Source organism: Lactuca virosa, chromosome 2, assembly GCF_052849685.1.
Source record: "Lactuca virosa cultivar CGN04683 chromosome 2, Lactuca_virosa_CGN04683_v6, whole genome shotgun sequence".
Taxonomy (NCBI): domain Eukaryota; kingdom Viridiplantae; phylum Streptophyta; class Magnoliopsida; order Asterales; family Asteraceae; genus Lactuca; species Lactuca virosa.
The window spans coordinates 213,813,477-213,885,565 of record NC_136427.1 but is presented as its reverse complement, the minus strand read 5'-3'; the positions used below and the strand labels follow the sequence as shown (position 1 = coordinate 213,885,565).

General features: G+C 36.5%; 3 protein-coding genes, 2 long non-coding RNA genes and 1 pseudogene across 10 annotated transcripts; 4 read left to right on the top strand and 2 right to left on the bottom strand.

Annotated features, from left to right (window-relative positions):
- The first annotated feature begins 2,058 nt into the window (after nucleotides 1-2,058).
- LOC145160168 (uncharacterized) lies at nucleotides 2,059-4,309 on the top strand. Of its 2 annotated transcripts, XR_013738045.1 has the most exons (3): nucleotides 2,059-2,799; nucleotides 2,909-2,980; nucleotides 3,061-4,309. It is a non-coding gene; the product is annotated as an uncharacterized LOC145160168 (long non-coding RNA). The 2 variants fall into 2 exon arrangements; XR_013738044.1 differs by having other exon boundaries at nucleotides 2,909-4,309.
- Nucleotides 4,310-6,758: 2,449 nt separating this feature from the next.
- LOC145156779 (phosphopantetheine adenylyltransferase-like) lies at nucleotides 6,759-8,602 on the bottom strand. 4 transcript variants are annotated; one of them, XM_079076029.1, is made up of 8 exons: nucleotides 8,473-8,602; nucleotides 8,170-8,208; nucleotides 7,908-8,056; nucleotides 7,708-7,779; nucleotides 7,563-7,622; nucleotides 7,315-7,479; nucleotides 7,132-7,243; nucleotides 6,759-7,020 (listed from the first exon to the last, which is right to left on the bottom strand). In XM_079076029.1, exons 3-7 carry the CDS (start codon nucleotides 8,037-8,039, stop codon nucleotides 7,145-7,147), a joined length of 528 nt encoding a protein of 175 aa, XP_078932155.1. In that variant the 5' UTR covers nucleotides 8,040-8,056; nucleotides 8,170-8,208; nucleotides 8,473-8,602; the 3' UTR covers nucleotides 6,759-7,020; nucleotides 7,132-7,144. The 4 variants fall into 4 exon arrangements, with proteins under 4 accessions (XP_078932155.1, XP_078932153.1, XP_078932156.1 ...); XM_079076027.1 differs by lacking the exon at nucleotides 8,170-8,208; XM_079076030.1 differs by lacking the exon at nucleotides 8,170-8,208 and having other exon boundaries at nucleotides 6,759-7,009.
- Nucleotides 8,603-16,387: 7,785 nt separating this feature from the next.
- LOC145160167 (soluble inorganic pyrophosphatase PPA1-like) lies at nucleotides 16,388-19,952 on the top strand. Its single transcript, XM_079079277.1, has 9 exons — nucleotides 16,388-16,588; nucleotides 18,217-18,352; nucleotides 18,511-18,539; nucleotides 18,627-18,692; nucleotides 18,849-18,956; nucleotides 19,048-19,113; nucleotides 19,308-19,428; nucleotides 19,512-19,593; nucleotides 19,684-19,952. Exons 1-9 carry the CDS (start codon nucleotides 16,403-16,405, stop codon nucleotides 19,724-19,726), a joined length of 837 nt encoding a protein of 278 aa, XP_078935403.1. The 5' UTR covers nucleotides 16,388-16,402; the 3' UTR covers nucleotides 19,727-19,952.
- A 453-nt stretch (nucleotides 19,953-20,405) lies between these two features.
- Nucleotides 20,406-22,865, bottom strand: LOC145160166 (dihydroflavonol 4-reductase-like; annotated as a pseudogene). The gene is made up of 6 exons (XR_013738043.1): nucleotides 22,713-22,865; nucleotides 22,443-22,612; nucleotides 22,157-22,354; nucleotides 21,227-21,386; nucleotides 20,946-21,138; nucleotides 20,406-20,872 (listed from the first exon to the last, which is right to left on the bottom strand). The product of XR_013738043.1 is annotated as a dihydroflavonol 4-reductase-like (transcript).
- A 20,138-nt stretch (nucleotides 22,866-43,003) lies between these two features.
- LOC145156778 (uncharacterized) lies at nucleotides 43,004-44,959 on the top strand. The gene is made up of 4 exons (XR_013736911.1): nucleotides 43,004-43,204; nucleotides 43,807-43,869; nucleotides 44,093-44,150; nucleotides 44,704-44,959. It is a non-coding gene; the product is annotated as an uncharacterized LOC145156778 (long non-coding RNA).
- Nucleotides 44,960-48,380: 3,421 nt separating this feature from the next.
- LOC145160165 (uncharacterized) lies at nucleotides 48,381-49,010 on the top strand. Its single transcript, XM_079079276.1, has one exon. The coding sequence runs from the start codon at nucleotides 48,461-48,463 to the stop codon at nucleotides 48,818-48,820; it is 360 nt and encodes a 119-aa protein (XP_078935402.1). The 5' UTR covers nucleotides 48,381-48,460; the 3' UTR covers nucleotides 48,821-49,010.
- Nucleotides 49,011-72,089: the final 23,079 nt, after the last annotated feature.

The window sequence follows — 72,089 nt, the reverse complement described above, 5'->3', positions numbered from 1 at the left end:
AACCCTAATCTTCAGACTTGTTCCCTATTTAAACCCATTTATGGCCTTTGGACCCTTACCTTTATCAGCCACCTTTCCTTTAAACGTCGCTAGAAACCCTAAATAGCCATTAGAGGTGATTTTGAGCTTGAAGTAACAAAAAGGAGCCATTTTTGGTGTGTTTGCAAGAAGAAGATATTGTGGTGCAAGTCTTGGACGTGGTAGAACTTCAAGATCCAGCATCTACATTATCTTAGGGAGCTTCTGGAGGTATAAAGTTCATACCTTGCTTATCTATTGCTTAGATCTCTCCTTAAGCTTGTTTTGGTCCTTTTTGGTTCCTTTAGTTGGTCTTGAAGAGTTAAGACCATTTGAGATGTCAATCTTGTAGATCTGGACGTTTAAGGGACTCCTTTAGCTTAAAGGTACAAACTTTTTGGTGTTTGTGACCTCCATCCAAGTATTAAGTCTCTTTTTAAGCTCTTTTGGGCTTTAGGACCTTGTTGAGCCTTGCATGAACGTAAAGTTTGCAACTTTACGTGATAAACTACTTCAAGGAGATCAGATCTAAGTTTTGGGACCATGTCTTAACCAATTAAAAGCTAAAATGCAAAAGTTGGCAAACCTGAGGAGTACGTTGGGCGTACAAGCGTCTGTGTGCAGCGTACAGGCCCTTAAGCATGTACTCCTAGTGTACAAGCTGAGTGCGTCCTGCGTACTCAGCAGTGGGCTGCAATATTGGGCCTTCAATGATGGGTTTCATTTCTAGACCCTAGGAGTTTAGGGCTGTATTTTCGACTTCTAGAATATTGATTTGGGCCTTCGATGATGGGTTTCATTTCTAGCGTACGCGACTGCTCACCACTTAAGCCATTAAGTGCTTATTCCTTAAGCATTTACGTCCAAAATCCAGATCTAGGCTCAAAATGAAGTCCTTAACCATAAAGTTTCCAACTTTATGTTAGCTCCAAAAATCCTAACTTCTTAACCCATTAAGACACTCTAGCACATGCATGTGGAGAAACTAGTAACCAAAAGCACATTTTTATGACTTAACACCCCTTAAAACCTCTGAAAGGACAACTCAAACGTCTTGGAGTACCTCCTACTCACAAGGATGAAGTTTGGGACAAAAAGGTGACAACTTTGGGCTAGAACTAGATTCATAAGAAACATACACCAAGATTAAAGCTTTTTACCTCCACAAGATACACAATGAAAAGAAAATGTTGGATCCAAAGCCTTGAGTGAAACACCACAACTTCAAGGTTCTTCCTTCTACTCCAAGGCTCCAAAATGACACCAAAAAGGGCTCTTCAAGCTTCACAATGCACTCACACACTATAGGGTTTCGAAATGAGGAAGGGGGCAAAAGATAAGAGGGTGCATGAGTCCATAAAGGTGCTTAAATAGGGTCTAAACCCTAAAATTTAGGCTTTGCACCCTGGCTGCCTACGCCCTGCGTACTAGCACGGAACTTAGTACGCCCAGCATACCAAGGTGTACGCCCAGCATACTAAGCTGCGTCCGGATTTACGAAAATGCCATTAGGGACTATTCTTGCAAATAAAACACAATCCCAAGGGTTAAAAGCGAATACCTTAAAATTAGATGTTACAATTGTAGTATACACTAATATATTCATAAATCTTATACATTTCGTATTTTTTAGTTTTTTTTAGTTTTATTTTTTTATTTTTTTATTTTTTCGTTATTTCATTTTATTTTTCATCATTTTGATAAGTTTTTTTTGATATTTTTCAAAAATTGTAAAATGTATGACTATATTAGCGAATATTATAGTTTTGGTGTTTGAGTGTTTTGTTTAATTTTAAAAATTTTAAATTATATATATATATATATATATATATATATATATATATATATATATATATATTATACCTTAATATACATAAATTTAAAAGGTACAAACTTTAATACGATATTTACAATCAATTTATGCATTGAAATCTTAGTAAAAAAAAGGTCAAATAATACGTATTTGAATTCTTATCCATTTGGCACACCCTCATTTTTAGCTAAAATTGAACTAATTCGTTATCATGTGATAGACTCATTCAAAGTGAGAGACTTATTCAAAGCCATTATTAACTTTATATACAACTGCTACAAAACCCAACATCACCATCGTCACTTCACATTGTTGCTTTGATTTGCTTTGATTGCAGGTATAGTCGTTCTCTTTGTTAAAATCTTAGACCCACAAAACCTAGCCGTCGTCCCTCAGTCACAGCCTCCCCCTCTTACACTTCCACTCTCTAATTTTCAAACCCTAACACCAGCCGCTCTCTTATTCTCCTCTAACACTAACGTCGGCCACCACCCAACGCACTACTATTGCAACTATCCACCGCCAACACCACCATCGCATACCACTCACCAGAATAGCATCGTTGATGCTCACCATTGCCATGGTGCTACCTTGCATTCATTAATGGTGGTTTCACTACCACCACTGAAATAGGCGGCCTACTACCTGTGAAAAATTACCACTTGCTGACTAAGTCACCACCAATTGCAGCCTTGAAGTCGCCGACCTCCATAACCATTACATTCAAGATAATAGATCTGAAGCAAAATGGTGTGGCCTTTTCATCTTTGGGACCTGCATCGAGGAAACCTCAAAAATATCAGTTACCGTTTGAGGTTTTGAATATAATTCTCTCTTTGTTCTAGGAATGAATCTGGTTCCACTCACCGCCATCGTTTACCCTTGCCACGCCACCACTAAACCACCAACGTTGCTCTATCACTCTCATCATTTGACCTTGATTTCAATTTTCGAAGCAATATCCTCAGGTACCATTTCTGACCATCGATCACCACCGCCCCTTGATTTCTTCCCATCTCTTTATTTTTTAGGTATTAAGCTGACTTGCAGGTATTCTAACATATTTTTCGTTTTCAGCATTTTAGGTTGTTTTCATTCCAAGTTTAAGAATTTCAGTGAAGTATTACTGATGCATCGATATAGGAAAAGGTTTTTCAGGAAACTCAATCACTGATTTTAAAATGTCATCACTAACTAACACTTTATCTTTTTGATGTTTCAATTTTTAGGATCCATATGTTTAAAAGGTTGAACATGAGTAGGTTATGAGAAGTTTTTTTTTTATGACTAATGACTTCAGGAGCTCCAATGACTTTAGGTGATATTGACTTTGGAACTACGATATTACAAAATCAACCTCATGAATTCCATTTAACTATTTATTTTAATACAGGTAGCTATGAACACATATCATGTGGTTTACTCAGGTTTTGTTTCTTGATTCCCTTTTGTATGTGGTTTTTTTTAAATAAAAGTAGATGAGAGATATTAGGACCTGTAGCTAACAATGAAAACAAATGTAATTGTTTTCAACATACTTCATAGAACTTATTGGGATTTATTGTTATACCTAGGATGAAGATCATTCTTCTATATATGCAGGTAATGCTGGAAACTGGAGAACAACAAAATACACATATGAAAGGTTCAAACTTTTTTCAATACATGTTACAATGTTAACTACAGTTTTACTCAAACAAGCTACAAGATTAGGCATCTATGTTTGACTCTATTGGGTTCAAGTTATTGAAAATTCAGCGGACTATAAGTATTCATGCATGTATGACTCTTATGCACTTGACAAGGGTCAAGGGAGGTGCTCAGATTGATAACCGTTGGATTATTTCATGTTTCTGGACGGATAAGAATTGGAGGTTTTTCCTATTATCTTAACATCTATACTTTGTTTTTACACTTTGGATAAAATATACTATATTCATCATTTTAATGGATAGAAAAAAGAAAAAAAAAAGACTCAATGGATGCCTGATCAGTTTCACTATTAAAAAAGTTGAAAAATAAAGGGTATATTTGGTATTTACAAATACAAGATTTGCATAAATGGATTAATTCACTTTTTTTATAAAGAGTTGAAGGACATTGGGACCATTTGGTTTGAATTAGAAAGAAAGGGTATTTTGGTCATTTCCTGAAAAGTGCAAAGGAAAGTGTTTCAAGGAAGTGTTGATGATGTATGCAATAAAAAAAGGGGGTACTATGGGAATTTTTTGGTGGGGTATTTGGGGGTAGAGTTTATAAGGGTGGATTGAATGTAGGATATTGTAATGAATAAGGTATTCCTAGCCCATGTGTTGTTCAACTTAATGATTATTGTAAATAGGGATGAGCATCGAGACTCCAATGTACCTGTCTTTTTACTAGCACTTTCTTTAGGTATTGCATGTTTCAATGCAATTAATCATTCATATGTACAATTTTTGTTGAAAAAACAATTGTATGCTATTTGAGGTTTAATAACTATTTTTACATAAAAGGTGGATTACTCTTAATCACTTGAGTTTTTTTTTATTTTGCTTCATAAAACATAAGATGGCAGATGCTCTCATAGGCAATTTTTAATTGTCCATATTTTTTGGATTATAACTTAAATTCATATGGTTTAAGATATTCATTTTTCATTTGGTAACTGGTAGTAGTTCAAATATTTTCATTCAACGTCAAGTACATAACTGATTCCAAGCATCTTGGTGTTTTTGTTATTAACACACATTTAATTAGTTTGTTTTTTGTTGACAACATTTTGTATTGATTGCTACATGCTTAAATTATTTGCTTTAGTATTTTTTTTATTGTTTTTCAATTATTCTAGAGAATATAGACTTAAATTATTAAAACAGTTGACATGAATAAGTTTGTAGTTATAAAATCAAATTTGAAACAACGAACAAGTTTGAGACGTTAATATGAATAATTGAACCAACACGATTAGTTAGACCCATTAGGCATTTGAGTTTGATTTTCTCGGTTTGTTGTTCCAATAAACAGTTGCCATCCGCCCATGCATCTTCAACAATTTTATTTTTCAACCCAAAACATTAAACATGTTATTTTTAACCAAAAATAAGAATTTATTTTTACTTTAAACCAAAAACTCCAAGGCATATACCCTTGAATACTCTTTCATATGTACCGACCTAAAACGAAAATATATTTTTAATTATAAGCCAAAAGTTTTTATATTTTTAACTAGAAACAGTTTGAATGTATATAACTTATGCTAATTTGTATAATTATGTATAATATTAATACGAGTATATTGTATATATATATATATATATATATATATATATATATATATATATATATATATATATAATATTCTAATAAAATATGACACTGTAACTTTAAGAGTCGATTATTAATGTACAATCAATTATGCATTCATACATATTTGTAAACAATCATAATTCTTTATTTTTTATCTTACTGAACCAGTTTTCTCGCATTACCAACTTTATATGACATTATCCAGAAGAATATCACGTGCCAATACAAAAGTATCAGTGAACCCTTGCGAATAATTCAACGGTAGCGAAATCTATACATTGAATTGGTGTATAAAGAATTGGTGCACGATTAATAATTAACAATCAATCATGTGTTCATATACATTTGTAAAGAATCACAACTTTTCATTTTTAATTTTTATTGATTTCTTTTTTACTAGCATGACTCTTATTGATAATTGATAACTACTTTAAAAAATAATAATAATAATAAACTAATAGCCTCTAGAAACTAATTTCTGAAATAAAAAATATTTGCACCCGTCGTTTGGCGCGGGTAAACGACTAGTATATATATATATATATATATATATATATATATATATATATATATATATATATATATATATATATATATATATATATATATATATATAAACTTCAACATAATTTTTATTTTCAATAACTAAAAATTACAACTCCGGTCATTTGGTGGACATCTAAGTAAAAAATATGAACCGTAACGACATAAAATTAAAAAAAACATTACCAGTTCAATTTACGAATAGAAAAATTAAAGGAAAAATGGTTCCAACATGGTTTATTGAATTTAAGTTCATTTACTTGAAGCAAAATAAATAAAAACATTAAAAAACCATAAATAAGTAAAATTAAAAAAAATAGAAATTAAAATTTAAAAACATAAAAAAAAGTTATCAAATTGTTGAAAATAAAATAAAAAACTAAAGTGTGTGTGTGTGAGTGTGTGTATATATATATATATATATATATATATATATATATATATATATATATATATATATATATGTTCTATTGTAATTTTCTTTTCAAGGTGATGAAAATTTTTCGTTTTTATATAAATTAATTTGTTTAAATAAAAGAGAAAACAAATTAAAGGGTGTGACGCTTACATGACGGTAAAAAGAGTGGCAAAAGTATCGACACTCCCTCTAATCTAAGGTCATGTACATTCATCAAGAAGTAAATCTGGTTTTTCTTTCGGCATTATTATTTGACTTTCGGAAAGCGATAAATATATGGTGGCAATTGATGCTGATTTTGTTATAATTTTCTTTTATTTCTTAATTCAATAGAAGAATTCCTTATCTTCTCTATTCCGTCTTTTTAATTCGTCTGATTATGAGACCGGTTCTTGGACAACCTTTGTAATCATAATAACAATAGTCTGGTTTTTTTATACGCAACAAAATGATAAATAATCATCAATATTAATTATCATTTGTTTCTGTTTTTTATTTCCGCCTTGCGAACGACACATACCCCATGCATGATTTCTTTCAGGAATAATTGTAAATTTGCTAGTGTTCAAGTATTTCAATATATTAACCATTATTTTATGAAAGGATGGAGAACCAGAAATGACATTACAATTTGTAAAACTTACAGATCTGGAAATTAATATGTAAATGCAATAAAAATTAGTGTACTTGAATGAATACTTGTAGGAAGCAAATCTGTTTAGCATACAGGTAGTTTGATATAGAAGTTATAAGATCTTGCTTCTAAAAAGAAAGTATGTTTATCATTTCTAGATCTACACTCTATCATTGTAAAATTACAAGTTTAACCCCGTGCTATACCATCTTTGCAAGTTTGGTCCACAAAGACGCAAATTTATCCCTCTGGATTCAGTTTGTTGCAGATTTGGTCCCTAACCAATATAAAATGACTGCTTCGTCCCTAACCACAATTTCACACGGGAATAAGTGTAAATTTGCAATTTTAACGAATCTCAACATCTCAACTATTATTGGAATTATGCATACGTAGAAATATGTTACAGATGCATACCTGTTAAACCTAGCTAAAGTTTTCCAGCAATGTGAGCCTCCACCTTCCTCAATGTAGAAGAACTCAGTTTTTCTCCACTAGATTCATCAGATACAAGATTTACAACCTCAACCTGCAACAAAATCTTTACATTCAGCTATTATATATTAAAAAAACAGTGAAATTGTTCAAGAATATATGCACCTTTAGTTGTGAAAGACCTCTCTCAGCTCTCTTCTTGTTTACCAATAATCCACCAGGCAGTGTCTCCTGGCTGACAACAATGGCTTCCAGATTCTTATCAACAACTGAAGGACCATAAGGATCTGTTATATGTTCAACTTCTACTTCTAGATTAGGCTTTATAGACTGAAAACAAAAGGAATCACAAATGGGGTGTATTGTATATATATACTTACTAAATTACTAATGAAGAATAAACATTCAAATACCTTAATGTAATCTTCAACAACTTTTTGTCGATGTTCAATAGGTGTAATAAGATGGGCAAACTGCAAGTGAATGTGAATAGAAAAGTAATACAAATCTGTCAAATTGAGTGTGTTGGTATGAAAGAGTGAAGGAGAAAGGTCAAACCTGTTTCTTGGTCAACATTGGGCCATCAAGAATGCCTACTACAACTCGATCCCTAGCCAACTCTGCAGCTGCCTACAGTTAGCCATTGAAAGTCTTCATATCTCAGAAAAGTGTAATAAAAACCCTTCAATAGTTCAATACATGCATCTGATGTGTTTGAGTGTTTGAATGTGAATTAGAAAATAGATATGGAATCAAACCTTAAGAAAAAGGCGATGACCATCATGTAAGCGATCAAAAGTGCCTCCTAGAACAACGGATCCATATGAATTTGGTGGAGAAATGGTTGATGCAATAGGTACAAGCTCTGAATTTGAGTTCTTGATTGTCATTTTACCTTCAGTCTAAGCTGTTTGATATCAGAATTTTTTCTTTAAGAACTGTATATGTGCAATGTTTCTTAAATAGTAGCAAGTGAGATTTCATTATCACATAACAATACAAAATGCAAAAGATCCTTACATCCTATTTTGAACTATAACAGTGGTTATTGGCAATCATCTGGCAGAAATCAAATATGTTATTGTCATTAATTCTGGAATTTGATATTCGCATAAGAGCACAAAAACCTAATTAGACTATTGACGCAACCACAACACCATGTGGACAATCGAAACGTTATCAGCTCGGAGCTCGAGAAAGCATCACAAAGATGAAAATCAGTATTTACCGGTGACTTCACCGGAACATATTTTATTATAAAGCTATACCAGAATCGGCTATAAATTATGAAATTGAGAATTGTAGGACGAAATTAAAGCATACCTTTTCTCTATACACGATAGAATTGTCCTCACTCAATTCACAGCTGAAACCTTGAAAGCAACGGAAATCGGATTAGAACGAAGTCAAAATGGCGAATCGGAGAAAGACCAAAGAGAGTCCCTTTAAAATAAATTTTGGGACATTTGCAGAAAAGTCCAAAATTTTGGGCCTTATAATCTATTCCCAAATTAAATTTCCCAAATTAAATTTCATTAACGATAAATGACAGAAAACCAGCTAATGTAATCACTTTAGCCCTTTTTTACCTTTTTAGCAGGTTATTGCTGAGGTGGCATGCCAAGTGGCGTGCTAGGCTGACGTGGAAACTAATTTCATTTATAATTTTATTTTATTCTTTATAATTTTTAAATTAAAAAAATAAAAAATATCTTCCCTTTCCTTTCCCGTGTTTCCTTTCTTCTTCGGTGAATCTATAAATTTAAGGATACCGTCGGAGAGAAACAAATCCGATGAAGCATCTGTCCAGTAGGTTTTGTTCCTCCACAATCTTCGTCTTCATCTCTTTTACTTCTTCTAAGTATGGTTTCTTGTCTTCTACCAGATCGGTAATCTTCCTCACTCTTTATCTCTCTCACAGACCCATCTCTCTCTTCTCTATCCTATTTCTAAAGTCTGACACTCCCCCTATCACCCCAACACCTCCTGCTACCACCACCAGTCATCACTCAATGACTCAAACCTCAAAAATCGAACCCTAAACCTGCAAATAAAACATAACTTAACCCTAAATCGGTAAATCAGAGAAGAGGGATATGAAAATTGTAGAAGCATGTTCAAATCCCAAATCCTCTTCGTTGGTGGTCCTCCTCTATAACACGATTCAAAGCACAGTGACAAACAAGAACAACTCTTGTGAAAAATCTAAAGAATGAGGAGCTTTTTATGACGATGCAGACAGAGAGGGATCGTTGTAGATTCAGTTGGTTCTTTAGGGTTGGTAGAGATCAGGCTTTTGTATTTCTGGATGTGAATAGAGGGGGAAGAGTTTCCTGAAGAGGTCATGTGAAGTGGCCAGATTTTGACTTCAAGGGATGTGCTCTGATCTTGGTTGTCCGGAGTGGTAGTGGGTCTTCCAATGTTAAGAGAATATGGAGGAATAGATATTTGTAAAAAGGAAGGTATGGGGTGGGGAGGTAAGGTTTAGGAGTTTGGTTTTGAAGGTGGAGGTCACCGGTTCGAATCAACATGCATCCTTTTTAATTAATTTGACTTCAAAATTTATTACATTAAATGTAAATGTTATGGAGTAAATTCATAAAAGTCCTTCAGTTCAATTGGTTAAGAGCATGATTTTCAATTTGAAGGTCACACGTTCGAGTCCCCATCCTCCCATTTTTATCCTAAACATTTGATTTTTCAAATAATAGAGGAATGCCACATTAGCTGCCACGTTAGCCAAAAGTCCACTTTGTGCGCCACCTCATCAAGTAACCTGCTGAAATGGTCAGTGAGGGTTAAAGTGATTACATTAGCCGGTAATCTGTCCTTTTTCGTTAATGAAATTTAATTTATGACTAGATCGTAAATTGGCCCAAAACTTTGGGACTTTTTCGAAGATTTCCCATAAATTTTCGCTAACTTTATTTTATTTTTTAGACAAAATTTCACAATTGGTCCTGTGGTTTACATGAAAGGTCCTCCTGCTGTTAAATCTAACTTTTCAGTTGTTAGATTTTAATGAAAAAGACTATTTTGCCCTTGTACTAATATTACAATACACTACAAACATCAAGGACCATCGTGTAATTTTATAAATTTGAAATTTTATGTATATATAGATTATAAATATAAATTCCGTATTTATATAAATTATAAATATAAATTTTATGTATATATAGATTATAAATATAAATTCCGTATACATATAAATTATAAATATAAATTTTATGCCGTTACTGTTCATGTTTTTTGGTTTTTTTCGTATTTTTTTTTATTAATTTTGGTTATTTATGGTTTTCGTAACTTTTTTTATTTTGATTTGTGTAAATAAAAAATTTATGTTTATTTTCTTTATTTATATTTGTAAATATAACTATTTTATTTACGCGAATCAAGATAAAAAAAAGTTACAAAAACCATAAATAACCAAAATTATAAAAAAAAAAAAAAAAAAAAAAAACACTCAAACACCAAAATTGTAATATACTCTAATATATTCATACATTCTACACTTTTTGGAAAAGGTCAAAAAAAAGTTATCAAATTGATGAAAAATAAAACGAAACAACGAAAAAAATAAAAATATGAAATAATTAAAAAATAAAAATAGGAAATAATTAAAAAATAATATGAAAAAAATTAAAAAAAATAATACTAAAAAATTAAAAAAAATACGAAAAAACCAAAAAAGATGAATATGTAAAATGTATTAATATATTAGAGTATATTAGAATTTGGTGTTTGAGTTTTTGTTTTTTGTTTTTCTATTTTTCATTACTTGAATCAACATAAATAAAAACAATAGAAGAATAATAAATAATTAAAATTATAACAAAAATAGAAAACAAAAGGTCAAATAATGATAATGATAAATGCAAACATAAAGTTGCTAACAATATTAACTATGGAGCATAAAAAAAACATGAACAGTAACGATATAAAATTAAAAAATAAAAAATAAAAAAAACATTAACGCTTCAATTCACAAATAAGAAAAATTAAAGAAAAAACAATTTCGACATGGTTTATCGAATTTAAGTTTATTTACTTGATTCAAAATAAATAAAAATAAAACAAAAAACCATAAATAACTAAAACTATAAAATAAAAATAGAAAACAAAATGTCAAAAAGATAAAAAAAAATTATCAAATTGTTGAAATTATATATATATATATATATATATATATACATATATATAAAATTTATATTTATAATTTATATATATATATATATATATATATATATATATATATATATATATATATATATATATATATATATGGAATTTATATTTATAATTTATCTATACATAAAATTTCAAATATATAAAATTACACGAATGGTCCTTGAGGCTTGTAGCGTATTGCAGTATCGGTACAAGGGCAAAATAGTCTTTTCCATTAAAATCTAACAGCTGAAAAGTTAGATTTAACGGCAGGATGACCTTTCATGTGATTTTACAAACCACAGGACCAGTCGCGTGATTTTTTGCTAGGAAGTCCTCAAAGTGCGCTATTATGTAAACCACAGGGACCAATTGTGAATTTTGTCTATTTTTTATACTATTTCATTTATATCCGAACTGGTATACCGTTTTTTTTAAGCAAGTAGCTAGCAAAAAAAATTACAAACTCGCCATCATGTACAGTTAAAATTAAAATCTTTAGATCTACTTCTATTCCAAAAATACAGAAAAGAAAACTATGCCGTCGAAAATCGTTGACTTTTGACTTGATCTTCCCGAAAACTAAGTTATTTCAATAATTTCAAATTACCCAAAAAGTAAAACAGTGATAACAACTGCGAAAACTAGGGATGAGCATCAGAACAGGGTGCCTGCTTTCGGAACCAACTAGCAAACAGGACACAAAATAGAATCCAACTCCAAACGACGTTGCAAAAGGCAAAGACGAGTGGGGATACGATTAATCTTAATCCGCAAAAGCAACACATTTAGGGCGGGTACCCGCCTACGGTCACCCCTAGCGAAAACTAAGTTATTTCAATAATTTCAAACTACCCAAAAAGTAAAGCAGTGATAACAACTGCATCAAAACTTTTCTTTTGACCTCCCAAAAAAGATAAAGAATTTGCCCAAGTGATCCACGAGTCAATCACAAAAGAATTAGGACAAATGATATTCTAAAACCTACTAATTAAGGACAACACAACCTGCACCTACGGGCAAGAAATAAAAGGTGGTTGGACGACTCCACCATCGACTAGCAAACAAGACACAAAACAGAATCCAACTCCAAACCACATTGCAAAAGGCAAAGACGAGTGGGGATACGATTAATCTTAATCCATAAAAGCAACACATTTTACTTTATCGGAACCAAAGAATTACATTGAGTCGCATACATAGAAGTCATGAGAAACGTATTATCAAGAAAAAATCTCATGGAAGAAACCGTGAAAGTGCTATTCAAATCTAGCTGCCAAGAAAGACGGTCATCTAAGTTTGTAACCCCCGTAAGTTAAGGCTAGATGATTTAGGTGATTATAATAAATAAATATTTATTTTTATTAATTTTTAGTCGTATCCGTTACAGACTAAATAGACATTTTATCACTAAGCGATAAAAATAATGTTTTTGATAAAAGATTTTTAGGATAAATAATCTTGACGAAAATTGTAGTAGTTGCGATGATGATTTTGTAGATATAAGGAACACTCAAATCTGACTTCGTATGAAGAAGTTATGATTGTTTGAAGTTTTGCGTTCAGCCCGATATAGCAAAGTGTTTCGTAAAATACAAATCGGAGATAAGTTACTTATTAGCCTAAGTAATCTAAAAGAACTTTGTAGTAATCGTAAAAGCGAGAACTTGCGTATAAAGTACGCCTAAATCTGAATTCGTATGAGGAAGTTATAATTTTTTCGAAGTTTCAGTACAATAATGTGCGACACATAAATCGAAATTTATATTTGTTGAGTGTTAGCCAAAACAATGTAAACGAGAGTTGAAGATCTCGTAAATATGAAGTCATCGATATAAAGACAGTCGATCACGTAGTTCGTATGAAGTAGTTATGATTTTCGTACGAACTTTTACAATCTAAGCCTATAAAAAATATAACTTTAAAAAAACGTGAGATTTAGTTGACGGAGTCTAAATGAAAGTTGCAGTACTCGTTAATAACTGTGCGTGAATATAAAACGTCGAAAACGGAGCTCGTATGAGAAAGATACGATTTTAAAAAAAAAAAATTGAAAAATTTGTGCGTGCGCGGGCATGGTGCGGCGCACACTGCTTTTGGAAGGGGTGATGCAGACCACCACCTTTTTGACATGTGTCACAAATTCGGAGGAGCAGCGTAGCACAAGGGCGCCGCACGCGCCTTATATATATACGGCGAGCCTAGCAAAAATGCCTATAAATGGCAACAACCTCTTCACTTTTTCCTCACACCATTCAGTCTCATTCTCTCAGAGACATTTTCCCTCCTTGAGTCCGACTTTTTCTGGACTTCTGAGCATTTAGCAGGGCTCTGAGATATCTAGGAGCCCGACGAAGAGGAGCTTTCGGGTCGGAGTTCTGTCTACGACTTCTCGGTTTTCACTAGAAACTCTGTAATTTAAGCTACACTTATTACGCTTTAAGTGTAGCTTATGTCTAAATTCATTATAATTTGTGACATGCCCATTTTCACAACAAATAAAAACTTTTTCTTTATGTTGATTAAATTCAGAGTTTTCTTTTATTGCGGAATTTGTTCTCAAAAATATTTGTAATGTGATATAATATCGATATCAAAACATTTACAGAGAAATGGTTTTCATTAATATTTAAAATTTGGGATGTCATAACCGATACAAAGCATAAGCTTAAACTTGTCTTAACAGGCCTTACGACATATTATTATATTAATGGTCTACATTTCCTCAAATCTCTCAAAACATCATTATCTATGTACCTTTGTACCGTTACCTATGAATGCTATGATACAAAAAGTTGAGTGGGTCAGCCTGAGAGGCCTGATGAGTACATAGAATTTTCAACCGACAATAATATAATTAATTTGTTTAATTACATATTCCACATCAAACAATTAACCCAATTAACCATTCCCGTCTTCTTGTATATTCATTTCTAAGGACATGTCCTAAGGATCATCGCAAGTAATAGGTAGACAATATTGCTTCGAGGATTTCGTAGCAATAAGGAAACAATGGGAAAATACAGTACATCGCATGAACATGTAGTTCATCACCTATAAGTTGCGAACTTGTCAGTGTTCCACTCGATTGTCTAGAATAATTCGTGGTCGTCATCTATACTCTATTAGATGGCTACACCGCACATTGCTAGTAAAGCCATGGTCTCTCCTCATTATTTTTCATCTCTCATCACACATCTCTACCCAATATATTATAAGTATGAAAATACATGTATGGTTAAATAAAAATCATCTCATATTGTTTCGTCTAACACATATTATCTTCATCACATGAAATAAACACATATAGCATTTGATGTTGTCAAAATTGTAACCTGGCTCGATCTTGTATGGTTTCTTTTGATCTAAAATGATAATAACTTGTATTATGGGTTATTATATTGTACTCTCTTTTAAAAAAATAATAATAATAAATAAAAAACTAGGTGTACTTTATTTTTAGTCAGGTGTTACACAAAACTAATTTGATGTTGTCACTTTGTATCAAGTTCACAAAACAATTACGAATTTCAAAATGTTGAATGACAAGAATGACCTAATTCTAATTAAAGTGGCCAACATAAACCAAAATCACAATTAAAATCTTTTTTAAAACATAACTACAATTACTAGATTACTAGATAGATAGTGAAACATAACATCAATTCATTGAATTAAAAACATAACATTAGGTAGTCCATAAAACTGGAAATAGAAAGGATTTAGCCACACATCGCTAAATCAAGATCGAAGTCTAGATGTAATGAAAACACAAATCAAACTTACAAAATATGACAATACGAACCGAAATAGTTTGCAAGTGTTAAACAAGCAAGAAAAATCATCTAAGAATCGCCCTTCAAAGCTCCAAAACTGACTACTCTTGGAAATGAGGTAAGCCCACTTTTTTTAGTTAAAATCAGAAACTGGCAAATAACTCACGTTCTCATTTACACGGCCGTGTAAATTAAGACAGTAAGAAACACGATCGTGCAAATGCCCAAAGTACATTGCTATGTTGGGAAAGTCTTGAAAGTTCGTTGCTGAAAATGGCTTTATGTGAGAGAAAACACGATCATGTAAATTTTTAGGCATAGTAAACACGCTCGTGGAAACGTCGTTTTCAGGCTCCAATCCTCCAAAAACGTGACCGTGTTTATTTCATGTGTTAAAAAACACAGTCGTGGAAAAGTCCGTAATTGATTTCTTCAATTTCCACAACTTATGCATCCTTGCTCCAAAAATCTAAAAATTTTACCCGATGCTTCCATTCATCATCCTTAGCATGATCTCACCTCCAAAAATTCATGAAAATCATAAAAACGTGTGGGTGAATTAATACCATGAAATGTCCTGAAAATATATAAACTACATGATTCTAAACCTAAATGTAATGCAATGTTATGAAATAAACATGCTAAATATGTGCATAAAATACACCTAACAATGGGCACGGCATGAGGAGCGGTATGTTAGCTTAGTTGATGCGCACACCGTCCAGGGTGTGGACATGAGGAACGGTATGTTAGCTTAGCTGACGCGCACACCGTCTAGGGTGTGGCCTAGACGCTTCCTCGTGTCACACTTCTCTCCTGTATCCTTCATTAATTCTCTCACTCTTTTTCTCTTTTTTATTTCTTCTTCCCTACTCCTTGTCCCTTGTATAAAATAGATGACACCATCACCATTTGCCACGGTAGAACAATAACATCATTCCCTCTCGCCTAAGTTTTATACAATTTAGAAGATTTTTTATGTCTTTTGTACTTACGCACATAGCTTTTTAGGTTTGTACCATTCTCCATATAAAATTCTTTCTGTCCAACAAAAAAATTAAAGTTCCTAAATAAAAACAAACACCACAAATCTTTATTGAAAACAAATCCAAAAAAAAACAACTCTTTATTGAAAACGACATGCGAAACAATACACAGGTACAACACTTGTCATATATTTTTGTTATAAAGTATGCAATGCAAATAAACAAATATTCGCATCAAATTTTAGTTAAAATTGATTCCATTTTCATGTGCAAGAGGAGTAACTGTTTAAACAGAGTATTATCCACGTGTACAGATCGTCGATGATATTCCCTGCCAATCCAACGGTTCGCAGATTCCGTAGACCATCCGTTCCTTGTTTCAGAAAAAGATTTCAAAGCGTCAAATTTGTGCGTTCACTCTCCGACCCCAATATCTCTCTTCTTTTTTTTCACTCCTCACATTCTTTTCCATTCCAGAACTCGATTTCGCTGTCAATCACTCAATCTGTAAGTTTTTCTCTACTTCTTCTTCTTCTTCTTCAATGGCCTTCGTTGATTACCAGTCCTAAAAGTAAACAAAGTGAAAATGTTAAGGAGAAGAACAGAATACAGACTCACTGTTTCACTGATTTTTTGCTGGTAATTTTTTTTGTTAGTTAATTAGTTTTTGATTCGATTGTTTTTTTGTTAGTATGCTATGATGAGTTTGTGTTCTAAGTCAATGACTTTGAGACTGATGGTTAGGTTGTTTTTTTTTCTTATAGTATGTCGTTTCATTCATCATCGATGATTTTTTTTGGGATCAATTTCCAGATGTTGGAATGAATCAAGGCGCTAGTATGTTTATTGAAGGCTTATTAGTAGTAGAATTGTGTTTTTGTAGAATCTTCGTTTCATAGATTATTGTTTTGATTTATCCGATTTACTTTTACTTTTAATTTCACGACAAATTAGCATGCACTTACATTTTACCAATTTGATTCCGGCAAATTTCATCCGATTTTTTGGATCAATTTCCAGTTGTTGGAATGGCAGAAGTTCCTAGCATGATTATCGAAGAGCTTGCTTGTTAGGGCTCATCTTCTAATTTTCTGTTTCATCTTCTCCAGTCAGATGTATGGATTTGAAGTCGTTTAGTGTTACAAGATTGTTTGCTTGGAAAAAAAAAAAAAAAAATTTCAAAAACAAAGCGTACACATAAAGTGTTGAATCTTCGTTTCATGGATTATCATTTTAATTTATCGGATTTACTTCTAATTACATTCCAGATTAACATGCACTTACGTTTCACCAATTTGATTCTGGCAATTTTCATTTTCTAATACTCCTCCATTTGACTCGGAGAAAAGTCTTCAAATTTTCGATTTTGAAACTTCTGAAACTCAAATTTTACATCGATCGTTTTTAATTATCAATTGGAAATGTTTTTCTCACTTTCTCATAGTTTTATCTAATAATCGTTTTTTAATCTACAATCAGAAGAATTCTTATCAGTTTTTGGAATCAAACAAGGGGAATCGGTCTATGAAATCGAACAATAGTTTCTTGAAAAAAAAATTAAGTAACTCATTCATTTGTGGAGTAAAATTTTGGTTTAGCATAAACGCATAATTGTTTCGTTTGTAAATCTTTGATTATCAGCAAAGTCGCCATATCTTTAAGTGTAAAAATAGAATTTGATTTAATACACATTCTCTTCTCACAATTACACACTATTCAATAATAAGGAAAACAGAAATAAATGGATTTTTTATAGTAAAGTTGGTGTAGCAATAGATTTGGCCTTTATGTTTTGAATTATTTGGTTGGTTAGTAAGACCCAAAATATTTTCTGTATACCTTTTATATGGTCCACATAATTATAATGTTTTTACTTCAAATTTTCTTTTAAAATAAGCTCCCACTTTTTAAAAGTTAAAACTAGTTCATTCGACTCTTAAGGTCAATTGTGGGGTCTTCTTATAAAAAGGTTGCAGGTGGAGGGCAGAGGGTATTTTGGTCTTTACATTTATATTTAATAGATCTATTTGCTAGTATTCTCAACAGTTTCATACAGTTAATCTGTGTTAACAGAAGTGATAGTTTCACAATGAGTCAATTAAAATTATAATTTATTAAATAATTTGAAATTGAAGGTACACATGGCTAACAATGAGGGACAAGGAAGTGAGAAAAGCTCTGGAAATACTCGTGTGAGCCTCAATGAAAGGATCCTCAACTCAATGTCACGAAGAGCTGTTGCTGCTCATCCATGGCATGACTTGGAAATTGGTAAAGCTTTTATCCTTCTCAAATATCACTTATTTTCTAATACTATAAAAATCTTGTGTGCAATTAACAATCTTTTAAAGGATCCCCTTTTTTATTTGAAATGGTTTCAAAGTTCACGAATCTACTATTAAAGGTTCTTTTTATGTTGATAAATGCAGGTCCAGGTGCACCTGCAGTGTTCAACTGTGTATGTTTTTCGACATTTCTGTCAATTTTTGGTTTGTCTGATTCTTGTAAATTAAGATTATTAATTATTTAATTAAAATGATGTTAGGTCGTTGAAATTGGAAAAGGCAGCAAAGTGAAGTATGAACTTGACAAGGCGAGTGGCCTAATCAAGGTAAAGTTGTTTCTTACTACCTTTTTATCAATTCGCCTTCTGCCTAATAACAAGTAAAGTTTCTCATCATATAATGAATTTTAGATAATTGATTTTCTTATATATCTTCTACATTTGTTGGTGCATTCTTGACTTTTAAATTAAAAAAAAAAATAGGTTGACCGGATTCTCTACTCATCTGTGGTTTACCCTCACAACTACGGTTTCATCCCAAGAACCATTTGTGAAGACAGTGATCCCATGGATGTATTGGTACTCATGCAGGTATCCCCCCCGAATAATAATAATAAATAAATAAATAATCTAAAAAAAAAGTCCATTATATAATATTTTGGAAGTTAATTGGGTTGTACAGGAACCAGTACTCCCAGGCACCTTCCTTCGTGCGCGTGCTATTGGATTAATGCCTATGATTGACCAGGTACATCACATGTACTTTTCAATACTTTTTTTATTATAGCATTGTACTTTCATTTCTTCTTATAAGAAACAATATGAAAGTACATTGCCATTTTTCACATTAGGAAACAATATATTGCCAAATCATGCATTTAGCTTGAATACATTGTTCAACTTATTTGACCAATTTGAATTTTTTTTTTTTTGGTTTTGCAGGGTGAATCTGATGACAAAATCATAGCAGTATGTGCTGATGACCCTGAATTTCGCCACTACACTGACATCAAAGAACTTCCTCCTCATCGTCTTGCTGAAATTCGTCGTTTCTTCGAGGACTGTATCCGTAAATTTGCGTTTATTTATTTATTTATTTTTAATTTTTATTTTGGGCATTGTATAGCCTTAATTAAGTTGATACAGACAAGAAGAACGAGAACAAGTCAGTGAAAGTGAATGATTTCCTCCCAGCAAATGATGCAATTGAAGCTATCAAGTATTCCATGTGAGTTATCCAGAATCTTTCTTCTTTTAAAGTAGCCTCTTTCTATGTTTCTTGAATGTCTTTTAAATGTATATATATTTGTGATTGCAGGGATCTGTACGCCTCCTATATTGTTGAAAGCTTGAGGCAGTAAAAATTGGTGTTATTTTTATGTGGTAGGATTCTTGAAAGTAATATAATAATAATATATGGTTACAGTGGTGGTATCTTACAATGGGTTATGTTGATGGTTTGTATAATCATCGTTACTGATATTTCTTACTGTGTTTCTAGAACAAGGACAAAGGTTTAAAAGGGCTATTGTGGTCGTGGAATATTGCTCTACACATTTTAACAACAGAAAGAAAACATCTTTCTTATTGCTGTCTCTAAATAAAATGCACATATTTGTGATATAGTTTTCTTAGGTATTATAAAAAATATTTTAAGCTCTAACGTTGTCATTAAAAAGAATTAAATGTAATTATTAAATAAATATAAGGATAAATAATCTAGGATACAGTATAAGAATCAGACAGTATACTCTTGCAATTTTGGTCCCTATAGCCTCACCAGAACTGAAAGAAAAAATTAACAACAGTACAATTGTGAGTAAATTACAGAAATGGTCCTTGTGGTATATTGAAACTCTCACTTTAAGTCCAAGTTTCATAATTTTGGCACCATCAATCGTCATACTTTCAATTTCTTCCATTCAATTTATTTATATATTTTTTGTTGTGCTACAAATGAAGTAATTCATCACTGAATGTGGAATTATATTATGTGAATGTTGATCGTCTTTCGTTTTAACTTTTAATAGCATCCAGGCATCAAAATTCAAACTTTGTTGAATGTATTTGATAAAGATCTAGTGGTTGACAAAGATACATTTTTGGCCCTAGACCGACAATATCGTTCAAAAATAAAACACACACACATACAAAAGGCGACTTCTTATTATAATGGTACAACTAGACACCAAACTTTTCAAATTTTCAAATTTGTCCATGATACTGTATCACTTAGTCTTTGATAGAACGAAGAACTCCATGAACAAGGTCTTCATTACATCTATCACTTAGTCTTTGATAGAACGAAGAACTCCATGAACAAGGTCTTCATTACATCTATCACTTTCTTCTTGATTGTGGAATATGGAAGCAATCCTTTCTCTCTGCAACTATCAATAGCTCCTTTGAACATCTCCTCCAAATCATACTTAAACTTGAACCCCATATCTGTTAATTTCTTTGATGAAAAAGAAACTACGGGTAACTCATCATCAATCCCTGGAAACCTACCAAATCACCATATATGTGAATGTCAACACAAACAAAATGAAAGAAAAACCACCAACTTTAGATTCTTACTGAGTTGGAACATGGTATTCGGGCCATTTCTCATTGATCATTCTTGCCAACTGATGAATGGTGGCTTCATGGGAAGAACAAATGTATCTCCCTTCGGCTTTTGGGTTCTCATATAGATATATATGGGACTCACAAAGATCATCCAAATGCACATATTGACCTTGTTTTATGATCGAATAGTGTGATTTCTCACCTAGTTTAAGTGTAAACACACATACACGTCAGAACATATATAGAAAATGTCTTCCCTTTTATGATTTTGTGGGGGTTGTGGTATGTACCATTGATTAAAGAAAGTGCGGTAATAAGGCTTGGAGGGAATGAGGGAGTGATGAATGGACCAACGACTAAGGTCGGTATGATACTAATGAAATCGATATTGTTTTCCTTTGTTGCTTCAAATGCTGCTTTTTCTGCCAATGTTTTCGATACGAAATACATCTGCGTTTGTTCACAAATTTAAACGATACAATTAGCAGACTAAGTATTTGAACTTAGGTAGTATTTGATATAATGGAGTAGGAAACAAACAGAATGGTTTATTTCACGTGAACCAAAGAAAATGTGATTCCTTCCATATTGTAAAATTTCATATCGTTATATTCTTTTATCATTCGGTCCAACGAAATAGCCGTGGATCCGTGAAAAAAACATTACATGTACATGTTCAATAATTAAAATTCCGAATTTTGGGTTTTGTTTTTTTCCTATAAAAGAGTACCGAGTATACCGAAGTGGGGACAAATTATACACTTTATGTGTGTATATATATATATATATATATATATATATATATATATATATATATATATATATATATATATATATATATATATATATATGACCATTTTTTGTTAGAAGATACATAATGGATAGTTTAACGAGAGCGTTGAATGGGATGACATGCTTAATTGACATTTAATAGATTAAACTCTATCATTGTGGGATGTCATTTTGACATTCAATAGATATAAAGTTCAATGGAAAAAATAAAACCTTTTAATTGTTTAAAATATATTTCATTGTGTCAATTATTAAACTCTAATAAATTCAATGCATTGTGGATACTTTATCTATCAATTTGAAACAGGTTAATGCATTAATTTACTAAATGGGTGGCATAAACCGCTAAAAAATTAAAACATGATTGTATATTTGTATAAATTGACAAAGAAAATAATTGATAATAAAAACAACGAATTGAAACGTACCCAAGCAGTCATTTTCTTGGAGTAGATGAAGTCCAAATCGCTCCAATGAGACTCATCATAGACCGGAAGTTGATCATTTCCGTGCACGTTCACAGTCCCGGCAGAAGATGTAAACACCAGTTTCTTGACTGTTTTGACTTTCACACATGATCTTATGATGCTTAAAACACCTTCTATTGTTGGCTTTATGATCTCATTCTGTAATATATATAATAATATTCGTTATCGATCATCCTACGAGAATGGAATATGCATGCAAAAAGTATAATGTTAGTCATGTAGCTACCTCAGGATCCTTGGATTGAAAGTCCATAGGGGTGGCCACATGAAACACTCCATGGCAACCTTCAATGGCTTCATCAAAGCTTCCTTCTTGTGTCAAATCTGCCTTCCATAACGTCAAGTTTGTTTCTGCTTTTGGTAGTTCCAATAGATGTTTCACTTTCTTTATGTCATCTGTTTGATCAAACTTACGTTATATTTGTTTTAACTTTTAACCAAACTAACCAACAATATCTTAATTAATAAAAAACAATCGAGGACTATATATGTATACCGGGGTCACGAACTGTGGCATGAACATTGTACCCACGTTCAAGAAGTCTCATAACAAGCCATGAGCCAATGAATCCGGCAGCTCCAGTGACACACACGGTGGTCAGAGAATCCTCTTTCATGTTGTTTTTGAGGTATTTGTGATGATTGATTAATTATGAGGATGAGTTTTTGTAATATATTATTATATATAGATATAGATGGGGTTTTAGTTGAACAGCACGTGCCGAACCCACCATTCAAATAGAAATATAATAAACAATGGAGAATGGTGGGGTGACGGAGGAGGGTGTCATGCTTGGATGTTTGACCGGTTGGTTAGACAACAAGGTGGTTTTGGGGTTATTCTAAGTTCACAAATACACACGAATCATATCTTTGAGATCATACTTGATATCTCAAGAAGGGTACAATATGAATCCACCACGAAGATAAATATCTTTGGGTTGAATTTTTCTGATTCATCAACCCATTTATTATATTGGTTGTATTCGGATTAACAAATAATTTTGTGAGTTGACCAGTGGATACGTTTTTTTAATAAATTAAAAAAATAAAAATATGTATTTATTTCCCGTGACCTACAACCCCGATTTCATGGGTTGACTTGTGAACCCGTTTATTTTACGTGACCCGAAAACCTGATTCTGATCAATGAACCCGAAACGACCCACGACCCCGCAAACCCTTTTAATTAGACGGGTTACGCGGGTTGTATCCCGGTTAGTGTTAAACAAGACAACACAAAAATTTATATGGTTCATGTCCGGATTGAGCTTTCTAACCTGCGATCTGTTAATCCAAATATGACACGATTGACACCCATGATATCCAATATATGAATGTTTCCGAAAACATGAGCGTTTTTTTTTAAATGTAATAGTTTTTAATTTTTTATTCTAAAAACTAATAAAATATTAAATAAGGAAAGATTTATATAACAAATATAACCAAACCAATTTAAATAAAATTTAAAATTTTAATGCAAACAATTCAACAAAACGAATATCATAATATTAAAATTATTTAATGGGATAATTTGGTTTTATCCGAATAATAAACTTATCTAGTAATTTTGTGAGGTATACTTTTCATGTCACTCGTAGCCAACTCCTTTTATATTAGATTCCACGCTACCACAGAAAGGAGCGAGATTGTGTTGACCATTCTCACGCCATGAAGAGGCACCAAACAAGAGAACAAAGCCTGTGTGTTGATTTCGACATCTAAGAGACTGGTTGTCACTTATTACGACTAGGATTAAAAACCGAAAAAAATGTTCATTTAGAAACAATCATAAGATTCAAACTCTCCATTTCTTTATTTCGTACAACAATTTATTATGTGGTATTGTTTGATGCATTTTCATATGAAGCCTTTGTAGTATTTCCTCCTCTGCCTGAGGTTCATAACCATCATATTCAAACTCTTCATTTTGTATAACATTAATCTTTATGTTATCTTGCACATCTCCTTCATTCCTTTCTTTTAACTCTTTGTATGTTTCACACCCACTCAACATCTATATAGACAAAGTTGGACGTAGAAATACATAGTAGGTGTTGCTAAGAAAAAATAGGTGTTGCCGATCATGGAAAAGAGGTAAAAAAATCGAAATTTTTTCCATTGCGGACGGAAAAAGCTGGTGTTGCCGGTGCTACACCAAGACCTGCCTAAAACAGCCCCTGTATATAGACAACAACGTTGAAATCCCTCATGCAAGCCTCTACCTCATCTACCAAACATGACCAGTCTAAACATATATTGGGCGAAATAAGAAAAATGGCCCTCCTAAAACCAAAAATCAAATATATTAATGATTCAAAAGGCATACCATTTACAAAAATCCATAACAAAAATCGTCAAAAACACAAATATTGCCACAATATTTACAAAAAACACCAAATTTAAAGGAAAATACTTCAAGCATTTTAGATGCAAAATCAATGATAAACTACCAAGATCAATTCTAACATATATTTTGTAACGTCCTAAAATTCAAGACCAAAAATTTCATTTTTCATAGTAATAAAACCACCCACCAAACATGTTCATAAAAACATAAAGGAAAATCAGAGTAAGTCAATCAATCATCTCAATACATCATAGTCATATAAAGCGGAAATCATGGTGTGTGTGCGATGCGATCACCCCGAGCTTTTCCCTTTCCATCCGGAAGTACCAGAAACATAAACTGAAAACTATAAGAATAAAGCTTAGAGAGTGCCCAAAATACCTCATACCATACGTATCAAACATACAATGGGTCATGCCCCACAACCATCGGGCCCCACCCAGAACATGTCTGTCAGTAACATGAGATGGGCCCCGCCCAAAACACTCATCGGGCCCCACCTGGCATCGAGTCCCACCCGGTATACATACAAACACATACAAGACATGCAAGAGTCATAAGGAAAATTAGTATACTATAACATAATCCACTAGGTCGGCATTGGTGTCTTCGACCCACAAGTAAAGTGACAACTATCATACTATCACACACTCATCAGGCCCCGCCTGGCATCGAGCCCCGCCCGGTACACATATAACACATGCAATGTCACATAGACAACTAGTAAACCAATGACCACAAATCATGGGCCGACATTGGTTCCTTCGACCCGCTAAACACTAGGAGGAGACTCACCTCAAACTGCTGAAACAACCAGATAAATGTTCGGACTGCTGATTCGGGAAACTTCCGCACTAAATATCATCAAATAATACCCTAATTAATAATTAGGTCATAAACCATATTCGGTCCACGCCTAATGACACCCAAAAGCCCAATATAGCCCTAATTCGTAAATGAGGCCCAAAGCCCATTATGGGCCCAAACCCAAGAATGCCCAAAGCCTAACAATGACCCAATGTCAGAAAGACTAATGGCCCAACAAGACCCAAAACCCTAGTAGTCCAAATATGGCCCAAATCTCAAAAGTCAACAAAAGTCAATGGTTGCTGAGTACGCCCGACGTACTCAGACTTACGCCCTGCGTACCCCCTCCTTGGCCAGTACGCGCTGCGTATGAGCTGGGTACGCCCAACGTACTCCACAACCAACCAAACTCACCATTAAGTGCTTAATCGGTTAAGCCACTAATTTCAATTCTCAAATTTGATCCTAAATGATGTCTTAACACATAAAGTTAGCAACTTTACTCATTTGCATATCTTAATGGGACCCAATACTCAATAAAACCCATAATAACAACCCTAACTCATGCATGGTCCAATATAACAGACTAGGGATGGGCATCGGAACCGACCCGACCGGAACCAGCCCGAACCGGAACCGGCCCGGGAACCGAACTTGGTGGAAAATAGGAACCGAACCGAACCGCCGGTTCTACCGGTTCCGGTTCCTACCGATTATTTCCATGTCTTCAATGTTGGAACCGGTCCTCGAGAAATAGGAACATATGGTTCCGATTTTTTCCGGTTCTACTGGTTTTTGCTGGTTTACTGGTTCCAGTTCCCGGTTCCAAAAATCCACAAGAATATCATCCGGTCCCGGGCCGATCGGTTCTATCCGGTTCTGGTTCCGGTTCCGATACCGGTTTCGGCCGGTTCCCCGGTCCAAATTCTCATCCCTATAACAGACCAAGATTGCATTTTTATGAACAAGGGACCTAAAAAATGCTAAGATCTACCATCCTTAGCTTTTGGAGTAGCTCATACTCTCATGTATGACTTAAAGGACCATAAAAAGCACAAAAACAAGCCCTAATTAGATCTATCAAAATGAACCATCAAGTTAAGAGCTTTATACCTCAAAAAGCTTTCCAAGTTGGTGATGATTTTGGATCCACAAGCTCTAGCCACACCAATGCAACTTTCAATAGTTCTTTTTCCTTCAAGATCACCAAAAACACCTTCAAAATTCACTTCCAAGCTCAAAACACTCAAAAGGAAATTAGGCTTTTGTTCTTAGGGTTTGGAGAGGTGGAGGCTGGTCATAAGAAAGTCCATGAGAAAATTAAGGTGTATAAATAGGGCACAAACCCTAATAATTAGGGTTTGCCCTTGGTGACTGTACGACACACGTACCCCCACGTACGCCCAGCGTAGGTGGGCGCCTCCGCGACCAATCCAACGAGCCATTACGCCCAGAGTACTTGGCTAGGGACCAAATTGCAAGGTTTTTTAAATGAAGGGCTAAAAGGAAAAAATACCAGAAATGCAAATGTTACAATTCTCCCCCACTTGAATCAGACTTCGTCCTCGAAGTCCATCGTTGCGAACAACTCTGGATAATGCTCCCTCATCTCGACCTCGGGTTCCCACGTCCATTCTGAACCCTTGCGATGCTGCCACTACACCTTTACCAGATCTACCGACTTGTTCCGCAGAGCCTTCGTCTTCCTGTCAAGGATAACAATCGGTCTCTCGATATAATTCAGGCGATCATCCACCTAAATATCCTCCAATGCAACCACTACAGAATCATCAACCAAACATTTTCGTAGCTAAGAGACGTGAAACATGCTATGGATCTGACTAAGCTCCTCGGGTAGATCCAAGCGATAAGAAACCCTGCCCACCCGGGCCAAACCCCTGTAAGGACCGATATATCTGGGGCCCAACTTTCCCATTTTCCTGAATCGGATGACACCTTTCCAAGGTGACACCTTCAGGAGAATCATATCCCTAACCTGGAACTCTAGGTCTGATCGACGCTTGTCGGCATAACTCTTCTGCCGACTCTGAGCTGTCTAGAGTCTACCACGAACCTGTTGAATCAACTCCGTAGTCTTGAGTACCACCTCAGTACTCCTCATGACTCGATAACCGACCTCACCCGAGCATATCGGCGTCGTGCACTTCCTCCCACAGATCATCTCAAAATGAGGTCGATAAATGTTGGCGTGATAACTGTTGTTATACGAAAACTCCGCCAAAGGGAGATACGATTAAGGAATTAAACTACTTTGTGGGCCCCACATAACTTGTATAGAAGGAAATGGACAACTCTTTGTCCTTCTTGTTTCTCCATTTGATCAAACCCACGTGACTAACTCATGTCTTCACCACCTTACCTTCTTCTTTTTCCTTACTTGCACACTTCATCTTTAAGGTACAAAGCATGGCCTTAAGGGATTGTGAGTGCCTCTTATGCTATAAATATGATCTCCTAGCAAGCTATTAAACTCAAAACTTTAGCCATCTCTTCCTCTCTCTAGTTCTTGATCTCTTTCTCTCTATAACTCTCTGTCACTCTCGGATCTCAAAACCACCCATAAACCACCATTTCACCACCCTAATTCCCAAAACCCACCACTAAACCTCCCTTGTAACCCCCTTGAGCTCCAACATCACTCCAGACCTCCTTCCATTCGAAATCCAGCTCAGAAACAGGAGGAAGAACCAGAGGAACCACCCCCTACCATCCCATCGCCACCCACTGCCGCTGCCATCAAAAGCCATCGCTACCACCAACTGTGAGCTGCTGAGCTGTTTTTTAACCTTCCCCACCCTCCCCTCTCTCCCTCCAGTCATGTTATTGCCAGAAAAACGGGGAAGAAATGAGGCAGCAAGCCCCATCGTCCCCTCCTGCCCTTGCCGGAATCTCCCCGCCACCCTCTGCCACCGTGTGACACCCCCTGTTGTCGCTCCTTTCATCGTATGTCCTCTCCCAAACACCCCTTTTATTCAATCGAATTGCTTCGTCGATCGATCATAACCACGAAACCATTTTTTTCTCCTTCTTCGTGTATATGCATGCGACAGATACATAGGAGGTATAAACCTCTTGTGTGAATTGAATGTTATCGTACAAACATGGTTTACAAATTAAATATTTTGTCCACATTCTCAATATTGTTTTCAATTCTAGTCCAAATCAATGAAACTTTATTTAAAATATTCAAAATCTACCCTGTGGTGGAAAAACCTTTCAAATGAATCCAAAACTTTAATACAAAATTTAATAAAATTTATTTGTAAATAATATTGAATAATTTTATTAAATAAACTTTATATTAAATAAGTTTTTAGAAATTATTCATTAAAATTTTATATTAAATAACTTTTTTAGAAAAAATTAAATCATTTTAAATTAAAATTTTAAAGAAAATTTAATTAAATAAATAATTATTTAAATAAATTATGAATGAACAAAACTTTGGAAATTATAAAATAAATACCTTACTTAGCAAAAATGCCAATACCCTACACATATTAATATATGTTATTATTTCCTTAGGAAACTAAATTATCTCGGAATATCGCGTTCACGACAATACACCCCGGTTTTCTCGCATCCATTCTAAAAAACAAATCGTCAATCGCACTTTAAGGTGAGTGTTACGGCCCCTCTTTTGTATTTACTTATTTTGGGGGAGAATACATGTACTAAGTATTATAAATTAAACAAAAATGTTATTACAATACCTTTTAACTGCTTATAGTACGGGGAATCTGGTTTGAAGGGCCGCATAAGGTTGTTGGATTTCAGAACAGCTTAAATGCCAAAATGGTCTCGCCCTCCGGTGTTTCATGTCTGCCTCTGTCTGTGCATAGTAGTTGAAAAGTATTATTTAACACTTATATATTATAAGCAAACAATATCGTTTTAAGCTTCGATATCTTAGTATGTTATGTTGCTTGAATTATACAACTATTGAAATTACATATGCCTTTTTCTGTAGAGTTTATAAGAGAAACATACTTAGTTAAAAAAGTTAGTGCCTTATACTTTACACACATGTCAAACATACTCGACTTGTATAAACTTGATGTCATGAAATAACATATGCCTTTTACTATAGAGTTTATAAAAGAAACATATTTCAATATAAAAGTTAGTGCCTTATACTTTACACACGTGTCAAATATACTCGACTTTTATAAACTTGATGTCATGAAATTCATTTCGCCTGGAATTACCCACAAGTAAGTTAGGGCTGAGAGTTATTCACAAACTTTTTAGTTAAAGACTTTTTAGTGAGACGCTATGTTATTCATTAGCTGAGTTTAAATACTTAGCATACACACACTACTATAACTGTTAATCTTCGAAACGAGATACATATGTATAGATCTATACGGGGTTGACATCCCCACCTGCATTTGCTAGCTACAACCTCGACTGATCAATCGAAGTGGGTGATAGGTGTCTACAATTTTTACTGCAACGTCCAATGAAGCGTTGTAGTCGGGTACACTCAAGTCGCATAGCTCGGTTATAGGACTCACTATAAACATTAACTTGAATATATATATATATATATATATATATATATATATATATATATATATATATATATATCACTCTCTCTTACTACAACTTCTAAACATGGTTCATTAAAAATCGTTTTAAGCATGAAATTACTTATGTCAGGACATTGTTTGGGTTTTTCAAAGGTTATTTAAATATGGTGTACTTATAAAGAAAATACTTTTTGAAACGATTTTAAGAGTATTATAATTGCGGCTAGCAGGAAAAACCTATGACTCTCACCAACCTTGTGTTAACCCTCAAAACTACATGTATTCTTAGGAAATAAGTAATCAAGCAAATTCAGACGACGGATAATCAGGGATCTTAGGCAATTTTGTAACGTCTGGTTCCTGGTATGTATTTAACTTATAAATTATTCATTTTTATAGAGCAACTCGGCGAGTTGGAGGCCTCAAACTCTTCGAGTAGAGATGTTTTGGACCGCGTGTTTTGGTGACCAACTCGACGAGTTGGGAGGTCTCAACTCGACGAGTTGGCTAGGTGAAATGAAACCCTAATTCCATGGTTTTGCACCCTATTTAAACACCTTAAACCCTTCATGTTGGCCTCATTTCCAGCCTCCACTGTCCTAACCTTAAATCTCAAAACCCTAAGCTACTTTGAGTGATTGTGAGCCATTTTGAGTGATTGTGAGCCATTTTGGGGTGTTTCAGGATCTCCGCCAGACTACGGAGACGGTGGCTGAGATCACTGTGATGTTTATGGAGAGGGAACTTCTGGTTATGCAGTATGTGGCGGATGAGGAGATGAAGAAGGCCCGATCTCATGATATGTTGAGGAGTGACATTCGGCAGTTTGTGAGCCGATCCAGCTGCAAGACGCTGGAGGATATGATAGCGCGAGCTAGGGAGAAGGAGATTGATATGGAGATGGAGAAGAAGAGAAAGCCAGATTCTGTGTCGAGTCCTGTGGGTTTGGGCAAGAGGCCCAACGTATCTGGCTCTAGATCGAGAGGCCATCTGGACCGGGGCCGGCAGGGCGCACGAGGGACCGTGCATGGTTGATGGTTCTAGCTGCTTCAAGTGCGGTCGGACGGGTCATTATAGCAGAGATTGTAATGCTACCACCACCCAGTGATCTGATTTGCTTTCATTGCAATCAGAGGGGCCACAAGAAGACCCGTTTTCCGAGTTTGGCTGCAGCAGGACCGGTATCAGCACCCGCTCCTACAACTCTTCGAATTACTGACGGTCGCCAGGCCCAGGCATACGTGCCTGCAGTGAAGCACAGGGCTTTCAAGTTGACGGCCGAGGAGGCACGTGCATCTCTCGGCGTGGTGACGGGTATGTATCTTATCCTTACCTCCTTGTTTATATTGAATTGCTTGCTTATGTTTATGCGTTTTATTTTAGGATCGTTCCTTGTGAACGATATTTCTGCTTTGGTATTGTTTGATTCGAGGGTTACTCGATCTTTTGTATCGCTTGCGCTTAGCAAGATATTTGTTGGAGCTCCGAGGGAGCTGGATTGTCCTCTTGATGTTGAGATTGATGATGATAGGTCTATTCGGGTTTCACGAGTTCATCGGGGTTGCACTCTTTAGTTGTTCAGTGAGCAATATCTGGTGGATTTGGTTCCCATTCTGTTGCGTGGGAACAAGGTTATCGTGGGCATGGATTGGTTGAGCACTAATGGGGCAGTGATCGATTGTAAGCAACAGTTTGTACGGGTTCATACCCCGAGTGGGGGAGAGTTAGTGGTTCATGGGGAGACATCTCAGCGTGGGTCGGTTTTATGTTCAGCAGCGAGGACCAAACACTATTTTCAGCAGGGTTGTTCCGGTTATGTCGCCTATGTCATGGATACCCGGGATAAGGGAAAGGCAACCGTGGATGATGTGTCGATTACGCGGGATTACACATATGTGTTTCCGGAGGACTTGCCAGGGGTGCCTCCGGAGAGGCAGGTGGAGTTCAGGATTGATCTCGTTCCACGTGTGGCTCCGATAGCCAAAGCACTGTATCGGTTAGCTCCTCCCGAGATGCAGGAGTTGTCTACACAACTGTAGGAGCTGTTAGATAAGGGGTTTCTTTGACCGAGCAGTTCGCCGTGGGAGCATCGAGACACATGACCGGAGCTGCGTTGGAGTTTTCCAGATTCTTCTGAGAACAGGAGGAACTCGACGAGTCGCATAGGTGCACTCGACGAGTTGGGTCAACATGGACTGTTGACTCGAGTGTTGACTTATGTTGACTTTTAGGGTTTAGTCAATTGTGGAATTTGGAGACCATGGAGGGGTAAAATGGTCTTTTCACCCATTTTGAGATCTAGTGGAGGAGTTAGCTTAACATCTCGGAGTGGTTATTACAAATTTCTTATTAGAGATAATTATATTATGTAGGCGGAGTCTAGAATGTTCGTAGGGTACTAGATCTACTTGCTTACTTACAAGGTGAGTCTTCTCACTATACTTACCTGAGTGGTAATACTGTGTGACCGGAGGGTCTTATTTGAGTTATCGAACGGAGGGTCCTATGTTCTTATATTGAGTTATGTGATATTATGCATTTTGTTATTGTGATATATGCTATATTATTTTGTGCCTTACCGAGTTAGGACCGGAGGGTCCAAACCGAGTTGTGAGACCGAAGGGTCTTCACTGAGTTACAGGTCTGGAGGGTCCGACCCGAGTTGTGAGACCAGAGGGTCTTCACTGAGACACATGACCGGAGGGTCCACACCGAGCCGTGAGACCGGAGGGTCCTCACCGAGACGCATAACCGGAAAGTCCATGTCGAGCTATAGCCATGAGAGGCTTATTATTTTTTTTGTTGATTTGTGTTTTTGACAATTGATACATTGTGGTTTTGAGAAAATGTGATATTGAGATTTTATGTGATTTAAAAACGAAAAATTTGTTTGAAATTTTACGGCGTTACAACGTATCTTCCGTTAGCGAGATTTTCGTATAAAAACAGTTATCACGCTAGCATTGATCGACCTCCTTTTGAGATGCTCTACGGGAGGAAATGCAGGACCCCGATTTGTTGGGGCAAGGTCGGTCAGCGGGTTATAGGGAGTACCAAGGTGGTACTCAAGGCCACTGAGCTGATTCAGCAGGTTTGGAGTAAGCTCCAGATAGCTCAGAGTCGGTAGAAGAGTTATGCCGACAGGCGCCGATCAGATTTAGAGTTCCAGGTGGGAGATATGGTTCTCCTAAAGGTGTCACCTTGGAAAGGTGTCATCCGGTTCCGGAAGCGGGGCAAGTTGGGCCCCAGGTATATTGGTCCTTTCAGGGTTTTGGATCGGGTGGTTCGGGTTGCTTATCGCTTGGATCTTCCAAAGGAGCTCTGTCAGATTCATAGCACATTCCACGTCTCTCGGCTGCGGAAGTGCTTAGTGGATGATTCCACAGTGGTACCATTGGAGGATATTCATGTGGATGACCGCCTGAATTATATTGAGAGACCGGTGGCAGTTTTTGGATCGGAAGACGAAAACCTTGAGGAACAAGGTTGTTAAGCTGGTAAACGTGCAATGGCAGCACCACAAAGGATCGGAGTGGACTTGGGAGCTCGAGGATAAGATGAGAGAGTACTATCCGGAGTTGTTCGGGGCAACGAACTTCGAGGACGAATCTGATTCAAGTGGGGGAGAATTGTAACACTTGAATCCTGGTATGTTTCATTATTGCCCTTCATTGTTGAAAAGTTTCATATTTGGTCCTTATGTAGTACGCTTAGCGTACAAGCTGTAAAGTGAGTTCGTAGGGTATACCACATGGTACGCTTAGCGTACTCATGCGAGGTGGGATCGGGACTTCGGACACATACGCGGGGCGTACGCATATGTACGCGGGACTTACATGTCATTTAGTGAAACCCTAATTTTCGGGGTTGGACGCTATATAATAACATTTATGGATCATGTTACCCTCATTTCTCATCCTCCACTGACCTTATAACCTCATTTCGAAACCCTAGACCTTTCCTTTGTGTTTTTGAGCTCATTGTGTGCTTCTTGGTGTGTTTTGGTCCATTATCAAGAAGAAGGAGTTTGGTGCAAGGTTGTTGATCAAGGAAGAGCTTGTGGGTCCTGATTCTCCACTCCATTCCCATCTTGTTTGAGGTAAAAATCTATGATCTTGTTCATTAGAAGCTTAGATCTAGTTTATATGAGTTTTGGACCCTTTTTGGACCCATGAATGAGATCTAGCGGTTTGACACCACTCCAGGAGCTATGAGTTGCCACTGTTGGTGTTTCTGAGGTTCAAAGTCCATAAAGTTGGCACCTTTAGGGTTTAGAATCACCCTTACATGAGATTATGTCCATCTAGTGAAATTAAGGTGATATATCTTGAAGTTGGGTCCTTTTGGGGCATGCAAAGTCACCAAGTCAGTGACTTTATGGTTCTAGACACTTATTAGGGGTTAGATTTGTGGTTTGGACTTCTGGTCTTAAGCATTAAGGGCTTAAAGTGGGTTTTGGCTTAATGGTTGAGTACAATGGGCGTACAAGTCTGTACGCGCGGCGTACAATCCATTTAGCGGGTACGCTTAGCGTACAGCTGAGTACGCCCCGCGTACTCAGTCTGTTGGGTTTTGTGTTTTGGGCTTCGTGGTTTGGCCTTCCTTTTGGGACTAAGTGTTTGGGTTCTTGTTGGGCCATCTAAGTGCAAGTGTTTTGGACTAGGAGAATGGGTGGGCTTTAGGGTAAGGCCCATGTAAGGGTTTGGGCCGAATTTGGAAAATTAGGCCAAGTATGGGCCTCGAACGGTTAGTTGGATTTTGGGCCTTTTGGATTACATGTTTGGGCCTAAGTCTTGGTCCAAACTAGGTAAGGGGTAAAATGATCTTTTTACCCTAAGTATGGATTGATGGTTATAGATTGGAATCTAATTGTTAATTGGATGCTATTTGGTTTTGATAGCTCGGGGATTCGTCGGATAGCAGCCAGAGATTTAGTCGTGTGATTCAGCAGTCGAGGTGAGTTTCCTCACTGGGTTTAGCGGGTCTAAGGCATCGATGCCGACCCTTGTTATTTATGTTAGGATGCTAGGAGTTTGTGTGACCCTTTCTTGTGATATGTGCTGTTATGTATACCGAGCCGGGCTCGATGTTGGGCGAGGCCCGATGACTGTATCGCATGCTATTGTTTATGATCATTGCATGTGTTAGTATGATTATGTGATATATGTATATGTGTATAGTGGGTGGGGCCCGATGTCAGGCGGGGCCTAAGAATAATACATATGTATACGAGCGGGGCTCGATGTTGGGCGGGGCCTGAAGCCGAGTGACACTCGATACCGGGCGGGGCCCGATGGAGGGAGGGGGACCAGTATGTGGTTTATTATGTATGGTATTGGGTAGTTTGGGGAACTCACTAATCTTTGTGCTTACAGTTTTCAGTTTATGTTTCAGGTACTTCTGGTTCCAATAGGAAGAGCTCGGGATGAGTGGATCCCACACACCACATAGTTCCGCTTTTGTGCTTACTCTGATTTGAGATGATGTTTGATACACTTATTTTGTTTGGATTGTACTGATTATGTCTTTGGAATACTGTTTTTGCTAAATTAAAAATGAAATTTTGATTCATATTTTTGGGACGTTACAACGCCCAACGTACTCGGCTAAGGACCAAATTGCAAGGGTTTATAAATGAAGGGCTAAAAGGAAAAAAAAAATACTAGAAATGCGAATGTTACATCTTTCCGTATACATAATACAACCATTGAATTTTTCTTGTAACACAAATAACCTTAGATAATTCTTCAATAACTTCATCTTTGAAAAACTTTTAGCTGCAGATACAACAGTAATAGGAATGATTAATAAGATGTAGACGCAATAAAAATATTTGGGTAACAATCCACAACATTAACAAAGTCCAAAATTTCTTAAACATCCCAAAAATACAGCCCAAAAATTTCGTTTTAAACCATTAATAAAACCATAAATATCCTCATCATATAAAAGTCATATGTCATGTATCAAAGTCACATGTCAAAATATATCAGAGTATAAACATCCCAGGCTAAACAAATGGTGTGTGCACTGCAATCGTCTCGAGCTCCTCTTTTGAAAGCCGAAGTTCCTGAAACCAAAACTGAAAAATGTAAGCATGAAGCTTAGTGAGTCTCCCCAAACTACCACATACCATACACATAATCACATAACTTGGGCCTAGCCCACTACATCGGGCCCCGCCTGGCATCGAACCGTAATCTGGTACACATATAAACATATCAACAATGCATATAACATAAACACATAACATAAACATAACTTTGGGACACCGCCCAACTACATCAGGACGAACCCAGCATCGGCTTACCCGACATCGGACTCCTGCCCGACATCAGGCTCACCCCGGCATCAGACCACGTCTGGCATCGGGCTCACCCCGTCATCGAGCTTGCCCCGACATCGGGCTTACCCCGGCATACACAACATAACATATATCATAAGCATATAACATACATCGGGCTTACCCCGACATCGGACCGAAGCCCGGAACACATAACACATAACATATAAGCTAACACGCATCGGGCTTGCCCCGACATCGGGCTTACCCCGTAACACATAACATATAACAGATACACTAACATACATCGAGCTTGCCCCGGCATCGGGCTTGCCCCGGCATCGGGCTTGCCCCGGAACACATAACACATAACATGCATGAATCACAAAGACATCAAGCATACATATACTCTTCTCGGGACCGCCCCGGCATCGGACCGTAGTCCGGAACTACTAACAACTAAACAGGTCGGCATTGTGGCCTTAGACCCGTTCCTACTGGACGAGAACTCACCTCACACTGCTGAAGTCCCGCTGACCAAACCCTAGCTGCTAGATGATAAATTCCTGAATCTGTCAACATCAAAATAACACCGAATTAATAATTGGGTCCCCAACACATATCTATAAATCCATGCTTGGGGTAAAAGACTACTTTACCCCTAACTTAGCTTGACTCAAGCCCAAGGCCCAATCCAAAGGCCCAAAAGTCTAATAATGAACCAAGGCCCAACTATGGCCAAATTTTCCAAATTGGGCCCAAATCTCTACATGGTCTTGCCTTAAGGCCCAACCATTTATTTTTGGTCCAACACTTGACATTCTGATGGCCCAATATCTAATAATCATCAAGGCCTAGACTATGGCCCATCTATGGCCCAATTTTCCAAATTGGGCCCAAACCTCACATATGGGCCTTACCCTAAAGCCCATCTAAATATTCTGGTCCATATAATTATTCTTGGATGGCCCACCAATAACCCAATCATCGAGGCCCAATAGAAAGGCCCAACTCAAGGCCCAAGTGAAATTAGGGTTTTCACATAAAATGACGATTAGGGTTAAGTGTTTCTTACTTAACCCATTAAGGACTTAATCCATTAAGTCCATCACTCTACTAGATAAGTCATATGGTGTGATTGGGTGTAATTTACAATTCCATTCCAATGGCCAAAAATGCGGGTCCCGATAAGTCCAAACTAATATATCCAAAATTAGGGTTTTCTAAACCCTAATTAGGGTTTCCAACCCAATCATAGCCCAATAGGCCCAAAACTAAATCTTTAGATCCATTAGGGTTTCACTAGGCCCATTAGGGTTTCGTTAGTCGGGCACCACCCACTACCACCTCGGGTAGTGGTGGTCAATGGCGGCTCACGGCGGCGGCCACCACCTCACGGTGGTGGTTAGGGTTCTAGTCCAATCGAGTCCAAGCATCCCAAAAGTAATCCAAACACATGCAAAGCACACCGCCACCCAACACGACGGCCGGTGGCGGCAGCCACCACCTCATGGTGGTGGTTTGAGTTTTTCTTTGATTATTCTGTTACAGATTACAACATACAAAGCAAAATCCCAATAACACACACACACACACTAAGCTAAACACACACACACAGCCACCCTTGTGGTGGCCGGTGGTGATACATGGTGGCAGGAGGTTGAAACCGCTGCCTTACGACGATGGTGATGCCTTTTCTTGATTTCCAGGGCGAGATACACCCACACAATGAACAAAACACCATGATATATCACTACAAGAAAAAGTGGTATCAGAGACTGACATAATCAGTCTCGGATGGTCAATAATCAGTCTCAAATGAGAATTAGGGACTGATTTAGCTAGTCCCCAATTAGCCTCTGAAACCTAGTCCTAGATAGTCGATTTTTTATGTATCCAGGACTGAAAATCAGTCTTTAATACATCAATGTATCAAAGACAAAAAATCAGTCTTTGATAGTATTTCATTCAGTCTCTAATTTGTTTTCTTCAAATCCCCAAGTTTTTATGATATCAGTCTCTAATATTATATTTTAGGGACTATTAATATTATTAATATCTGATAAGACTAAATATCAGTCTTTAATACTATCTCATTTAATCTTAATTTTTTTTAAATAACTAAATATCAACCGCAAATATAATATTATTCAATCCCCTAAAGCCAAACCCGTCTGCCAAGAACTACGAATCGAGTCTTACCAGGCGAGAATGATTAAAAAAACTTCAATTTTTTAAGGTGAGTGAAAAAAAAACTAGTTTTTTTAATTTGGGTTAAACCGAACAAGATCACACATTAAAACCGGATGGGAACCTCATGCATGTGTAGCGCCTGATATATATATACAAGACCATGCGTGTTCTTTATTTTCCTAAAGCCACCGATGTGGGATAAATTGAAAGCAAAGAGAGGCCTTACGCACTTCTTTTTTTACAAATCCATTTGTCTTCCTTTTTATCCATATGCACCACAATTTTCTTTGTAATTCGATTCTATTTATTTTATCCTAAATGATTTATTTAAACTTTATAATCAAAATCTATAAATGATAAATAATATGCGACATACTAATAATTTAGATATTATAGGGAATTTGAAATCGACCCGCAAAAGCTAAACAAATCCGAATAACCTGATTTTGAACCGAAACATACGCATATAAATACCACAAGATTGGGTCGAAAAACACTTACCTAAAAAGACCGCACCGAATAAAGACGGTTTCAAAAATAACTAGACCAAAAAAATCCCCAATACCGGTTCAAGAAAAGACAAGTCCTAAAAAGAGTGGACCTTTTAGAGATTGGTTGGGGAGCGCTAATGTATCTATATCGGTGGTTATTGTATAGGTGAAGTTGGTGGTGATGGTATTATAGACGACACATGTGGTGCTAACAGTAATTATAGCGAAGGCGGTAGAGGTAGGGGTGGGGGTGATGACATGGGTGTTGGTGGTTGTGTTAACAGTGATGGTGGTGGCAGAGGTGGAGGTAGAGGTGGTAGTGATGGCGGTGGAATTGTGGTAGCGGTGGTAGGCGATGTGGTGAAGGTGGTGGTGATGGTCGGAGAGGTCGTTGTGATGGTGGCGTTGGAGACGAAAAAAGTGGTGGTGAGGTGGAGGTGGTTGAAATTAATTTTACTGGTTGTGGTAGCAATGGTGTTGGTGATGGCCATGGAGGCGACGGTGGTAGTTCTGGTGGTAGACGTGGCAAAGTTAGTGGTAGTAGTAGAAACGTAATCAGAGAATATTTTATTTAACGTGGTAATGGCACTAGATGTGGTGGTTGTAGTGGTTTTGGTGAGAGAGGTGTGGTTATGGAGGTGATGAGGGTGATGAGGGTGGTGGCAGGGATGAAGGTAGTGGTGGTATCTAATGTATGGTATCTATGAATAAATAATTTGTCTCATATACTAATTTCTAGTCCATTATAAGTTTCATTTAGAATGTCAAATAATGCATGTCTATTAGGGACTGCAGTTCAGCCTTTAAAAAGTTTCCCTCCAAATGCCAAATTGGTTTATTTCTATCGAAGACTGAAACTCAGTCCCAAATAAGTTCCTTAAAAATTCAAAATTGGCACAAGTTTATCAGGTACTGAAATTTAGTCCCTAATAATTTTCCCTCAAAAGTCAAAATTGGCGCTAGTCTATTCGAGACTGGAATTCAGTCCCTAATGTGTTTTCCTCCAAACCTGAACTGTCATAAACATATTAGCGACTAAATTTTAGTCTTGAAAAGGTCTAGTCAGTCTCTAATTATTCACTCATTAAAATCATTCCTAGATAGTATCAGCTACTGATGCATCAGTCCCAGATACATGGTAACTAGGACTGATTAATCAGTTTTTGATAATTTAGTCACAGATGCCCATTTTTTCTTGTAGTGATACCCATACATACTTGCGACATGGAAGCTGGAACGCACGCTACAACCTATCTCTCAGGGTAGTGGATGTTGACCGAAGTAGCACGAACGAGCCCTACGGACGGCGGCGGTCGTGACTGCGGCGCCACCCCGGAGCAATGGAGAATAAGAGTTGAGACTTCGCTAATGGCAGCAACAGCAGCGGCAGAAGAGGTCCTCGTTCGGTCTTTGTTGACGGCAACGGAAGCAAAAACGTTGCTGGGAACGACAGTCGCGACAGCGGCTGTGGCAGTGGCGCTCGACGGCAAAGCTGCGGGCAAGGGATGGTGGCTGAACTCGTCACTATAGTGGCGGCTGAAGAAGGAGAAGGAGAAGAAGAATGATGGAGGCTCGGTGTTCGCTTGGCGGGTTTTCGCTGATCGGAAAATGGGGTGGTGGCGCCGCCGGTGAGGGAGGCATTAGGGTGGGTGGCGGCTGTAACATGGAGTAGGGTTAGGGTTTGGACGGATGATGTATATATATCTGATGCCCTACAAACTTCTCTCCATAATTCCATCTTTGGTCCCTCCCTTCCCTTTTCCTTTCAAAGTGAGTCTGAAATTTACCTTTTTAACCCGAGCCGACCAAAAACCCTTCAACTTAAGTCCCAATAATTACCATGTAGCCCCTCCCTCTACAAAACCTTTTCAATTTAGGCCCATAATTTACTCTTTAGCCTCTGCTTCCATAAATCCTTACGTATTAGGTCCAAATGATACCAAACACCCCTGTTTTCTAAAAATCTTTACGAAACCAATCCGAAACTTACACTTTGCTATATAATTATTGATTTTAGGGCCAATATACATTCATTAATTTATTTATTTATTTATTAAATAAACGGGGTGTTATAATTTCAAATGAAAGAATCAATTTGAAACAAACATCATAATATTTGGAACATCAAAATTATGATTATACAACTACATAAAAGTTTGATAACCAAAATATGTGATTAACATCTTATCTTATCAAGTCAAAAATCCAATACTTTGAAGCTCTGAATGAATCAAATTGAAACAAACATCAAAATATTTGGTACATAAAAATTCTGATTATACAACTACATACAAAAATCTACAAATATTTTACCTCGTTAACGAAAAATCTGAAACTTAGAGAATTGAGTTTCCCATATTCTGAAATAATTGACTTCATAAATATGATTTACATACAAAAATTAGGGAAACTGAGTAACTAGCTGTTATAAACGTGGTTTTAAAAGGAAATAACCATATTTTTTCAGTTTTGAAAAATAACCCTTCTCTCCGCAACGCCTAATTTTTGAGTATTGTTCATATTTCGGAGTATTGTTCATATTTTTTCAGTTTTTTTTTTATTTTTTATTTACAAAGAAATTGTTTTGTTTTTTTGGGATTCCGAATACTACATTTCGTAATGTTGAGTGTTATCATTTTTCAATAAAATGTCTAGTTTCATGCACCTATATTGTATATAGTTCATATTATTATGTTTGTTTAACTTTTTGCAAAATTAAAAAAAAAAATGATTTTTTTTCATGAAATTCCGGAATTGTTCTTTGGATTTTAGACTTGTTCTTGAAATTCCGGTGTTTTTTTTTCTCAAAATCCAAAATTTTAGTTCGGAGTATGAACAGTACTCTATAATTAGGCATTCCGAAGTACTGTTCATATTCCAAAATTTTAGTCCGGAATTCGAAATGAGATTCCGGAGTTGGTCAAAAAAATGGTTTTTCTTGGTCGGGAATACCTCATTCCGGACAAGGTGGTTATTTTGCAAAAAAGAAAAAAAAATTGGTTATTTTTTCCAAATACACATTAAAAAGTGGTTAAATTACTTAATTTTTCCAAAAATTATAATCTATCAAAAACAAAAATCTGATTTACAAACCTAGAATGATAAGCAAAAATCAAAAAATAATATGATCTACAAACCTATAAGTTGTCATAAACAAAAATCATATATAAAGTTATATGATATCTCCCAATTTAGAAATCAGCAGAGTCAGAAGAGGAAGGCATGGTCAAGAATCGAGAGTACGAATCAGGAGAGGAATGAGTCGAATGAGAAATCACGGGAGAGAGTTTAAGAGAAACAAGAATGAGAAGCAGAAGGGAAATCAATCATGATTCAGAAATCAAAAAAAGCAAAAGGAAAGTCGATTGTGAGTGTAAGGAAAATAGTAGATGACGATTCAAGCAAGAGAGAAACGAGAGTAAATGACGATTCTTAAAGCTGAGTTTTGATATCGAGGCAACATACGAAAGCATGATGTCAATCACGAGTTCCCGCGTGATATAGATGGCGATTCAATTTTTGATGACGTTCGATTGGATTCACAAGGCGCCCTAATTCCTGCTTTGGAGCTTCTTTCATTCCTACTCTTCCCATACGGGCGTTAACGTAGCATCAATCATCATGCCAATTTGTTTATTTTCTTGGGCTTCTGAGTTTGGGCTAAATTGGGATTTAGGCCCCTAAAATATGTAAATAACATTTTGTATATATCTCTTCTCTTTTCCTAATAAAAACCTCTTTAAGGTGCCACATGACATCTTTCTAGACCCTGTATTTGCCACATGTCATCGTTCTAAGCCCTCATTTTCTTACTTCCCGCCTAAACAATTGATAAGCCGGTTTTATTGCCTTCAAATTTCAATTTCGTTCTTTTCCTAATTTTACTATGAAATTATCTATATATTCAACCCAATCCCAAAAAATCAGGAATAAAATCTTATTCAAAATTGAATACATGTTATCTCGACTTCATATATACATTCATTCTCATAAAACTCAAACTGTACAGGTCTTGCTCTCTTTGCTTTTCAATTTTTTTTTATTTGTTATTTTCCTATTTAATCTTGCTTTTGTTTGTTGAAAGAAAATTGAAAGAAATTATACAAGGATTTAATCCATCTTTGATGCTTTATTTATCCCAATTATTTGTTGATACTCTCTCGATTTCTTCTAATACAGTTTCATTCGAAGAGTACTAATACCGTAAAGTTTCATTTTCTATATCCAGCTTTCAATGAATCTATTATGGTAGCGATATCCATGGAATTACAATTTTCAAGGGGATCTGCATCTTCGGGCCTCCTTTTTATGGTATGTATTAGCCAAATTACAATTACAATTTTTAATTCATATATCAAACCACTAATGCTTAATATAATTTGAATAACAGGGATCAAGTAGAATTATAGGTCTATTCTCAATCATGTCATTAGTTCAATCTTTGATAAGTATATTTGGGTGTTCTTCGCAATCAATTTTATACATGTTATGAGATATGGTTGATATTTTTATTGGGAGAGGAGGATATTTAGTTGGTTGATATTTTTATTGGGAGAGGAGGATATTTAGGTTAAAATCGTTTCACTTGGATCGTTTAATCAATATTTTTTATGTTTTTTGCTTTCAAATTTGAAATTTTTGTTTCTCTCTTTATTGTCGGGATAGTAGGTATCAGCTTGGAAAATTACTTTCATGCTAAGCAATGTGGTGGGTTAGATCTACTTTATGGTTTAAACAGTTGTATTAAATTGATCAATGATCATGTGCTTTTGGTTCTTTTGACGATTTGTGCAACCTGTGATTTGTAATTTTGATTATCACACTTCAATTTCCCTTTTACACATGTAACTTATATTTTGTTGAGTAATTTCTAACAGGTCCAATTTGTGCATTTTTTGTGTCCTCTTAAATAGGATCATTGAACATATGTTTGGTTGGACCTGAGCGTACTACACCTGAAGATTCTTTGGTTGAAGGTTGGTAATTGTTAATTTCAAATTGCAATATTATATTAACTGGTGATTTAATATTAGGTTTGTGAATCGTATTGGCTTTTCTTCTAATTTTTTAGACGAAAACATTCTTTTAAAAGTAATATAATGAGTTTTACTTTTTGTTCTTTTTTGAATCTATTAGGAATTTTAGTCATGTGGAACAGGATATTAATGTATTCTATGTTTTCCATTATGTATCCCAAAGAATGGATAGATTTTGGTCGCATCTCTAGAACTTCTCTTCCTGCTCTACCTACCACTGAGTAAGTTTTATTATTTATGACTTTTTTCTTTGGTTTATGGAAGTCTGGTTGGCCTAGGATCATGAATGAACAAAGAAAGCTTAATCACTTAACATTTGCATTTAATTTTATAAATATTGAAGCGCAAGAGAGCCTAAGGATTATGGTTGTGCTACTCATGGTTAATGAATATATCTAGATTATCCTCTTTGGATTTTAAGTTAATTATTTTGGATGATCATTAACAGTATGGGTCGTGTATCATGATTTCACTTGTTTATTTATTTAATGGTTTTTAAAGGTAAGAGGTGGTAACCAAGTTACAGAGCACTAACCCCTGGCCATCTTTAGAGGAGTTGATTGAAGTGGGCGTTTAATAGTAATCGATTTTACAAGAAACCTATGTGAACAAACCTTCTCTAAAACTATAAACATTAGTCCATATGGTTGTTAATGGTCCTAAAAGCAACGATATCTATGATGTATAAATTTTATTCATCATTATCATAAAGTTGAGATTTCTTGTGGATTTAACATATATTTTCTATCACATGCACCTTTTATGCTCAAACAGCCGAGCCTTTCAACCTTGAGGCAAGTTAATTCACACATGGAACTCGACTCCAATACATGTTACTAGCCTATGAGAGAGGTAAATACCATTCTTTTTTTATTAATATTATTTCTTTTCAAGATATGATTGTAGTGAAGGCAATAAATAATTTACCTTTATGATTTGATTGGCTACATGTTCTTAAAGAAACATGGTTTAAAAAAGAAATAGAAATGTATAGTCCCCTTCATATGTTATTTTGAATAATATATAAATTATCGATAGAATTTCATTAGTTTTAGCGATTTCATAATTATGTCGACTTAATCTATGTTTTCAATTTGCATTTATTATCAATGGAAGATCAAAGATGTGCTCATTAACCATCCCAGGCCATGCACTATAGGTTGACTGTTTTCTGTTTTTCATATCCTAAACAATTTTCACTTTGAAGTTTGTTCTTTTATGTTTATTGCAGAATATATGCATGTAGCAGAAATGTTATAACTGGTAGCTTCTATACTCTTTATTATTTTATAGCAACATACTTTCAATTCTTACTTTTATTAGACCAGTACACATATATACAATCATACATACACATGAGCACACATACACACAACCCCAAATATACATAGAAATACAAACATATACATTATACTTTCAAAGGCTACCTATATATATCATTCTACTCACAAAGTGGAATGCTTTAATAAGAAAACAAAATTTAAAACTTTTGTAAAAAAAAAATTAATTTAATATTTTTTACTTGATTCCAAAACATGATTCAAAACTAAATGTCGGTAAAGGATTGATACAATGATTTTTTTGGAAGAGATACGTGATTCCCAGCAAACGATTCAAAACCAAATGAATAAGATAATTTGACTTCTAACTTCAAAAGTTTCTAATGCTACAATGGTTTGATTCTTTGTTTATCAAGATATGGAAATGGTAATTGTTTATAAGTTCATTTTTTTAATTTACCATCAATTTAGCGTCCTACTTAGGATGTACAAACTGGACTATACAATATTAACATCATTTTCACTCTAATTTTGACTAATCTCTTTAGTGATGTAAAAGGTTTATTGTGTAGATTTTTGAAGCTAAAAACAATAATATGAAGGTGCTCTATATAAGGGATATAGTGCTTATATCTCTATTGATTCCCCAACTATATTTCCATAGAAATATGAATATGAAGGCGTGTTCTTTATATATGTAGACTAATGACTATATTTTCCTCTTTTTACGTCATCGTGAGTATTAAAATTAGTCAATTTATACTAACATACATTTATTTACAACAAACATACACATAATATGACATAAATAGGAAGTATGATGCTATTAAATGAAAAATCATATGAGTTTACATTGCTTTAATTTAGGCTGCTATTGAACGAAAAAATATTTCAGAAACATATTCAAAATTGAATGAATAACTGTGAATTCCAAAATTAGTCAATGTTTTGGGTTATTTTTCAAAGTACATTGTCTAATGAGGAAAAATTAGAAGCACATTAAAAAACATTTTTTATATGTTTAAATACAACAGCAACATAGTACGTTATGTATCTGATTTAATTTATGCTACCTTTAGGTTGATTATCGATACTTTATAATTACTTCTTTTACCATTTGCTTGATTATTTGCATAGTGTGTTCTACTTATGAACTTATATATTTGTCAAAGTAACAAGTGTCAATGTCTTACTTTTACATTATTCTTATTTAAGCATTGTACTTTTTAAGTACCATTTCATAATTGTAGTTTCAGTTTACAAATAACGTCTTAACCTTACAAAGTACAATGTTATTTTTGGTTTGTCCATGAAACTAAAAGGCTATTTTTTGTTTCGCCTATAAAAGTACAATGCTCTTTCTGTTTTGCCCATGAAACTACTTTTTTTGTATACACATAGAAAGTAAACGAACATTTTACCCCTATCATTTTTTCAATAAAATTATACTTATTTTGGCTAATAACAGCAATGTCATTTTTATTGTTGTCCTTTTTTTAATTAAAACAATTTTACAACTTATAGCATTAATGTACTTTGAAAATACATTTCTGTAATTTATCAAACTTCACATTATTTCATGTTTTCTTACAATTAAAGTTGCATATTATTTTTTTGTTCATATTCTATTTTATTTTATTTTGCCTATAATAATGATTATAAAAATAACAACCGTGGTTTCCATGGGTTATAACCTAGTATAAAATATATAGCCTAACATTTTTGTGTCCCTTAGAGATACAGGCCATGGGCAACCATCCGAGTTGCCCACCATCAGGGCCGGTCCTGCTACCAAATTATCTTCATCCAACATGAAATCACCATCTAACCTAATATCATCCTCCTCACTATCACTCTTCAACTTCATTGCCAACATATTTTTCCATCTATATTTTCAACGTTCTTCCTCTACATGACTAACATGCTCTTCGTACTCAACCCCAAGTCAAAAAATGTCAAATTCTATATCAGTGTTGTAATGTGCAACATCATAATCACCAAAATGCTAGATTGACCGACCTCATAATCAACAACACTAGTTTTGGTGTTAGGGAACAATATCATTAGCTTTTTATGGGACCTCATAATCAACAACACTAGTTTTGGTGTTAGGGAACAATATCATTAGCTTTTTATAGGAGGTACCAGTGGTACCTCCAATATATGGTCCCTTAGGCGGCGAGTTGAAGATAAGTTGGTGATTTACGGTTTGAGTAAGCCGTTACCTCCTCCTCCTCTCTCTCTCTCTCTCTCTCGTACCTTGTGCCTTAAGACTTGTATCTTAATTGTTTTGTATGTTTTTTAATTGAGTGTGTTGAATGGGTTGAGAAAAATAGGATTTTTATGTGCTGTGGGTTGGAAAAGATAGAAGAGAAAAAAAAAAAAAACTAATGTGACAATAAGTTTGAGTGGGTTGGGAGGGAATGATGGTCCAACAAAATGATAAAGAACAACAATAGTATGGGTGTTATCCAATGGTCCAACAACAATGGATTGAGTACTATAAGATGATGCAACATCTATAAAATTAATTTTTTACAGCATAAAGGACTATCTTTCGTATTCTTCTTAGTTATATATAAGATGATGCAACATCTATAAACTTAATTATAAGATGATGCAACATCTATAAACTTAAGTTCAGGTGATCCATATATAGTCATCTAATTCCTCAATAAAAACATACTATAAAGGAGACATAGACCATTTTCCGAAAAGAGCAAGATCAACATCGCAGTTCATTTTTTTGGTTGGAGACACAAGCCAAGTTTAATTTATACCTCGATTTCGAACTCATTTCACCAAACCTCAATTTCAATATACTGAAACTAGATTGTGTCTTGATCAATCAACCTTTAATATTTCGACAAACTTATTAAATAAAAGTAAATATGCTTTTCAACTATCATGCTTATAGTGATAAAACTAATTATTATATTTGTTAGACTATAATAAAATACATCAATCATATTGCACATGTTATTGTGTTAATATGTTATATTCATTTTCAAAGAGCGAAGAGTCGTGGAGATCGACATATTATTAATTTATAAATATAACCTCACGTTTTAAGAAAAAGAGTTCACATCAAACACACTTTCCGAGAATGTGTTTTTCTTCGTATCGCCTACCATACAAGACTATGAGAACAAATTTCCACACCTACAAAACCTGTCATCTTCCTCCCTTTCCAAATTACAACACTCAAACTCAATACTCAAACTCCCTTTTCTCACTACAACTCTGTAGCCATGTTTAGAGCGATGAGCACCAGGAGAGGTCGCCGGGGATACGATCAATTGATCAGCGAACCCACCGTTGACGACTATCTATTGCCGGAGCCTCAGATGATCAGATCCACGACGTTGCCTTCTAACTTCTACGGCGACTTGCCGTTGAAGTATGTGTCAGCACCCAAAGTTCCGGCGAAAATAGATTTCATAGAGAAGCAAGTGAAGAAAGTTAGTAAAGTTCATCCACTGTTCAGCTTATTCGAGAAGAGGAGCCGGAGGAAGAAGGCGACGGCTAAACCAGAGTTCTCAAGGTACATGCAATACCTCAAGGAAGGAGGTAGCTGGGATCCAAATTCAAATATGCCTGTAATCTACTGATCATTTGTTTCAAACAAGGAATGAAATCTGATAATTTATAGGTGCGTAAGTTTGTAAACTTCTCACAATGGAGTAGTGTTATATATAGATCTTAGATGCCACTAGATCTTGTACCATTTTTAGTAATTGTATTTGTAAACACCTTATAGTACCATTTTGTATTCTTATAAATCTAGAGTTTTTTACTAAAGCATTTTATTTCTAAAAAATATTTACCATCTAATCATCTAATGGTATTTTGAAGATTATTACTTTATAATTGTACTTTCTAAAGAAATATTAAAAAAACCTAATTGTTCATCCCCTACACGTTCTTTCACGTTTGTTTTCTTCCCCACGGTTTTCCATGTCTCATCGGTGACACATTTACCCCCTGCCATCACATAGCTCTCAATATATATGCCTCTAGTCGCCTTTCTCTCCATGTGCTTCATCTATATCTATCGGGTCTCTCTCCATCCGTGTTGATTATATTCTTTAATTTACAGTGATTTACTCAAATTTCGGAATTTATCACTTCACCAAGATAACTACATCTATCTAATTATCGTATCTGCAAAACGCATGTTAACTCATTACTCCCAATGGGCAATTTCTTAAAATCTCTTTCTACTCTCGATATCTCCTCTAAAAATTTTACTTTCCTTTGGTTATTCACCTTGAGTTACAACTTGTTGTTGAACGAAAAATCGTCAAGAACCAGGAACTTGTTGTAGCGATATAGACACCATTAATGATGTGTTGGTGTTTTTACTTTAATTGAAATGTCAGATTGAATTCAATGTTCAACAGAATCTACTTCAATACTATATGATATTAAATTTAGTGTAAAAGGGAATGATATTTTTTCAGATATTAAGAATCAGAAGAGCTTCTTTCCGTCCATGAAAATTTGATTGAATTCAATGTGTTATAAATTAAACGTGCTCTGATACCATTTGTTATAAAATAGATCAACTATTAATGCTGAAAAACGTAATAGAATAACCACACGAACACCACGATATAAAGTGGAAAACCCAAATTGAAAAAAAAAACACTATGAAAACGACACTCTTAAAGGGTTATATTGTTGCTAAATCTCCAAGGAATAAAGGAGAGAAAGAAGATGTTGAAATGAGTAAAATAAGACATCTAGATGGATTTATATAATAGTCTTACAAAGAGTTTTAAAAAACTCTAAAACACATAAATAGGAAACATTCCTAATATATAACTTACTTGACAGCGAAGCAAATAAGGTTTAGGATAATTATAACCACAATGTTCAGCAAAATCTAGTTCAATCATATTTGATTTTAAATTTAGTGTAAAACATTAAATGTACATTTTAATCCTTCAGTAGACGAAAGTTTGATTGCTGGTGCCAATAATCGAATTTTACAACCTTACTTATGCTCTGTAACGTCCGGATTTGCCAGGTAAAATTATCGCATTAAACTTCTTATTACCCGTGGACTAGGCCCAAGTACGTTGGGCGTACACAAGGTACGCACGGCTTACTCCCATGCATGCGCAAAGTCGGGGCGTCCCCCATGTACGCTAGGCGTACCCATGCGTACGCGGGGCGTACGTGATAGGGTTTTCACCCTATTTAAGCTCATTAAACCCCTCAAGTCTTTTACCTTATCAGCCCCCATTGCCTTTTGTGATAATCTCGAAACCTTAGCCACCTTGAAGAGCATTCTTGAGCTTGCTAAGAGTTTTGGGTGTTACTTTTGTGATCTTGAAGAAGGAGGCTTAAGGAGAAGCAAAGGACAAGAAGAAGCTTGTAGATCTAGAGGTTGTGCATCATTTCTAGCTCATTGGAGGCATAAAGTCTGAAACTTGCTCATTCTTAGCTTAAATCTAGGTTTAGGGAAGAACTTAACATTTTTGGTCCCATAACTTTGTCTCATGGAGTATGGACTACTCCAGACCATTTGAGTTGTCCTTTTGGGCTCTTAGGGGTGCTTAATGTCCTAAAAATCGAATCTTTGAGGTTAAGACTCAACCATGCATGAGTTTTTGACCACTTATGAGAGATAGAAGGCTTAATCCATTGTTTGAGTCCCATTAAGTCATACAAAAGCATAAATTTTGCAACTTTATGGCTTAATACACTTTTATGAGTTTGGATTTAAATTTTGGATGCTAAAGCTTAATGGGTTAAGTCATTGGAACATATTTGGGCTGAGTGACCAGTACGTCGGGCATACTCCTGGGTACACTGGGCGTGTAACGCCCGCAGATTCGGGCTAGTCAATTTAGAGACAATGAGCGTCAAAAATGACTTTTTGATGGAAGATTATTTAGAAGGAGTATCTTAACCAAGTTATAGTATATGTCACAAGGGTTCCGTACATATAAAGAATGCCGAAATCCGAGTTATAACGAAGAAGTTATGACCTGTCGAAGTTTTACGGCAAAACCTGGCACGACATTGGGAATCGTAAAAAATGAATTTACGATAAAATACTTTCTAGCCTTAGAGATCTAAACGAAAGTCGTAGTATATGTTAAACCGAGAGTTTGCATAAAAAAGAACGTCCAAATCTGACTTCGTATGAGGAAGTTATGATTTTTCTAAGATTTAACATAACAGTGCACAACCCGAAAATTCGAATTTTAGATCGGTCGATTTTTAGCCAAAATAATCTAAACGAGAAATGAAGATATCGTTAATAGGAGTTAAACGATAAAAAGACAGTCGAAAACGGAGCTCGTATGCGAAAGATATGGACAAAACTTAGTCCCAACTCTTCAAGCGCGACGAATTCGATACAGTTTTGTAAATCTGAGATAGAATGAGAATTATCCGACGGCGTCTAAATGAAAGTTGTAGTACTCGTAAATACCAACGTGTGGATATAAAGACGTAGAAAACGGAGTTCGTACGCGGAAGATACGAACGAAACTTAGGGCCTACTCTACGATAAAACCCCTATAAATAAAGTGTGAATCATTCATATTTTCTTCACACCATAAGCCTTTCTTTCTCTCTCTAACTTCTCTATAGACTCCCAAAACCCCTATAAATCCCTAGTAACCTCAAGTTGCTAGAGGAAAGACCCGGAGCGCCCGAAGGCTCCGAGAAAAAGAGCTTTACGGCTCAGAAGCTCTGCTCCAGCAGAAACCGGTTTTTAGCAAAACCTGATGTAAGTGAGATACGCCTACCCTACTTTAAATATAGCTATATTTAAATATAATATCGTTATTATGAACCTATAAATAAGATTTATCAGTGATTCAAAGTCATTATACTGATTAATCTACTGATGGGGATGATGTCAAGGCTGTGATTTAGTGAGGTGTTTAAAGTGGGATTGCCAAACAGTATACTTCGTATACCAAACGGACCCTACCTCTGATATGACCCTACCTGGTTGTTCCTTACATGATAGATCATGAAGTAGACTCTGAGTTAATGATGAATCTAGACTAATAATTAGTCGCAATAAATATTAGACTAAAATCTAGTGGTAATAATACTAGGTTTCGTCGAAGGAAATCATATTGTTAAGAAGCGAAGCGCTGCTCGAATATCGAGTCGTCACTTTAACAAGTGAGTGCATAGTTACTTTCATCTTACACATAGATATGAAGTATTTTTATATAAATTACGTGCTACGTGTGCAAATTATATGTATACTTGCTATCTATGTTGGATGAACGATTTTATACATGTTTTAAATGATTTAAACTGTATATGTATTTTATATCTACAAAATATGTTGGGTAAAACATGGGTAGATTAGAGATGAGATAAATGATGAGCGATGAAAGATGAGATGAATGATGAGCGATGATATATGAGTGGTAAATTATGGTGAGAAGCGATAACCTAAGTGATGACCTAAGCGATGACCCAAGCGATGGCCCCGTCATCTAGCAGAGTATGGATGACAACCACAGACTATTCTAGACAGTCCAGTGGAACACTAGCAGGCTCGTAACCTGTAGGTGCTGTGAACGATGTGTTCACCCGGTGTACTCTATACCCTGGCGAATATGTGACTTAGTGTCTGTTGTGTAAACCCTGGCGACTATGAGACTTAGTGCCTAAACCCTGGCGACTATGCGACTTAGTGCCTGTCGAGTAAACCCTGGCAACGATGGATTTCGTGCCGATTCCTTAGGATGATCCTTAGGAATGAATTAACGAGGAATAGCTAATTCTTAGGGTAGATCCTTAAGAGTAAAGAAGATAATGGGGATGGGTAATTGGGTTGATTGTTTGATGTTTAAACATAATAATTATATTATTGTGGGTTGAAAACCCTATGTACTCAGCAGGTTTCCCAACCTGACCCACTCAAGCTTATTTGAATCACAGGTGCCGATACGAAGTTACATTACACTAAGAGATTAAAGAGGTGTAGATCACTAGTGTAAATGAATATAAGTTATGTTTATGCTTATGTTTCTGTATTGAAAATGACATCAAAATGTTTTAAAATGAATAAAAATACATTTCTTCGGAAATGCTTTGATAACGTATTTATCATGTTTCACTGGGAACAAATTCCGCAACATTTTTATCAAAAGAAGTACTCTGATTTTTATAAAGCATAAACAAAATCGGTCTTTTCTGGCCGAGAAAATGGGGATGTCACAGGGCGAGTGCCCCGATTCCGGATCAATAGTGTACGTCGGGCGTACGAGCCCTGTACGTCGTGTGTACGTAGTCTATGGGCTTAAGGGATTTTGGGCTCGAGTTTTGTTGGGCTTTTTTCCTTGTTTAGGTTTGGGTCTCAGGCCTTTCTTGTCACACCCCCAAACCGGAACGACAGAAACGTTCGGGGGCGGAGGACGTCATGTACAGTATCATAACAATGAATAATAGTTTTCAAAGCAACAACAACCATTGTATTAATAATAAAGTGTTTACATTGTATTCGAATCACAACTTGATTGACTCCAAAAGTAAATAGCAAAACAAAGACTTGAAGCTACTATGTTCCGTCTTCACAAAACATGAGCGTGTACCTGGCTACTGTTTTCCTGAGAATACAAGTGATTTTGAAAGTGTATCAACATTTAAGTTGGTGAGTTCATAAGCATTTTTGTTTCAGAAAGTATGTTCCTTGTTCTTTGAAAATGTTACTGTGTTCCTCCAGAAACTCCTATATTTTCTTATTAGTTGAATGGAATGTAGTCCTAGTACCTTAAGACAAAAATTGTATAAGTTTCTTACACTCAAAGAATGATGTTTTGAAATTATATAAATAATCGTATTTGTTTTCAGAAAGTTGGGTTGTAAATCGTTTGCTTGTAAAATAATGATGTTTATCCTGGAAAATCCTATATTTTCCATGAGTTGAGTGATGGGTTTTGAGCATTCTAACACTCATATGGTGTGCATACAACCCTAGAAACCTTGGATCTATGTTTTCTCTATTATACATGCAAACTTTGATTTTTCCAAGGTTTCATCCTAACTAGCATATCATGGGGTATATGTAATATAAAAACTAGTAGAATGACATACCTTTTTTGTAGCTTTGATTCCTTAAGACTTTGTGAGCCTAGCACCCCAAATGTGATGCCTCAAATGCTTCACACAACACCACCAACAATTGGAATAACTTGAGAGAATATTATATTGCACCAAAATCGGCTAGCCCTCACTTGTGTATCCTTAAGTGCCGATTTTGCTAGGATGAGGCTTCATTATATAGTGTGCAAATTAGGGTTACACCATGTAACTCATGCCTTTCCACATTCCTCATGATCCATGGGTTTTAGACTCCATGGAGTATCCATGGGTCACCACATGGGTTTAGCCCAACATGAAGAACTATGGATCATAAGCCCACTATATAAGAATGAATGATTTACCAAATCAATCCCCATTTATTTAATTAGTCTCTTTTGATCACACAATTAATTTCAAACTAATTCTTGATCAATACTAATTAAATAATACATATTAATGTATTAGAACTTATAACATATTAATAAATCATAAATATCCTCTTCTCACAAAAGTCTATCCAAATTGTTCCGATGCCATGCAACCCAAATGGACCATGCCAAGTCGGATCAAGTACATACCAAATATAGTTATGGACTTAGACACCTTATCCAATAGTCTCCCACTTGGATAAGTCTAATAACTATAGGTGCAAGTACGACTTCAGGATCCGACCAGCAATCATAGCTCTTAAAAGTATCGTGGAACTAAGTTGTGCCATTTTAGATAAGTGATCACATAATCCTCTGTTCTCAAGATATCAGCCGGAAAAATACACGGAACAACGTCGTACTTATTGTCCAGCTGTTTGTTTCCCGATTTCCGATTTGTTTGACATAGAACTTAATCGATCACATCAATTCAGTTCTGACCGGGCCCGACACATAAGTCAAAACAAAATCATCGAGGGGCCCAAGATATCGCTTTTAATCCTCCAATGACTAAAAGGAACAGATAAACTTCGACTCATATGTTTGTACTAACTAATCATCAAATTATACACAACAACACATTTTATAACATCAAGTTACTGATGCGTTTTCGTACTATCAATGTACAACCAACTCATAGTCAACAACTAATATCTCTTGGTTTGAAGACTTATATGATATTACCGTCTCACGATCACTCAAGATAAATTCCATGAAGTGATACAAGTGAGTTTGTGTTGAATCCAATACTCAGAACTTATGAGCACTCATGAATGTTGCAACAAAAATTCCTATGTCTAATACAATTCAGACAAATCTACAACCCCAATTCATGACAGTATTATTTCAATACCTACTTCCAAAGTATGATAAAATGTGGATTGTTTGAATAATATAATTATTATGGAAGTCAAAACATGCAAAATGAAACAATAGTAAATGATTGACACAAGACAGTACTATACTAGTAAATAAAAACACCTTTTATTTAAACATCAAATGTCAATTACATTTCAACTATTACAAGTTTCGAAAACTATCTAATTACTAAAACTAATATCATCCTTCAGCCCAATGTGCCTCGCATGTTGTAAATGCTTAAACTACACAGTCCCTTCGTGAGGGGATCTGCTGGGTTCTCATCTGATGATACCCTCTTTGCCATGAGGAGTCCTTCTTCTATTCGATGTCTAATGAAGTGGTATTTTATGTCGATGTGACTGGATCTGCCGTGATCCCTTGGTTCCTTGGCTAAGGCAACTGCACTTTCATTATCACAGAAAATCTCCTTATAGCTGGTACAAATCCAAGGTCTCCAATGAAGTTCTTCAGCTATATTGCCTCCTTCGCCGCCTCGCTTGCTGCTATATATTCTGATTCGCAAGTTGAATCAGCTACTGTCTCCTGCTTGGAACTTTTCCAAGTAATTGCTCCTCCATTTAGGGTAAAGACCCAGCCCGACTGAGAGCGTAAATTATCCCTGTCTGTCTGAAAGTTGGCATCACTATACCCCACTACTCTCAAGTCTTCACTCCCACCAACCCAGTCCTTAGTCCTCCGCAGATACTTGAGAATGTTCTTTACCGCAATCAGTGAGCCTTGCCAGGATTCCCTTGATATCTGCTGACCATGCTCAAAGCAAAGGCCACATCAGGGCGAGTACAAGTCATAACATACATGATCGAGCCTACAGCGGTGGTATTCGACTGTAACGCCCGTGTTTTGGGCTAAGCATTAGTAGATGATGTAATAGTCTAGTTCAACTATTGTAACTCTTTTTGAAATAATAAAGATGAATTACTCGAGTATTATGTGAATTATGTGAATTTTTGTGCTTTATACTTATATAATTAATAAAGGCTAAAAATAAGCATCAAAATTAAAGTGTGAGATAAACCCGATATCTTTACATAAAGTTGTAGTGGTCGAAACAAGGATTTCGGAGATATAAAGAACGCCGAAATCCGAGTTATAACGAAGAAGTTATGACCCGTCGAAGTTTCGCGACAGAACCGACACGGCACCGGGAGACGTAAATAGTGAATTTACGATAGAGAGACTTTTAGCCTTAGCGATCTAAATGAAAGTCGTAGAATATGTTAAACCGAGAGCGTCCATAAAAAGAACGCCCAAATCTGACTTTCTATGCGGAAGTTATGATTTTTTGAAGTTTCAGCTTAGCAGTGTACAGTCGGAAGTTCGAATATTAGATCGAGCGGTTTTTTAGCCAACACAACCTAAACGGGAATCGAATATCTCGTTAAAAGTAGCGTAATGATAAAAAGACAGACGAAAACAGACGACGGATGAAGAAGCTATGAATTTTTAACGGACCAATCCTGTCCCGGCCTGTTAAAAATATAACTTTCAAAATAAAGTCAAAATTAGCCGACAGAGTCTAAACGAAAGTTGTAAAGTACGTTTCCGCCTACGCGTGGATATAAAGAACGTCGAAAACGAAGCTTGTATGCGGAAGATACAAATTTTTGAAGTCGGGACTCGGATTTGTGAGACTTGGTGACGTGGCCAGATCAGGAGCGTTACTTGCATCCCACGAACTCACTTCAGATCACGACACGTCGCACTACGCCCAACGTCCGAGATCGGGTACGCCCAACATACTTTGGTCTTATGCGGTCCGAGATAGGCCACGCTCCACCAACGAAACCATGACACGTGCCTCTTACGAACCTCCCTACGCGCAGCGTACATCTTCAGTACGCCCAGCGTAATCCGAAGTCCAGCGCCTATAAATACCTTGCGAGGGCTGCCGAGTTCCATGTGTCACACCCCAAAACCGGAACGGCGGAATCGTTCGGGGGTGGAGGACGTCATGTACAGTATCACAACAATGAATAGTAGTAAACAAGCAACAACATCATCCATTGCATTAATAATATAATTTAATACAAGTGTGTTCTGTCAAGTTTAATAGACACCAAAAATATGAATCAAAATAAAAGATGAGTCTTGAACGAGCTCCATCTTCTCAAAGCCTGGCACTGGTACCTGTCTACTGGTGACCTGAGAATACAAATTATTTTGAAAGAGTTTATCAGCTTTAAAGCTGGTGAGATCATAAGTATATTAGTGTCTGTGTTTGTATGAAAGTGTTTGTAAGATGTTTGTAAGATGTTTGTAAGTGTTTGAACTCTCCTAGGAATCCTTATGTTTTCTACTAAAAGTAGCCTTCTACCAAGGCATCAAGTGTTGGTGTGTGTGTCTCTTGTAAGAGTATGTATTTTCCCAAATCTGACTATCATTAACCAAAAATATAGTTTTTACATTATTGTTTATTATGTGAAGATCACAAAGTGAATGCAATGGGAAAATGAAATAGTACTGTAGTGTTGTATTAAGTAACTACTGATGTACTAACTACCTTAAACCAATTGTTATTTAAAGTACTTATGTGATCGGCCTGTACCATACTACCGACTATAAACACGACGATATAAGACGTCGGAAGGAATGACGTTTGGCACCCGTAGACTTGCAAGTCCCACTGTAGCGAGCAGAAAGGTGTAGGATAGTCAATCCAGTATAGATCTATACACAAACTCAACGCTCTCCATTTAAGGAGATTCTGGATACAAAACGAGCCATGACAGGTGATGCCATGCCCCGTTACGTGGCTCACATAACTGTATTAGTGCACTTATGAATGTATTATATGTACTAGCTGTATTGTATGTTCTCTCTCTGTCTAGTATGTATGTATGTTCTCTCTGTATGGTATTATATGTACTAGCTGTATTGTATGTTCTCTCTCTGTCTAGTATGTATGTATGTTCTCTCTGTATGGTATTGTTTGTTTCTCATCATAGTATTCTCTATATGTATGTTATGTTCTCTCAGTATGGTATTGACTAATGTATGAACTGAATCATTGTATGTTTCACTGCTCTAGTAATAGTATTAGTATCTTCCTAAACTACACCTATTATAGTTTACTAGTAATGTTGTTTGAATGCATGAACATGTTTGTATACCTTTGCTACCCAAAGGTATTGAATAGAATGAAGGAACTTTTACATCTATATACATATACATAATATATGACTACGATTCAAACGACCTTCGGACAATTAACCGATGTGACATCCCCATTTTCACGGCCAGAAAAGACCGATTTTGTTTATGCTTTGTTTGAATATCAGAGTAACATTTTAAATAAAAGTGTTGCGGAATTTGTCCCAAAAAAAATATGATAAAGATTTATCAAAAGCATTTCCATAGAAATGTATTTCATTAAAAAGACTCGGGATGTCATGTTCGATACATATCATAAGCATAAACAATACATCATAGGCCTTACTACATTATTCCGTATTTACAGGCCTAAAATCCCTTAATCTCTCATCCCAAGACATCACATCTATGCTCATGCGCCACTACCTGTAATACAAGAAACTGAGTGGGTCAGGCTTGGGAGCCTGGTGAGCACATAGGGTTTTCAACCCACAATAAATAAGTTTATTAACTTTATCAAACCAAACAAACCCGATTACCCATTCCCGTTATCCTCACTTTACGTCCCTAAAACATCTAACACAAGGGACCTAGTCTAAAGATTTTCATCGAGGTGACGATACATGCTTCGGGGGTTCCTCAGCAATGCATGTCAATTAAGGCAACCATGTGGGGGATGGAGTACTTCACACAGATCAAATAAACACACAGTTCAAATAAACGCCTACAGGTTGCGAGCCTGCTAGCGTTCCACTGGACTGTCTAGAAAAGTCCGTGGTCGTCATCTATACTCCACTAGATGACTGGATCATCAAAACATCTATATCGAGGCCTCTCATTATTTTATTTTGTCACACAACAACTATTAAATCTGCCCATGTTTTACCCAACACATTTTGTAGATATAAAATACATATACAGTTTAAATCATTTAAAACATGTATAAAATCGTTCGTCCAGCATAGATAGCAAGTATACAGATAATATGCACACGTAGCACGTAATTTATATAAAATACTTCATATCTATGTGTAAGATGAAAGTAACTATGCACTCACCTGATTAGGTGGTGACTCGGTACTCGAACAGCACTTCGTTATCTCAAAACAATTTTTCCTTGATCAAAACCTAGTATTAATACCACTAGAGTTTAGTTATAACGTTAACCGCGACTAATTAATAGTCTGGCTATTATTATTATATAAGCGTTAAATAACACTCAATATAACTCATAATAATAGCCCAAATAATTATTTTAAGGACCTAATAACATTACTATAATTATTTAAAAGTTATATTAAAAATTGCGTAGTCGTAGCTCACTTACAGCGGGTTTTATTAAAAACCGGGCTTTGCTCGGAGCAGCGTTTCCGAAACCGAAAGACCCTTTTTCTTGGGACTCCGGGAGCCTCGGGGCTTCCTTCAGGTGCTAGGGGTTCACCTAGGCTTAGGGGAGGGTTAAAACCCTTAGAGAGAGAAAGTTATTTAGAGAGAGAAAGAAAATGGTGTGAAAAACCCAGAGATCCTCGCATCTATTTATAGGGGCGAAGCCTCTCGGTTACGCTGGGCGTAGGGAGGTTACGCAGGGCGTAGTCCTCGGATAAGATTGCCAGCCGAAGCCAGTTGTCTCGCACCCACTCTCGGAACCGGACAAGATCGAGTACGCCGGGCGTACCCAGCTTCGGACGCGGGGCGTATGCGAGGGCGACGTGTCCTTCATCCGAAGCGAGCCGTGATCAGCAAGCGACGGTCCAGATTATGCCACGTCATCAATCGAGCAACAAATTTCGCAAATTCGAGTCTAAACTTTAAAAATTCGTATCTTTCGCATACGAGCTCCGTTTTCGACGTTCTTTATATCCACGCGTAGGCGGAAACGCACTCTACAACTTTCGTTTAGACTCCGTCGGCTAATTTTGACTTTATTTTAAAAGTTATATTTTTAACAGGCCGGGACAGGATTGGTCCGTTAAAAATTCATAACTTCTTCATCCGACGTCCGTTTTCGTTTGTCTTTTTATCGTTGTGCTACTATTAACGAGATATTCGATTCTCGTTTAGGTTGTGTCCGCTAAAAACCGCTCGTTCTAATATTCGAACTTCGGGCTGTGTCGGCTAAACGAGATCTTCACTATTCACGCTTCCCGGTGTCGTGTCGGTTCGGTCGTGAAACTTCGACGGGTCATAACTTCTTCGTTATAACTCGGATTTCGGCGTTCTTTATATCTCCGGTATCCTTGTTTCGACCACTACAACTTTATGTAAAGATATCGGGCTTATCTCATACTTTAATTTTGACGCTTATTTTTATTATTTATTAATTATACATTTATAATTAAATATTAAGCACACAAATACACATAATTCACATAGTATTTAAACATTTCATCTTTATTACATCAAAAAGAGTTACAATAGTTGACCTAGACTATTACATCGTCTAAAAATGCTTTCCCCGAAACCCGGGCGTTACAACCGATACCCTAAGTCCACAACCAAACAAGGAACATGAGGCAAGGTGAGCTATCAGTCCTAAGTCCTTTCAATCCTACTTATATAACTATATCTATATAGATACACATTTAACATAATATAAGTTTAAAAGAGTTTAATAAAAGTATTTGACATGTAAAAGAGTTTGTAAAACAGTTTGAAGTAGTTTGTTTGATAACACAGTTTGAAAAGTAAGAAATCCACTTGTTTGGTAGTTATTAATCACATGATTGATATAATAACTATAATAGATCAACTTGTATTCCCCCCCATAAAAGCATTTAAAATCATTTAAAAGGTTGATTAAGGGGTATGAACTCACCTGTAGTGAGTAACTCCAATGAAAGATCGATATAGGATTGTTGGGTGTCAATTGGAGTCTTGAGCACAAACGAATCCTATTTAACATATATGAATATATTTAATGTATATAACCACTAAAGGTGATAGGGACACGCCTTAGGGACATAAAAACACTTAGAATTAAGTGTTACCACCATATATGATTGTATATAAGGGGTATTTGGCTATACAATGGAGTGTATGGTCAAAATGTATAATATTTGTGTGTGTGCGGCCAGGGTGTGCGGCCAGGGTGTGTGTGCGGCCGCACACTCCCTATGAAATGTGCCAAAACGTATTTTAAGGCTTTAGGACTCATCTAGGAAGGTTTCTTACTTCATGCTTTAGCCTTATATGGAGTTCATTGCCATTTTTGGACTTAAAAAGGGTGTGTGCGGCCGCACACCCTTTATGAAGATGATAAAATCGTGTTTTTTCTAGTATATCATCAAGTGTTCTTAGCATATAACAAGTTATGATAAGTATATACACGTTATAGAGGCTTGAAAGGGTGATTAAGGTCCAAAACTAGTGTGTGTTCTTGGTGTTCTTGATGTTCTTGACTAAAAATGGATGTTTTCATGGATCAAAGCAAAGGGTTTTGCTAGTTAGGGTCGTTTATCAACAAATCAAAAGGAAGAATTTCTTACTTTTATGAAGATCAAGATGAAGATTTGGATGATACTTGAGAGGATTTCGAGTTCTAGTCTTGGAGAAGTGAAAAAGTGTTCAAAAATGACAAGTATTGAATATATATGGGAGAGTGTGCGGTTGGGATGGGTGTGTGGCCGCACACTCTTGTGTGTGGCCGCACACTCCATATGTTGGAGTGTTTGGCCCGATTTTGCTTGATATGCATCTAGTTTTCCCATTTCTAGGCCCCCATCTTGATGGTACTAGGTTTAGAACACTCAAATAGACTCAAAACAGTGCTAAAGGATAGCAAAAACGAGTCTGGCCTTCATTGATTTGAATAAGTGTATAAGATAAAAATTTCGGATTGTCACATCATCCCCCCGTTAGAGAGAATTTCGTCCCGAAATTAGAGTTTAAGCAATTTAGTAGTTACAAATAACTTAGCAAAAAGATGAGGATATTTCAGTTTCATCTGATCCTCTTGCTCCCAAGTGAATTCAGGTCCTCGCTTGGCGTTCCAGCGAACTTTCACTATCGGGATACGGCTTTGCTTTGTTTGCTTGACCTCTCGGTCCATGATCTCTACCGGTTCTTCCATGAAGTTGAGGCTCTCATTGATCTCGATCTCGTCGAGTGGGATTACAAGAGTCTCGTCGGACAGACACTTTTTCAAGTTCGAGACGTGGAAAGTAGAATGTACGTTACTGAGTTCACGAGGTAAGTTAAGTTTGTAAGCTACAAGGCCGATTCTAGCGAGAATCTCGAAAGGCCCTATGTACCTTGGATTTAGCTTTCCATGCTTTCCAAAGCGTATTAAGCCTTTCCAGGGTGAGACCTTCAATAGAACACGGTCGCCCACCTGGAATTCCAACAGTTTCCTTCGTTTATCTGCGTAGCTTTTCTGTCGGTCTCTAGAGGCTTTCAATCGTTCTCGAATCTGAACGATTTTCTCTGTCGTTTCCCGTATGATCTCCGAACCTATGAGAGTGTTATCAGGAACTCGTCCTTTAGCTAACTGGGTATCACCCACCTCAGCCCAGCACAGAGGGGATCTGTACTTTCGGCCATAGAGGGCCTCGAATGGAGCAGCCTTTATGCTCGTGTGATAACTGTTGTTGTAGGAAAATTCGACAAGGGGTAAATGAGTATCCCATGCTTTCCCAAAGTCGATCACACAGGCTCGCAACATATCTTCCAAGGTTTGGATAGTCCTCTCACTTTGTCCGTCGGTCTATGGATGGTAGGCTGTACTCATGTCCAACCTAGTTCCTAGGGAGCTTTGTAGCGACTGCCAGAACCTCGAAGTGAACCTACTATCTCTGTCCGAGATAATGGATATGGTGACACCGTGCAATCGTACAATCTCCCTAATGTAGGTTCTTGTAAGCTTCTCCATCTTGTATGTTTCTTTCATAGGCAGGAAGTGTGCGGACTTGGTCAATCTGTCGACGATGACCCATATGGTATCAAGTCCACTCGTTGTCTTGGGCAACTTGGTTATGAAGTCCATAGTGATCCACTCCCACTTCTATTCCGGTATCTCCGACTGTTGTAGTAGACCGGAGGGTTTCTGGTATTCGACCTTGACCTTGGCGCAAGTAAGGCATTTACTCATGAAGGTAGCAATCTCTGCTTTCATGTTAGGCCACTAGTATAGCTTTTTAAGATCCAGATACATCTTATCTGAACCTGGGTGGACGGAATAACGAGTGTTGTGCGCCTCGGTCATGAATAAGTCTCTAAAACCACCGTGACTCGGTGTCCAGATCCGATCCATGATATAAAAAGCTCCACCACCCTTGACTTCTAAGTTCTTATCCATCCCTCTAAGGGATTCACTCGCCACATTTTCAGGTTTCAAAGCGTCGAGCTGAGCCTCCTTAATTTGCGTGGACAAATGTGAATGGATAGTCATAGTCAATGATTTGACTCTACGACCAGAGTATTCTTTCCGACTTAGGGCGTCAGCTACTACGTTGGCTTTACCCGGATGATAACGAATTTCGCATTCGTAGTCACTGAGTAGCTCGACCCACTGTCGTTGTCTCATGATGAGTTCCCTGTAGTCGATGCACATACGAAACGATCCGTCTTTCTTCTTGACGAACAAGACCTGAGTTCCCCAGGGTGAGAAGCTTGGTCTTATAAAGCCCTTGCTGAGCAGTTCGTTAAGTTGATCGGACAGTTCCTGCATCTATGCAGGTGCTAGATGATAGGGCGATTTGGCTACTGGGGTAGCCCCTGGAACTAAGTCGATCCTAAATTCGACTTGACGTTGCGGAGGTAATCCTGGGAGTTTTCTGTTCTATCTGAATCTATTGTCTCGATCGGTGAGAAGGCATTTGATTGGATTCTAAGTTTATCCGCATGGTAGTTCGATCACTCGTAGTCTTGGGCAGTCTCCGTCCTAAAGTTCATATAAGAAGTCATATTTGGTTCATCAATCACAGCTTCTTGTATACGAGTCGTATATAATTAAGACTGAAAAGGCAGTCGAATGAATGATTCTTCTTTAAGCTCACATCCAAACAAGGAAAAGAAGTTAAAGCGGAATCATCAATTCTAAGCCTGTAGAACCTTGATTATATACCACCCTTGCGTATACCTTCTCCAGCGATAGATCAACCGTATGGGTCTTCGGGTTGAACTTGACGTACTGTACGAGTGGTATTCCTGGGAGGTTTGCTGGGGTGTCTTCAGGAAGGATACGAAACATAAGGTACTCTATGCATGAGTACTTCGGAGTTCTGGAATTACGGCTTCGCTAGAAAGGCGATTTCGGAGAAAAGAATTTACGCATAAAACTGGTATTGTGAGGGTCGAATTTGCTCAAGTTATATGAAAATGTCGGACTACTCGGAATAAGAGGCATTAGACTTACTTCATAAAGGTGTTACAAAAACATAATGGTGCAACTTTTACAGAGTTTGGTACTTTAGTTTTACCTATAAGACTACTGCTACGAACAAGGTATACTACAAAAGCAAGTACACGCAGCACGAGAGTCCCTTGCCTGACGGGATCTCACAAAAGATAAGACTCGAGTTGCACTAGTTTGTAACAGTTTATAAGTCTACTAAAACAAAACGCCCTAATATTTCAACGTGGGTCCGGAGTAGTCTCTCCTGCAGCAGTGATCCTTAGTATCTTCCCGTTTACGCCAGAGTTCTCTGTTATTAGACAATCCTTCTTGAGATGTCCTATCTCACCACATAAATGACATATCTAGCTTGTACCAGCATCAGTGTTGGAAGTGAACTGTCGGGTCGGAGTTATGTGGACACAGTTGTTTTCGTTGATCTTCCCTTTTTGGACAATTCCTATAATAGTGTCCTGCCTCACCACAACTATAGATAACTTGGCTGGCTCCGGTGGTAGAGGTGGTTCTACAGAAACGAGCAATGTGCCCTATTTTGTTGCAATTGATACATTGCAATACCCGACAAGCTCCATTATGATGATAGTTACACTTGTTACACTTCGGGAGTGTTCCCTCATATCGCTTGACCGGTGCTGAGGTGGCAGGGGTCGCCACTGGTTGTTGTTGCATGGCAAGCCTTTGGAATCGCTTGCGTTCCTTTTGAGCTTGACGCTTTCGTTTCTTAAACTCTGAGTTGTGGCTTTGGGTGTTTGCAACAATTATCATTTGTTGACTTCCCGGGTGGTTACAACAATTTGAACTGTCAACACCTTTTTCAGCCTTGGTTTCGTTACTAGTGTTGAGGTGTGCAAGGAAAGCTGTTACTGCAGCTGATACCGCTGCTTGGAAGGTGGCAGCGTCTATATGAAGGATCGGGGTTGTGTCGTTCAGCGGATTACCTCTTGGTGACGACATGATTCTGCTATTTGACAAGAAAAGGAGTTTGTGAGTGATTATGGTCGGCCCTACATGTATTCTACTCAATCATGTAAATGTAAAGTTTTTGTTTTGTTAAACTGTTCTCGATGGTTCGACCTACATCCCTATGATGCAGTATAGGAAGAGAGTTGAAGTAAGTTCGTAGAATGTTTACTAGACATTTGCTATTTTAAACTAGACTATCGTTGGTTGGTGGATAACCGGATCCAACCTTTGACAAGAATTGGAAGAAATCCTTGAGTTAATTCACCATAGATCAATAATTTGACGAAGTGAGTGTTTAGATAGGATTCTAATGATAGCAAAATGAAAGTATTTGAACAAGGATTGGCACAGAAATTAGCCGACTGTCAATATCATTTTAAGATGTAATACGTTTGGAAAAATGACCTTGGAGTAGGTCTTACATCATATCCGAAGTAGAAGAGTTTTGACGGCATACTGGCCTAACTAGAAAGTACTTACAGTACAGAGTTAGTTACTTAGAAAAGTGCTACTTGTAGCATAGGTAGGAAGACTATTCTGTCAACCAATGAAAGAAAGGTAGAATATTTCCTACTGGTGACGGTCATCCCTTGGGTGAACCCTTAGTTCAGCCAGCTGACGCTCCATATCAAGTAGGTGCCTTTCGTACACCCTTTGGCGTACTCAGAGCTCTATGACTTCAACTCGAGTTTCAGCTAGCTCTTGCTGCAGGGTCTCATGGTCTCCCCTAGACCTCTCACGAGCATCTTCCAGACGAACGGTGCGGATGGTATGCATTCTCGCATTGGCGTCAACTTCTGTGATTCGATGGAGGGCTGTCCTGACCTGAATCTCGTTTCGGGCCACTCTGCGGACCAGGATTGGCAAGACTCTGTCTGCCGAGCCTCCTTCGCTCAGGTCATAAAAGCTTTGGTCCCCGTTGAATGGTATAGGCTAATTCTGCTCTTGGCTCCATGTTTCCAAGCTTTCCACCCACGGAGGCGTCGGGCCTTGAAAGGCCGGACGAGGGTTAGGATTTGGGATAGGAGCCATCAGGGGTAGGTTCTCAACTTCAGGCTCGGAGTCAGAACCATCTGCAAATCCTTCAGCCTAGTGATCATCCACAGGGATTGGGTGATCATTTTCTGGCTCTGCTTCAAACCCTCCTCCATTACCTTGGTTAGGGAAGTACAAGTTGCCGTGGGGATGGAATTCAGCCATGTTATCTACGCAAGAAAAGGGATATAAGAATTAAGCACACAAGTAAATTATAGTAACACAAAATACTCCTATAGTATTTTAGGTTTATGTTTTGTTCTAAGGTTTTCGTTGTGGTGTTGTTGGTAAGTTTTTAGACTTGTTGCAACCTCACAACCACACTTAGGCACATGCTAGTCACTCCTCGGATAATATAGTTGATCAGACTATATCTTCCCAGATTTGACTATATGTCTCTAAGTCTACTTGTGCTGCCCAACAATCGTAACACTTTTGTTTTGTCCTAGTGACACTGATTTTAGTATGAATGCAGGTAGGTATACTTGGTTAAATATTTTATTATTTAAAAATATAAACTCTTTATCAGAGTATTTTTAAATCCCGCTGTGTTTATAGTTCGTATATCTTTTATGGGTTGATATACTCGATTCACTATAAACAGTGCTCTGATACCAATCTGTCACACCCCAAAACCGGAACGGCGGAATCGTTCGGGGGCGGTGGACGTCATTTACAGTATCACAACAATGAATAGTAGTAAACAAGCAACAACATCATCCATTGCATTAATAATATAATTTAATACAAGTGTGTTCTGTCAAGTTTAATAGACACCAAAAATATGAATCAAAATAAAAGATGAGTCTTGAACGAGCTCCATCTTCTCAAAGCCTGGCACTGGTACCTGTCTACTGGTGACCTGAGAATACAAATTATTTTGAAAGAGTTTATCAGCTTTAAAGCTGGTGAGATCATAAGTATATTAGTGTCTGTGTTTGTATGAAAGTGTTTGTAAGATGTTTGTAAGATGTTTGTAAGTGTTTGAACTCTCCTAGGAATCCCTATGTTTTCTACTAAAAGTAGCCTTCTACCAAGGCATCAAGTGTTGGTGTGTGTGTCTCTTGTAAGAGTATGTATTTTCCCAAATCTGACTATCATTAACCAAAAATATAGTTTTTACATTACTGTTTATTGTGTGAAGATCACAAAGTGAATGCAATGGGAAAATGAAATAGTACTGTAGTGTTGTATTAAGTAACTACTGCTGTACTAACTACCTTAAACCAATTGTTATTTAAAGTACTTATGTGATCGGCCTGTACCATACTACCGACTATAAACACGACGATATAAGACGTCGGAAGGAATGACGTTTGGCACCCGTAGACTTGCAAGTCCCACTGTAGCGAGTAGCAAGGTGTAGGATAGTCAATCCAGTATAGATCTATACACAAACTCAACGCTCTCCATTTAAGGAGATTCTGGATACAAAACGAGCCATGACAAGTGATGCCATGCCCCGTTACGTGGCTCACATAACTGTATTAGTGCACTTATGAATGTATTGTATGTACTAGCTGTATTGTATGTTCTCTCTCTGTCTAGTATGTATGTATGTTCTCTCTGTATGGTATTGTATGTACTAGCTGTATTGTATGTTCTCTCTCTGTCTAGTATGTATGTATGTTCTCTCTGTATGGTATTGTTTGTTTCTCATCATAGTATTCTCTATCTGTATGTTATGTTTTCTCTGTATGGTATTGACTCATGTATGAACTGACTCATTGTATGTTTCACTGCTCTAGTAATAGTATTAGTATCTTCCTAAACTACACCTATTATAGTTTACTAGTAATGTTGTTTGAATGCATGAACATGTTTGTATACCTTTGCTACCCAAAGGTATTGAATAGAATGAAGGAACTTTTATATCTATATACATATACATAATATATGACTAGGATTCAAACGATCTTCGGACAATTAACCGATACCCTAAGTCCACAACCAAACAAGGAACATGAGGCAAGGTGAGCTATCAGTCCTAAGTCCTTTCAATCCTACTTATATAACTATATCTATATAGATACACATTTAACATAATATAAGTTTAAAAGAGTTTAATAAAAGTATTTGACATGTAAAAGAGTTTGTAAAACAGTTTGAAGTAGTTTGTTTGATAACACAGTTTGAAAAGTAAGAAATCCACTTGTTTGGTAGTTATTAATCACATGATTGATATAATAACTATAATAGATCAACTTGTATTCCCCCCCCCCCCATAAAAGCATTTAAAATCATTTAAAAGGTTGATTAAGGGGTATGAACTCACCTGTAGTGAGTAACTCGAATGAAAGATCGATATAGGATTGTTGGGTGTCAATTGGAGTCTTGAGCACAAACGAATCCTATTTAACATATAATTTCACATATATGAATATATTTAATGTATATAACCACTAAAGGTGATCGGGACACGCCTTAGGGACATAAAAACACTTAGAATTAAGTGTTACCACCATATATGATTGTATATAAGGGGTATTTGGCTATACAAGGGAGTGTATGGTCAAAATGTATAATATTTGTGTGTGTGCGGCCAGGGTGTGTGTGCGGCCGCACACTCCCTATGAAATGTGCCAAAACGTATTTTAAGGCTTTAGGACTCATCTAGGAAGGTTTCTTACTTCATGCTTTAGCCTTATATGGAGTTCATTGCCATTTTTGGACTTAAAAAGGGTGTGTGCGGCCGCACACCCTTTATGAAGATGATAAAATCATGTTTTTCTAGTATATCATCAAGTGTTCTTAGCATATAACAAGTTATGATAAGTATATACACGTTATAGAGGCTTGAAAGGGTGATTAAGGTCCAAAACTAGTGTGTGTTCTTGGTGTTCTTGATGTTCTTGACTAAAAATGGATGTTTTCATGGATCAAAGCAAATGGTTTTGCTAGTTAGGGTCGTGCATCAACAAATCAAAAGGAAGAATTTCTTACTTTTATGAAGATCAAGATGAAGATTTGGATGATACTTGAGAGGATTTCGAGTTCTAGTCTTGGAGAAGTGAAAAAGTGTTCAAAAATGACAAGTATTGAATATATATGGGAGAGTGTGCGGTTGGGATGGGTGTGTGGCCGCACACTCCATATGTTGGAGTGTTTGGCCCGATTTTGCTTGATATGCATCTAGTTTTCCCATTTCTAGACCCCCATCTTGATGGTACTAGGTTTAGAACACTCAAATAGACTCAAAACAGTGCTAAAGGATAGCAAAAATGAGTCTGGCCTTCATTGATTTGAATAAGTGTATAAGATAAAAATTTCGGATTGTCACACCATGCACCAAAATCCTTTCTCTCTCTAAATACTTTCTCTCTCTAAGCCCCCTAACCCCCCACCCCTAAATCCTAGGAAAACCCCCTAGCCCCCGAAGGAAGCCACGGAGATCCCGAAGGCTCCAAAAAAAAGAGTATTTCGGTTTGAATCTCTACCCGCGCGGAGCCCGGTTTTCAAGCAAACTTCCTGGTTTCGTCAAAGAAGGTTATTTTAAGAAGTGAGGTGCTGTCCGGATCACTCCGTATCAGGTGAGTGTATAGCTACTTTCATCTTACACATAGATATGAAGTATTTTATATAAATTATGTGCTATGTGTATAAATATGTTATCTGTTTACCTGAGATGTTTGCTGGATGAAGGATCTATACTTCTTTCCTTCAGATCTGAAACTTTTTCCTTTAGATCTACACTTTCTCATCTCAGATCTAAGTTTTTTCTTCAGATCTAAACTATATACTTTAAGATCTATGTTGGATGAAAGATCTGAACTTCTTTCCTTCAGATCTGAACTTTTTCTTCAGATCTAGACAGTATATGTATTTTATGCTTTGAAAGTTATGCTGGATAAAACATGTAAGCTTTGTTTTACAGATCTGGACCATGTATGTATTTTTTATATAAAAATATGTTGGGTAGAACATGGGTAGATAAAATAGTTGGTGTGTGGTGAAATAAAATGATGAGAGGCCTCAATGTTGACGTTGTTCCAGTCATCTAGCGGAGTATGGATGACGACCACAGACTTTTCTAGGAAGTCCAGTGGAACGCTAGCTGGCTCGCAACCTGTAGGTGTTTGTGACCGAAGTGTTCACCGGTGTACTCCACCCCCCCCCCCTATGGTTTCCTGACGGACACTTATGGCTGAGGAATCCCCTTAGCAGTAGTGTCCATCCCGATGAAATTTCTTAGGATAGGTCCCTTATGATAGATGCTTTAGGGACGTAAGGTGAGGATAACGGGAACGGATAATCGGGTTTAATGATTGTTGAAAATAATAAACTTATTTATTGTGGATTGAAAACCTTATATGCTCACCAGGCTCCCCAGCCTGACCCACTCAGTTTCTTGTATTACAGGTAGTGGCAAAAGCATAGTTGGACGACTTGACGAGAGATTATGGATTTGAGGCCAGATAGTGTTTTGTGGCCTAAGATGTTTATTTCTTTTTGGTTTATGCTTATGATCTGTATCGATGATTGACATCCCGGGTTTTTTTGTAATGTAATGAAAATACATTTCTTTAAGAAATGCTTTGATAAATTTATATCATATTTTGTTTTGGGAACAAATTCCGCAATACTTTTCTTAAGAAGTTACTCTGATTTTTATTAAAAAGCATAAACGAAATCGGTCTTTTCTGGATGTAAAAATGGGGATGTCACAGTTGGTATCAGAGCATTAGTTTAAGCGAACTAGGAATTTATAGGATTTCTAGACTTAAACTTAGAATGTTAAGCGATGATCGTGAGATGAGTGTCTTCCATATTTTAGACACGGGCACTAGTTTATTTTAGGAAGGATGCCTAAAATGCTTTTATGTGCTAAATGTTTTATGTTTGCCTTGTATGCTGTTATTTGTTTGGATCTATGGTCTGTTGCCGACCATATCTGGAAACCTTATGTGTTTAGGATTCTAAGCGTTCGAATACGATATTAGAACTAGCATGTAACGTTTCGGAGTGATAAGGGGAATTTAAACGTCTATCGTGAATAAAGATCTAAATTCACCTAATTTGGCGTATAGATCGAAATGGCAAGAACCCGAAGTGGATCTGGAA

Bases quoted from the DNA above. Each gene is read 5' to 3' on its own strand.
- LOC145156779 (XM_079076029.1), bottom strand. From the start codon at position 8,039: ATGACAATCAAGAACTCAAATTCAGAGCTTGTACCTATTGCATCAACC. The intron at 7,623-7,707 runs GTTTGACCTTTC...ATTCACTTGCAG, and splicing joins CAATGTTGACCAAGAAACAG to TTTGCCCATCTTATTACACC. The intron at 7,244-7,314 runs GTGCATATATTC...ATTTTGTTGCAG, and splicing joins GAGGTCTTTCACAACTAAAG to GTTGAGGTTGTAAATCTTGT.
- LOC145160167 (XM_079079277.1), top strand. From the start codon at position 16,403: ATGATATTCCCTGCCAATCCAACGGTTCGCAGATTCCGTAGACCATCC. The intron at 18,540-18,626 runs GTATGTTTTTCG...AAATGATGTTAG, and splicing joins CACCTGCAGTGTTCAACTGT to GTCGTTGAAATTGGAAAAGG. The intron at 18,957-19,047 runs GTATCCCCCCCG...TGGGTTGTACAG, and splicing joins ATGTATTGGTACTCATGCAG to GAACCAGTACTCCCAGGCAC.
- LOC145160165 (XM_079079276.1), top strand. From the start codon at position 48,461: ATGTTTAGAGCGATGAGCACCAGGAGAGGTCGCCGGGGATACGATCAA.